Source organism: Mesocricetus auratus, unplaced genomic scaffold (assembly GCF_017639785.1).
Source record: "Mesocricetus auratus isolate SY011 unplaced genomic scaffold, BCM_Maur_2.0 Super-Scaffold_100004, whole genome shotgun sequence".
NCBI classification, from domain to species: domain Eukaryota; kingdom Metazoa; phylum Chordata; class Mammalia; order Rodentia; family Cricetidae; genus Mesocricetus; species Mesocricetus auratus.
In genome coordinates, this window is record NW_024429189.1 from 3,717,237 (window position 1) to 3,788,521 (window position 71,285).

The following is a 71,285-nucleotide window of genomic DNA, read 5'->3' on the forward strand; positions in this document are numbered from 1 at the left end:
AGCCCAGTTGGCTCGTCCAGCTGAGAAGACCAGATGAGCTCTGCCGCTGGCAGTATCTGCTGCCCAGTTGAACCTGGACCTGTCTGGCTCAGGCTGATGCCACCAAGAAGAAGGTGATTAATGGTCATCCTCCTCTATCCTCTCAGAGGTCCAGGGCAGAATGGGCTGAGATCCTGGTGGCGTGGCTTGTGTGGCTCTGGAAGTGACCTTTGTGCTCTTCCTTTACGGAAAACCCTGCCTGCTCATTATGATCAAGGCATGGAAGACAGTTAGCGGGTTGGGGTGGTCCCCATTCTGGACACGGTGTGTGGGCTCCTATCTGGCTTGAGGGCACACCCGCAAACACAGTGATGGATACTAGGGGCTCAGGGTCAGGGGGTTGGTGACAGTGGGCTCTGCTCTTGGATTAAGGGTGAGGTTGGTCCCCTAGCATTGGGCATGGGAAGGGGTAGGGTGGTTGAAATTCAAACTTCATCATTTTGCCTTTAATCGTGGCAAAATGGGTCATCAAATAGCCAACAACTGCCTTTTGGAAGCATACTTTAAGGTTGACTAAGGGGCCATGCATATAATAGAGAATTGTCCCAGTTATGTCTGCTCTTTGGTGAGGGAGGGGGACCAGAATTTAGCACTATGGAAAATTAAAATACCAAGAAAGCAGCTATGGAGAAGATAAGTTTGCCTCCTCAGCAGCCCTTCCTCCCATGATTAATCAGACGATGGGCTAATCCGAGCGGCAGGTTTTGCTGAGGCTGCGTTTTGGGGCCTCCCTGAGAGAGCAGCCGTGAAGTGTAACCGTGTAACCTCCCTGCAGGCACTGGGGCTGTCAGCTGCATCCTCCACTCTGAGCTTCTGGGGCAACTCCTGGCTGCCACCGCTTTCACTGTTCTTTTCCTCAGGCTGGGGAGCCTTCAGGGGAAATTGCAGGGGGGAGTGGGCAGTGTGACAGTGTGGAGGGCTCACTGCCTCTGAAAGCCTGCTGTGTTTTCTCCAGGCAGGATCCACACAGGGGTGGAGACCATCCCTGCAAGGCCACTCTGGGAAGTGGGCTCTGTTTTTCAGACCTTAATGAGGAGTGTGAGTTCAGCAGAGAACTAAAGCTGGGTTGTGTGGAGGGAGTGCCCCAGGGCTCCTGTGAGCATTCTGCTGTTGTTTTTACCTCTCCCTACCCTTGGGTACCTCCAGGACTGGCAGGTTGCCTCTGGAACCCTGAGCATCAGTGTCTGGGACTCCAGAAGGCTGGACCACTGGGCCTTTGTGGCTGCAGGCTGTTGGTGGTTGTTCTCAACCTGGGCTCATACACCTGACCAGCTTCTTGCTGGGAAGCATGTAGAGCATTTGAAAAACACCTTTAAAGACCCTTATGAAGTCCATCTATGGAGGGAACCATCCAGGATCTACAGCACTCATGGAAGCTATTCCTGGGCTCTCCACACAGGGAAGAAAAAAGATCCTCATATATATGAAAGAGGGCCTAGGACCATGGGGAGGGACTAGATTGGATTTCTGGTGTAAATGCTCATATATCTCTGTACAGCCACCATCCTACTTATGGTTGTGACTGGTGAATGCAGAGTGAGCCTTGCTGGTCTCTGTTTTACTGAGTGTTTTTATTGCTGTGAAGAGACAACATGATCACAGCAACTCTTAGAAAGGAAAACATGTAATTGGGTGGCTTACAATTAGAGGTTCAGTCTATTATCATTTGGCAGCATGTGGGCAGATACGGACCTGGAGAAGGAGCTGAGTGTTACATCTTGATATGCAGGCAACAGGAAGTGGTCTGAGACACTGGGAGTGGCTTGAGCATATATGAGACCTCAAAGCCAGCCTCCACAGTGACACAACAAGGCCACACCTTGTCTGCATAGTGGCCTCACCTGAATATTTTAACTATTGATATTTTAACTACTGTCTTCACCCTGTGGCCCACTGTTAGCACTATGCTGCCCAGACCATGGCCTGGCAAGATTTCTGTCCTGCTGGTACTGGCTCAGCCGCACTTGTGGTTGCCAATTTTTTTTCAAATCTAAGTTGTTCTATTTACCAATAAAGACTCAGAAATCAGATGTTGGGGTGAAAACTAGATCAGAGAAGCTAAGAAGCAACCGACTGACCTTCCTTTTTGCCTGGAAACCCAGCAGGAGAGAGAGAGAGAGACTCTCCACACAGTCCCAAACCAAAAAGACCACGAATCTCTAAGTCTCTCCCTACTCTTTCCTTTGTCTCTCTATCCATATCATTGGGTCCTCCTACTCTCTATGGCTGATTCTTGTCAATTGGTTGCTGGCTCTGTCCTCTATCCAGGGTTAATTTTATTAACACAGTCTTGGTGTTTCTCAGTGCCATCAAATATCTTGCAGCAATGCCTACTCCAACAAAGTCACACCTCCTAATAGTGCCACTCCCTTTGGGGGCCATTTTCTTTCAAACCACCACAGCCTCCATACTTCTGGGTTCTCTCCTACTTCTGACCGGAGCTAGACACACGCAAACCCGTAGGTACCTCCCACCGGCTCTCTTCTAATGAGAGAAGCGGACCTTGGAGAAGCGGTTCCAAATGGCCTTTAGCCACTGGCCACTAGGCATCATCATCACACGCCTGTAGAAAAGCATCAATGGCCCAGGAAGTTCCCTCGGAAGGAGGAGGCCACCCGGGTCCATCTTCCAAGGTCATTTGTACTAGCCCTGCTTATCAAGCACCCACTTCCGTTCTACAGCTTTGGAAACGGGTTCTGTATCCAGTAAGGAAGAAGAAGCTGGAGCATGGGGGAGGAGTAGCCAGCGCCACCCAGCTGTGGCCTCTGGACTTGGCCATCTCATGCATTATCTCCCCACTCACAGTAGGAACTGCCTGATTGAGCCAGTCGCCCTTCATGTCACTCTTGCTTCTGAGAACTTTCTAGTCTAAAACAGAATACTTGGATCAGTAAGATGCCTCGGAGGGTAAAGTCACCTGATGGCAACTAATCTGCCCACCTGAGTTGGATCTCCTGCAAGTTGTGCTGTGAGCTCCACACTTGTGTTGTGTCATAAGCCCCGACCCCTAACACACACACACATACACACACACACACACACACACACACACACACACACACACACACTTTCTCCCTCCCTTCCTCTCCCTCTCTCTCTAAATATAAAAAAAATAATTAAAAACAGAATAGCCATAGAGCCAGCTCCTACCTGTAGTTGTGATGCTCTGGGTTTGAGTTGCTGAATACTGTCAATGACATGATGCTATGTCACGGCCACTCTTGATCAGCCCTCAGTCCTCTCCTCTGGACATTGACTCCTGGAGGGTGGCCTTCCTCTGATCAGTTCAGACACAGCGGGTGAGCAAGTGAGGCGGGCCTAGGGAAAGAAACATTCAGCCTCTGAGTTCATGGCCTGGAGACTGTGACCCAGTCAGTACCTTAGGTGACTTTTAGAGACAGAATGAGGTTGGTGGCTAGCATGACATTCCAGTATCCTTACAGAAAGGGGACAGCTGAAGCAGACAGGTGTAGGAAGGCCCTGTAAGGACACAGGGAAGGGACAGCATCTGTCTACCTAGGAAACACACTGAGACAGTAAACACTGATGACTCAAGGCACCAGCCAGTCTGGCTGCTTCACTGTGGTGGCTGGACAGCCATGCAGAGGGTTCAGCGGATGGGACCTGTGGTTATATCCCTGTGGAGCTCGGAACCTCAGAGTCCCAGGAGGTTCCTGCTCAGTCCAGTATCCTCTGGCTGCAGCTACCTCCCCCCAGGTGACCCCAGCCTGCATATTCTGCTGTCTCTCCAGCACCCTCCAGGGATCCCTGTGTCCGTCCCGAATTCCCACTGTGCTGCCCTCATTAGCTGCTCTGGATCCCATTTTTAGGCGTTTTATTTCCACTTGCTGACACGGCAGTGTGCCTCCTCTCATTGCATCTGTCAAGACCCGGAAACCCATCATTCCCCTTGAGAAGGGCCCCCCCCCCCGCCCGTGGGAAGAGCAGCAGAAACTTACTCATTTTTATCCCAGGTAAAGGGGGGAGGTAACAATGCTCCCACGACAAACCATAGGAAAACAAGGTGCCAGCAAGCAGTGGGTGTCTGCACGTGTGAGTGGGGCATGAATAATGTCACTGCCAGTGCCATCTGACTCTTATTGTTGAACACAACAGTATTGTTATACTTGGGAGTTTCAGAGACTGGGATGAGTCTAGTCACAGCCACTTTCTGAATGATCAAGGGAAGCGACTTAACCCCTTTGGGCCTTAGTTTCTCCATCTGAGACTATATGCACCTCCGATAGCTGACTGACATCGTCACGTGCTTGTGGTAGTCCCTCTGCAAGAGCCTATGAGGCAGAGGGAGTGCGGGTGGGGGGGTGGGAAGGGCTGTGCGGAGCCCCTGTCCCAGGAGAGCCTCACACCAGTCCTCAGCACCAGCCAGAGTCCTTAGTCTCAACCCCACAGCCTAGACGCAGGGGACTGTGACGGCTTCCCCGAGGTGGGGGCACACCAGGCATGGGTATGCATGTGTTCAGGAGACTCCTGCTTCCTGGCATGAGCCATCAGCTTATGCTGACAGTCACCTGTGTGTTTTGAGCATGCCTGAATGGTTTCATTACGAGAAAGCATTTGCTTTTTGTGACCTTTAGAAAGCCCAATTAAAGTTTATATGGTGCTGGGAGGAAGAATTTACTTCCCGGCTACTATGAACTCTGCAGGCTGCATTACTGTGGTGAAGGGGGCTTCTCTTTCACACTGTCACGTCAGGGGGTAGCCTGATGGATTTCAGGAAGGGAGCCTTTCTGGGGAATGAAAGCATGGATAAGCGACAGTGGTCGCCCTGTGTGGTTCTCTGTGTTGCCTGTGGTATGGTGCCCTGCATCCAACCGGGTATGTAAACTGTCCAAATTGGTGCTGACCACTGACCCACCATAGACAGAACTTCAGAGTCACCTGCCCTGCTGGATTCATGAGTGGGGCATGTTCATAACACAGGGGTCCCTTGGACACCTTGATGTGACGGTGGTGTTGAATTCAAACTGGTCTGTCCCTCCCTGAGAGGTGTGTGCAAACACTTGGAAGCATCATAGCTGTCCATGTCCTGTGAGGTACTGGCCAGAGCTATGAGACATTGTGAGGTAGATGAGGGCTAATGAGGTCATTGGTGCTGAGTCCCCAGAGAGGCAGATGTCAGACCCAAGTGGTGTCCTGGGGCATGCACTTTTCTGGGATGGGGTAAGAGCATTGGAGTCTGTGTGCGCCATTACACCCTCGGTGAAAGTGTGGCCCCTCTGATGCTGGGTGGAGAATGGGAACTAACAGAGGCCTAGGCAGCTCTAGGAGTGTTCAAAGACCTGGCTTAGGGCAGAGAAGTTGGGAGCTGTAGCCCTGGGTCCTGGTCACAGCTTGGCTATCAGACCCCATGTGACTCATGGCCTCTCCTGCCTTCTTGGGACCAGGTTAGGAGGCAGGCCTGTCAGAAAGCATGGTGACTTTTTAGTACCTGGGGACAGAGAAAGGGCAGAAGGGCCATGTGACTCTAGGTGACAAGCTGAGGGCCTGATGGCCCCTTAGGACCTGCTCACCTCCCTGATGGATACAGTCCCATCCTGGATCACATCTGCAGGAGCTCAGGGTCGTTCCTGAGGGAGATGTGGTGACCTTAGGCTCGTCCTGGATGAGCCACTAGACCTGTCATTTCCAGGGCTCCGTGGATTGGGGATGCTAGCTGTGAGCTCTGGGAAGTCAGGTAGGAGGTAGGAATCTGCAGAGGTTCCCCCAAAGGTGGTCCCAGCAGGAAGAACCGGGCTGCCTCCACCCCTCACTATGCCTTTCACCCAAGCCTCTCTGGAAGAAGCCCTAGGTGTATCAGAGTGCCAGCCAGGCTGTCACGGTGCCTCCAGGAGAAAGGGCACCAAACCTCTGCTTGTTTGCAGGCTCTGCAGAAAGGGCCTAATTACTAATTAAAGCCTAGGCCTTCCAGGTTGGAATACTAATCCTTGCCAGCTGTGTGGCCTTAATTACACTTCCCTTCTGACATCCCAAGGAGCAGGTCTGTGTCTGGGAGGGATGTGCCAGCTTCCCACAGACTGTGGCCCCAGCCTGGGTGCCAGCCTCCCTCCTGTCCCGAGACTCTTGAAGGCAGAGCTTCTCTTGTCTCTTCTCTCCTGCTCTCCCTAGAACACACACAGACACGGCGCTCCCTGGAGGCCAGGGCCTCTTCTTTTCAACTTGTTTTAGTTGTCACCTAAAGAAGCCACCTGGGCCTAGAGCTGGCTCAGGCAGGACCTGAAGTTATTTCCCAGCTGTCCCTCCCAGTGATTATGGTTCAGACTGCCTAAGGTTTGTGTGTCTCTGTGACTGGGGCCTAGACTCCATCTTTCCTGGAAGTAGGGTTGAGCATCTCTGGAGGTCTAGAAAAGTGAGTGCTCACATAATAAACAGAGGTGGTATGAACGGTGAAGTTTGAGAGCCTCACTCAGGGGTTTGACTACGGGAGAGGAAAATCAGCCTGTCAGCCAGCTCTGGGTCCAGACAGCCCTTCCTCATCTGGATTGCTCTGTCCAGCGCTGCACCCAGGTGGAGTAGATCCCTCCACTGCCGGCCCCAGCGCGTTCTCTGCTAAGCACCCTAGTGCTCGCTCTGCTGTGCTCACCCTCACACGTCAGGAGCCATTCCTGGCCCCACTGCACTACCCAGCAGACCCTTCTGGGACCCCACTCTGGAACATCACCACAGTTTCGTCCAGAACCTTTGCTACCAGCTGACATGGACTCAGCTTTTGTGCTTTCGGGCAGCCATCCTTGTCCCCACAGAGCATGGCTTCCCTCAGCAGGGCCTCCTCGCTGCTCCAGGGCCAGCACACTTGCAATCAGCACTGGATCTACATTTACCCAGCGAAAGGATGAATGGACAAGGTGATGAATGGATGCTGCTATCGTAGATGCCAAGGAGATGATTAATGAGCTGGGGCTCAGGGTGTGGTGGGGTCCTCCGGCTGTACTGAAGCAGTGGAGAACCCTCAGAGACAATGGGGTAGGGAAGGAGGTGGCTACAGCTCAGACACCTGCTTATCCAGTCCCAAGTGTCTGGGGTAGCCCGTGGCTGGAGCTGTGTTCCACTGTCCATCAACTGGGCACCAGGTCACCTGCCTTCTCCTGCAGACTCTCACTGAGGTGGAAAACTCTATTTCCTGAGTTGCAATGCTCACCAGCTCCAGTGCTTCAGGGGCAAGGAACTAGGTCACCAGGAAGGAGCCACAGTGTTGTATGACGCCCCGGAGTTTGTTTCTACTCACCTTGGTTGCAGAGAGAAGAGAGAGTGAAGACTACCCAAGTCTTGAGTGGTGAACCAGTCACTTCACTGGGATAACTTACATGAACACAAGTCGGGGATTTCTCACAGGACCATACAGGATACACACAAACAGGCACAGCACCAAGAGTCCCACCCCAGCATGAAGCCCATACCCCTGGAGTCCCAGTCCATCTTCCAACTCCCACACACTCCAGCACCTGCTAAGACCATGTGCAGTTGGGTAGAGTTAGAGGCAGCAGATGGGAGGATGGATGAGCGGCTAGAATCCGGTGAGGATCTAATGACACACCTCTCATTCTAGGATCTCACCACAGCCTCTCTGATTTCAAGACGGCAGTCATCACACCATGCACAGGGGACAGGGCTCAACACACACGGTCAGCTTCTGGATTGCCAACCTCATGGGGGACATGAGACAGAACACCGGCCACAGCCTGAGACATGTGACAGACGGGAGTGGGCTTTACCCCTCACTCAGACCCATGAACTTTCCAGTCAACACACACACACACACACACACACACACACACACACACCCTCACACACCCACACGCACCACACTTCCTACCTCTCTCCTACTGTTTAAGTGGAGTCACACTGACAGAAAGCCCACCTTCTCTCTTGCTCACTTCTTGGAACACCCAAGCACATGCACACACATGCAGATATGTACACTTAGTGTGTTTTCTATTGCTGTGATAAATGCCACAGCCAACAGCAGTGTGGGGAGGAAGGGTTTATTTGGCTACAAGTTGCAGTCCATCACCAGGGAAAACTGAGGCAGCATCCTGAGGCAGGAATTGAAGCAGAGACTAGAAAGGAGAGCTGTGTGTGCGCGCCTCCATGAAGTGTGTGTGCGCCTCCATGAAGTGTGTGTGCGTCTCTGTGTTGCGTCTCCAGCGGATGTGTCTGCATGCTGATGTTCCGTGAAGCCCCTGTGGTGTGAATCTAGGGGTCTGTTTGCAGACCAGCCTGGCAGAGAAGCTAAGTGTAGTGTACGCATCATCCTCTTTTCCACACAGCCCCTGTCAGTTGACTGAGGTCATGGTTATCACAGTACTGGCATCTCTTGGGCGTGGCACAATAAAGATCTTGTGTCAGCTCCAGACTAGGGCTGCACTGAGGATGGAGAGGGAACATGTACTCTCCTTTCTTCTGCCCTGCCAGCTGCTTTCTCTCTTCTCTGAATAGGACTCCTGGGCCTGGACTCCAGGACTCCCAAGCCATGGTACGGGGTCCTAAAGAAAGATCTCTGCCCACCAACTCAGTCAGGGACAATCCTGGTCCCAACAACTAGTTCAGGAAGCTGCTTCCCCAACGGAGCCACCAGACACAGCTCTGTGCTCCAAGAGAAGAGAGCAGGGCTTCTGTCTGTGTCCTCATTCCCTCCTCGCCTCCTAGTCCCAGGCATATAACAGGAGTTCAATAACTATTCATCGAGGAAACCAAATTTGCAAGACATTTAATAGAAACATGGGTAGAGTCTGTGCTGCTCCCAGACTTCATTTCTCCCCCTGACACTTGATGGTTGTTAAACCAGAAAGCATAGTATCATTATCCCTCCATCACCGGTCTGACAGAGTGTTCCTAAGGGTCCTGACAGCTACAAGTCCTCAACAGCCTGCATCTGCCTGCCCTTCCTGGCATTTGCATACTGCAGTCCTGCAGCCTCTGCTCTTGCTCACTTCTGGCTGGGGGAATTGCCAGGGAAACCGGGCCACTGGATTTGGTGTGTTAGCTGACGGTGGACTTTGTCTGACATCCTGAAAAGGTCAGAGGAGCAGAGGACCAGACCAGTTCTTGTGACCCTTAGCACTAACTACCAACTAGACCATATCTAAAGTTACCTGGGAGACAAGCCTCAGCATCCACCTGTGAGGACAAATCAGCTTAGGTCCCCTGAGGGGGGAAGAACACCCTGAAAGTAGGTGACACCATTTCCTGGGCTTGGGTCCTGGACTGAATAGAAAAGGAAAAGTCAGCTGAGCAGACATTTGTCTCTCTGCTTCCTGACCAAGGATACTGTGACCAGCTGCCTCGTGCTCCTGCTGCTGTGATGTCCCCACCATGGAGGACTGTCATGTGCAACTGTGAGCTGACACAAACCCTTTCTCTCCTAAGAGGGCTTTGTCAGAGCGTTTTATCATAGAAAAGTAATCACCACCGGATGCAGAGATGAGTAAAGGGTCAAGGGGCTCTTTCTTGGTGATTCTGGGGTTTGCAGAGAGCAGAGGAGAGCTCTGGAGCCGTGTGAAAATGGGTACATTTTCTAGTGCCTGCAACTATCCCCACCAACTGCAGAAAAACAGGCTGTTTTCCCGGTGAGGCCAAGAGCTGCACAAGGAAGCCTGTTTGTTTCTCTCTGAGCCCATACAGAGCAAACAGGCACGAGAAAGATGCTAAGGAATCCAGACAGCAGAAAATAAAACCATCTCAGGCTACAGATGACATAGTCTCCCTAAAATATTACTTAATAAATAACCTTTAGAACAAACAGGAGCATTCATCAGTACAGCCAGGTATAAGGTCAGTATATAAACATCTTTCATGTTTCATTAAACTGGCATGGTGGCACTCACCTTTGATTCCAGCCCAAGGGAAGCAGAGGCAGGAGGACCTCTGTGAGTTCCAGGCCAGTTCAGTCTTCAATCTACACAGCAAGTTTCAGACCAGCCAGGTCTATGCAGTGAGACCCTGTCTCAAAAAGACCAAAGCCAAAAACCAAACAGAAAAGTTCTTAGATCATTTTTTTCTTTCTGTACCAGTAACAATTCAAATGCAAAAATTGGGGAAAATTCCACTATGTTAACATCACAAAGAACAAAATAATTAAGGTGCCAGACTTGCAAACCAAAAATTCTAAAACACTGTTCACGGAGACGAAGGAAGCCTTAGTCACAGAAAGACGTCCCTGCATCTCTAGAAGGATAACTTAGGGCTTTTAAAATGACAGTGTACTCTCAGCGTATCCACAGATACTGTGTGATGCCTTTCAGAACCCTACATGGAGGCCCTTTATATTTTTTGTTGAAATAAATAAACTGCAGCTGGTGAGATGGCTGGGCAGGTAGAGGCACTTGCTGCCGAGCCTAATGGCTTGAGTCTGATCTGGGGACCCACGTGATGAAAGCAGAGAACCGGAAAGTTGCCCTCTGACTCCACACGCGAGTCCTGGCATGCATGGGCACATGGGTATGTGTGTGTGCATCACACCCACTAAACAAAATGTAGTGATTTCTTTAAAAAGAACTAGATAAACAGATTCTAGAGCTCATATCACTCTGAAGAACAATCACCAAGATGGACACTCACTCTTGATTTCAAAGTCAGTGGCCAGGCTGCCACAAAGACAGTGTGCACAGAATGGAGACCGAGGGTACGCGGATGTTATGGTAGGATATGAAATTCCCTCCTCAGGATGCTGGACATTCTGTCCCTAGCTATTTGATGAGGTTCTAGAAACTTTAGGAGGTGAGGCCCAGCTGGAGGAAGCAAGTCACTGTCTGCCCCTTCTTGCCTGTCTGCTTTCTGGTCATTGTGAGGTGAGCTCCTTTGTTCCTCTGTTCTCTCTGCCATGACTCACTAAACTCCGAAACACCAAGCCCAAATCGATCCTCCCCTTTCTACTGTTCCCGTGGGTATTGTGATCACAACAGCATAGCAGATCCTGATATACGGACATCCACATTTATGGCCAAATGGTCTTCATTTAGGAGGACAACACCAGAGCGAAAAGATTGCAGGGACAACTGAATATTTAAAAACTATTCATATGTAAAAATCAGGGCCAATGAGGCAGCTCAGTGGGTAAAGGCGTTGTGGAATATTAGTCAAGGTGTGTTACATTTGTTTATCCTGTGTGGTATTTGTTTAATGATACAAAAACGTGTTTCATTCCTTTATTTTGCATTTGTTTAACTCTGGGAAGCTGTGTCACTTTGTGTGTCTAAAACACCTGATTGGTCTAATAAAGAGGAGAACAGTCAATAGCTAGACAGGCGATGGATAGGCAGGCAGGGCTGGTGGGCAGAGAGAATAAAGAGAAGAAGAAGAGGATGCCAGGGACCAGCCACACAGCCAGACCAGAATAAGAAAGAAAGAAAAGATATAAAAAGATATACAGAAATAGAGAAATGTAAAAGCCCAGAGGCAAAAGGTAGATGGAATAATTTAAGTTAAGAAAAGCTGGCAAGAAATAAGGCAAGCTAAGGCTGGGTGGGCATTCATAAGAAGGAATAAGTCTCCATGTATTTATTTGGGAGCTGAGTGGAGGGCACCCAAAGACTAAAGGGTAAAGAAGAAACCAACTACACAAATGTGTTTGCTGACAACCTGAGGTTGATTCCCAGGACACACAGAGTGGAAAGAGTAAACTGACTCCTGAAATCTGCCCTCTCACCTCCATGTGCAAGTCATGGCACACACACACACACACACACACACACACACACACACTCATACGAGATTAAAATGTAATAAGATTTTTAAAATTCAAAATGACTCACAACCCTGAGGATGGGCCTGGCATGAGCTGTCAGTAGCACTTGTTATGTCAGTGTGAGGATTTGAATTTGGAGACTATATTTACATATAAATCCAGGCATGGAGCCAACCCTTTTGGCTGAGGTGTGGTGAGCCAGCCCTGAAGTTGTGAGCGTGGGAGAGCTGTCCCCACTACTCATCTGTCTTCTGGTGACATGAGCATGGGAGAGATGCCCTCTTGACCCCCATCCATGCCTGAGGCAGGTGGGAAAGCTGGCCCTGAGGTCATAAGAGCAGGAGAGCAGTCCCTGCCTCCTATCAGTGGCAGCACTCAGGAGAGTGGCCCGGGTACCTTGCTTGGGCTACACAGTAGAGCCCTGAAGGTGTTGGTGTAAGAAAGCAGACCCTGAGGATGTGAAAGCCAGAGAACTGGCCCTGCTCCTTCCTCATTATTGCAAGGGGGAACTAGCCAGGGCCATGCTGGAGAGCCCACCCTAGTGCTGACGACAAGGGAGAGCTGGCAGGCTGATGAACCCTGCAACTACCCAGTCCCAGAACCAGGACTATGTGTTGGCCCACCCCAACATCCACCCAATCTGACATCTGCTGGAGCAAGTTGGGGGGGTCAGTCCTATGGACCTAGGACTGTAGGATCTCCACAACATAGGGAAGCAACGGGATGATGTCCAGGGAGGAGTTCCAGTGAGGGCCCAGTGTCGACTGTGTAGCAGACCAATGATGCGTTTTGATAAATGCCTGTACGTATGAATGTATGGATAAAGGGGTTCACTGCACGTATGAATGCATGGATAAAGGGGTTCACTGAACATATGAATGCATGGATAAAGGGGTTCACTGCACATATGAATGTGTGGATAAAGGGGTTCACTGCATGTATGAATGTGTGGATAAAGGGGTTCACTGCATGTATGAATGTGTGGATAAAGGGGTTCACTGCACATATGAATGTGTGGATAAAGGGGTTCACTGCATGTATGAATGTGTGGATAAAGGGGTTCACTGAGTGACTCACTGTGTCACAATCCAGCTTCCGTGACCAGATTTCCTCTTCTTCCTTTTTTTCTTTTTCCCCTCTTTTCTCTTAAATTTTATTTTGTTTTATTTTGGAGGTGGGGTGGGAGATGGGTGGGATTGGGAGGCGTGATGTGAAAGGCAGAAAGATACAAAGAATAAATAAATAAATAAATAAATAAATACCAGGCATGGTCATGTGTGTCTGCAACTCCAGGCTAGGGTAGAGACAGAAGAGTCATGGGAACATGGAAACTTGCTAACTCCCAGCCTGCCTTAAAAACACCAAGCTCCAGGCTTAAGGAAAAACCCTGTCTCAAAGGAATAAGGTAGACAGTGTGATAGAGCAGGATATCCAATGCAATGTCTGGTCTCTGGGTATGCATAGCCACATGCACCTAGACACACAGACACATAGACACACACACACACACACACACACACGGAGACAGAGAGAGAGAGAGAGAGAGAGAGAGAGAGAGAGAGAGAGAGAGAGAGAGAGAGAGAGAGAGAGAGAGAGAGAGAATAAGGGCTAAAACTACAAAAGTTCTAGGGAAAATGTAGGCACACACGTCTCCACAGCCTTGGGTTAGTTTCTTTGACATCACATCAAAGGTGCAAGAAACAAAACAAACCAAAAATAAAAACCCCAGATAGATTAGACTTCATAAAATTAAAACCTTTTGTGTTTCAGGCAAGAAGAAAGTGAGAAGAGAGTGGATGGAATGAAGAGAGCAGCTGCAAAGCCACGAGCTGACAAGGGATTTGTACCCGGAAGAGATGGAAAACTCTTTTCTGCTTCATAGTTAACAGACAGACCAATGTTTTAAAGAGAACTGAATAGACGCTTCTCCCAAGAAGGCGTGTGAACGACCAACAAGCGCATGAAAACATTTGCGATTGCATTAAACCAGGGAGATGCAGATCTGAACTATCCCAAGAAACTGCTTCATGTCCATCAGGGTGGCTATAAGCACAAAGACAGCCAACACACAATGCTGGAGAGGAGACGAGGAGGGTGGGACCTCTGAAGAGGCACAGTGATGGTGTGAAATGGTACAGAGACAGGTTGACTGCTGATGGGATGGGAGACAGAATCACCATTCACAGCAGGCGTGTTCCTTCGCGTATATCCAGGAGGGTTGATCACAACCCAGCCTGAGTGTCCATAGCTGTGTTATTCATGGCCAGAAAAGTACCGCCCCCCCAGTCCATCAGTCGAGTCATCAGGAATGCTGTCTATGCAGATAGTGGAGTATCACTGACAACAACAAAAAAAAATGAAATATTGTCACAAGTTGCAACATGGCTGAGTCTAGAAGAGTTTAGCTAAGTGGAGTTGCCAGTCTGTGCAAATGCTAGGAAGAGGCAGTCGGGACTCTAGGGAGGGGTGGCACTGGGAGTACAGTTTCTCAGGTGGAGGAGGATGAAGATGCTCTCAAATTAGACTGTGCTGATAGCTGCCCAGATCCAGAATATACTAAAATACATTGAATTGCATATTTAAGTCAGTAAAATTTATGAGATGCAAATTTTGGCTCAATAAAGGTATCAAAACAGTATCAAAGCCAAGAAAGACTACACCCACCCATGGTCCACATCCCAAAGGCCCAGGCGCGGGGGTGTGAGCCTGACTGTGCTGGGCGAAGCGGCTCCAGCTGCGTGACCCTGGATGCAAGCAGAGCCGTGCAGTAGCCCAGGCACGCAGCAGGCCTGTGTAAGGCTTACACTGTCCCTTCCTCTTTTTATCTTAATATAATGTCAGATCTGCATGAACACGGCCCTCAGAGGCACTTGTATGACCCACTGAGTGTAAAGTATCTCTGTCACTCTCAGAAGATCCCTGAAATCCTTCCCAAGTCCCCTCCCCAAGCAGTATGTTCATTCCTTGGTGTCCATCACCATGACTGAATACCTAATCTTAGAAATCATGGCAATGGCTTCTGAGAGTTTTGGGGGTCAGCCCCATTGTAAAATAATATTCCTTTTTTTGTGGCTGCATATCCTTGCATGGCCTGGCCATATTATGATGTGTTGATTTGCTTTTCTGTGGAGGGGCATGTGTATTTGGTGATAACGGACAAAAGCATGATGCTGTGTAGTTTCATGGATGGACACAGTTTGGCATTTGCCTTGGGTAGAGACTTAGGCAGGAAGTGCCTAGGTATTCAGAGTACTTCCCCAGTCATGGATGGCTATGGGCAGGGACTGTCTCTAACCGTCTCCGCATTTCCAGTGCCACAGTCCACAGCCAGCACAGAGAAGGATCCGTTTCTTTATTCAATCATTCCATGAGTTTCTCAGTGCCCAAGAACCCTGAGAGCTGATGGACAAGACAGATGCTGGTGGTGTTCCCAATGCTCTCCTGGGAAGAAGATGGTAGCAGATGAGTGTGCAGCCAGTACACAACCAAGCCAAGGCACACAGGCCATGGTTAGACAGTGGTTACAGGGGGTGTCAAAGGCCAGACTCCACCATTACTCTCTGGGGAGCGAGTATCTCTCTGAGACTTTGTGGTCTCTCTCAGAGCCCTGGCGTGTGAACCCAGGATCTGCAAAAATTCCATCCCTGCCTTAGAGATCTGCTCCTTCAGCCGGTTCAGGCCTGAAGAAGCACATTGGGGGATGGTGTGTACAACTTGTGGCTTCTGGAGATGGGGGATAGGATGCCATGTGAGAGGCAGGAAGGCCACCTCCTCTCCCAGTCCACAGCATGATTGTGCAGAGGGGGCCATAGATCCTTCAGAATATGTTTCCTTCCCAGACAGCTGAGGGCAGAGGCACAGTAGCGCCCCCTTCAACGAAGTCCCGCAAGCAAAGCCCACCCACAGCAGCATGGAGAAGACAGGAAGGGTTCTCACTCTTGGGGGGGAGAACCTGTCAACTGTTCTTTCAGCCCTGATCATTGCAAGAAAGGGAGAGGAGGGCACCAGGAGCTTGAGGGGGACAGAAAGGTGTGTACTGGCCTAGGTAATTATGTGGACATGTCATCTGTGACCAGGGACTAGAGATGGGTTGGAGACATCTAGACTCATGGGTGTGATGGCTGTTCTTGGTTATCAACTTCACTATATCTGGAATTAACCCCCAAGTGATTGGGCACACCCATGAGGGATTTTTCCCCTTAATTAAATCATTGGAAGTAGAAAAATCCACTAGATCTTTTAAGGAGGGAAGATTCACCTTCAATCCAGATCTTTTGAGGCAGAAAAACCCAATCTTAGTCTGGGCCCCACCTTCAGCTGTCAGCCTGTATAAAGAACATGGACAACAGCCCAGCCTGTAAGCTATTCTAACAAATTCATATACAATCAGTTAGTGGGCTAGCCTCTGCCTCTCCATAGATAGGGTCCCCTAATGAGTTGATGCTCCTGGCATGCAGCACCCCAGGCATTCCAGACACCCAAGGCTGAAGCCATCTGGGGAGAAGCACTATGGACAGGCAAGTTTCTGGGGACGCCATCATTGCAATCACTGTGGCAGCAATAGGACAGGAAGGCATGGCCTCCTGCCATTTTCCCCTGCTGCTTGTGGTGGAGGATGTTTCATATACTCTGTTCTCAATCAGAAGCAAGACCCACAATAGCTTTGAGTGACTCAGTCACGGGAGCTGGATGGGATGCCCCTGGGGAGCCACAGGGCCCCAAGAATCCTCACTAGAGCTGAAGATTACTCTTCCATCTCTGAGCAGTGGGTTTGGGCTTATCCAAGACTTCCTTGTGTTACTCAAAGGTCTGCCCCTTGGATTCCGGTGAAGGGAACTGCCTGGGGCTGGAGTCCAGCCCTCGGACACAGGTGAGTTTGGCCCCAGATCTTCAGATGGGACATGACCCAACAGAGTTCTCCATGGTAGCTCAATGTAATTTGCAGGATAACTGGCCTGGGATGAGGAGAACCTGCATCCTTGTGAGGAAGAGGTTCAGCAGGTGCAGCTGAACAGAGTTTAGGCAAAGCCTGCTAGCTGTGGTGGGGAACGTGGGTGTGATCTGCCAAGCATCCATGAAAGAAGAGACTCGAGTCACAGGAAAGCATCTCCTCTCAGTGTGAGGTCCCAGCCAGAGGCTGACTTGGTGGCTTCCAGATGTTCTCAGACAGATGGAGGGAGCCTCTGAAATGTCTATGGTTGCTGTGTCTTGGTAGCTCTGATTTCCTTTTTCTCTGTTTTGTGTTTCTCCAGCCTTGTCATGACAAGGTGCATGGTATTTGTAATCAGAACCCTGAGCTCATCTTGGTGCTCAACCGCCACTCAAAGCTCACTCTCCCGGAAGTTCCTGTCCCTAGCTCTTTGCACATGTTCTGAGATTTATCTCCTCACCCCTATTTATAGGTGAGGGATGGGATATGGGTCAAGAAGGAAGCTGCAGATCAAGTGTCTTGTAACTGAAAATGCATTTCCTGGGTGCACATTGCCTCAGTGTGATGGTGACTAAGCATTCAGGGGTTCTGACAAAGGGTCGAGGTCACACAATGGTTTTGCTGCAAGCCCTAGTGCACTCTGAGGGTAAAGGGCTCGTGGTGGGAGCTGCGCCAGAGAGAGGCTCCAAGAAACTTGTCTGTGGACTGCAATGGGCCCCTCTGAACCCCAGGAGTTAAGCTGCCTAGAACACACTGTGCCATAGTGTTGCCTGCTGAGGTGAGGTCTGAGGACACCAGGAGGAGGTGGTGAGATGGGGGTCCCTCTGAACACCACAAGGTGAGAGGAACTGCCTGCTGTTTTCCTAGGAAGACACTCAGGGGTCCACATAGGTGGGCAGTCAATGGACTGACACTGGACAGAGCCTCTATGGAAACGAAGCTAGCCCATTAATCCTGGCAACCAGCCTCATAAAAGAAAGGCTTTGCTTCAAGAAAGGCAAACAGAACCAGCGGGATGGAGCTGGAAAGGCAGGGCTTCAGTGTGCTGAGGTAGGGAGTCACAGGGCGGGATGGTCAAACAGCTCAGTACTGAGTCTTCAAGCCAACGGCCACTTGACCCTGATGCACACAGCACCACTTGAGGAACAAGATTTTCTGCAGAAGATGATATAGAAGCCCTGGCAGGCCGGGTTGGAATAGCTGGAAGGGCTCTTCATAATACTAAGAACTTTCTAGGGCTTTCCAAGGGAGCCTCCACCGTATTGGTACTGCCTGAAAAGACGCAGGTTAGTGAGTTTGGGGTGAGTGTGCTTGCAGTTCTACTCTGTACATGGAGCTATAGCCTGCTGGCCCTCAGGTCCATTGGCATAACGAAGCGTATTGAAGCACAGACGGTTGGCATTGAGATCTGTACTGGAGGGGCAGCCTAGAGCAGCTTAGCCTGTCCCTGTCTGTCCTCAGAGTCCTCTAAGGCAAGAGTGTCCCCAGAGCTGGGTAGGGACCCCTATGTGCTGGTCTAGAGGTGAGCTGGAGCAGAGCATGGTCCCTGAGCTCTGACTGCCTTCTGTGCCTGCTGCTACTATTGCTGCTGCTGGGCATGTGTGGCATTGCTTCAGGGAGTGCACACAGCTTGCACTGGCCTAGGGGGAGCTTCTGCTGGAACCAGTTTGGGGGATGGATGATGAAGTATGCCTGTGCAAAACCATGAATGTGCATGCGTGAGAGTCAATGAGTGTGTTTTCATATGAGCCTGTATGTGTTCATGCATGTGAGCTTGTGAGGGTGCATGATACAAACCCATGGGCACTTGTGTGTGTAAGCCTGTGAGCTTATGCCCACAGGAGTCTGTAAACTTGTGTATATGTGAGCCTGTGAACATGTGTGCATGTAAATCTGAGTGTGCATGCATGTGGGCCTGTGAGTAGTGTATGAGTTGTGCATCTGTGGATGTGTGTTCTATGAGTCTCATGTGTCCGTATATGTGTCTTTTTGTGAAAGTACCAGTAGTCTCCATCAGAAGACTACAGAGGCTTGACCATGCCTACCCCTTCTCCTCTAGTCTGGGGTCTGAATGACGCTCAGCCACATACAGGATGAACCCTCTTGCATCTACAACACAGGTCCTATCTGATGGATGCAGCCTCATGATAGAGTCACCCCAGGGGCTTATGGAGTAAGAAATACATCTATGGGCTTTGTGTCTGCTGGACTCCTCCCCAGGGCCTAAGGAATTCTATTTCTTATTTCAAGGCAAGGAAACTGAGGCTGGAGACTACACACAAAGCTATGCCTTAAGGACCTGTCTGCCACTGCCAGTTTGCTCTGCCTGTCCACAGTGCCTGGCAGCCTGTTTCTTCCAGCTGGGCTCAAAGACTAGCTGTTCCCATCTCCGCCATCCAGCACACCCAGAGGAAAAGCACTGCATGCCAGGGGTCACTCTGTAGTCATAGTAAATATGTTTACAGCAGACATCTCTCAGCCTCAGTTTTCCCTGCATGAAAGAGATCTTTGGGGGCAACCCTTTCTTGCTATCAGAAGGTCATTCAGACGAAAACATCAAGTTCAGAAAAGCACCTTACATCCCTGCTTCCCCCCACCCCATGCTCAGAGCAGCTCCCCACCCTCTGCTCACCCACAGGTCACCTTTACGCTTGATGTCAGGTGTGAAGCAATCAGCCTGGTATTTCGTATCGCAGGGTAGGAGTGTAAAAAAAAATGTTTAATTTATCACTTGCTCCAGGAACTGGGAGGAAAAAAATAATAATAAAAATTCTGTCTTGAGCACCTAGAACATATTATTTACAGCCCCAAACTTTCACAACAATTTGAATGCAAAGCAGGATGGGCTGTATTTATAGCACGGTGTCCCAATTGCAAAGGAAGGCGTCTGTGAGAAAAACAGCACTTTCCTTTAAACTGCTCACTGAGAAAACTGGAAGATGTCTTGCTTTCCCAGGGAGGCTGCGCACTGCAAATGTGCAGGTACCCAGGCAGAGAGAACAAAAGCAGATGAAAACGGGCAGGCGTTGGCAGCCCCTGCCAGCAGAGCCTGGCAGCTTTCTTTTCATTTAAAATAACATTTCTATTGATTTTCATCCAGGTCCCCGTGAAGCTGGGAAGCAGGCTGATGCCACCAGGACAAGGCACCTGGGGAGCAAGCCCTTGGTGGCCCTGACCTGAGTTGCTTCCACTCTGAGCCCTGGCGGTGGGGTCAGGGACACCCAGCTGACTCAGTTTCCCCACTCCCGGGAACACAAACAGCCTGTCTTTCCCTGGGACTGAGATGATTAATGAGCAGCTGAGGAGTGCTTTGAAGATGAAAAATCTCCCCGCTGTCCCAGGGATTAATCATCGTATAATATAATGCATGTTCCATAGCACTGTGGCGACTTAATTACCTACAGTCACCGAAATGATTTTCCTCCCGCGCCTCCCTGGAGAAATGGTGCCCCCCCACCCCTGTTTTTGAGCCCCAAAGCCATAGCCCAGAGATTCTCGGCAGCGAATCAAAGCTTCCTGCAGCCACAGAGAAGCTGAAGGCTTTCGGGGGAGTGAGAAACAAAAGAGCTCAAGTAGGGATGTTCCAAACTCAGAAGGCGGAGTTGGGGGTAGGGAGGCAGAAGGGGCCGGTGGAGGAGGGCAAGGGGTGGGCCCAGAAGCTGCTCTTCTTTCCTGGCTTAAAGAACTTGCCGGTTTCCTGAAGGTGTCCTTGGTTGCTCGCACAGGTGCTGGGGGTGGGGTGTACAGGGTGTGCAGGGAAGACACAGGATTCCGGGGCTGCTCACAGCCGATTTGTTCAGACTCAAGGACTATCGCCAGCCTCTGTCCTCAACCCTGGTCAGTAGGACAGGGACTGTCCATCCCTATTGATCCTTCTTGAGGTGCGTGTCCACTCTGGCTGATCTGAGGACTTGTCATTGATATGTACGGGTCAACGCCTATATAGTTTATATTGTCAACTTGACACTGAGTCAACCAGAAAGAGGGAACACGCCCGGAAGGAAGCAGTGTCTCTCTGGGTCTCCACTTCAAGCCCTTGCCTTGAGTTCCTGCCGTGACTGATCAATCCTCAGTGTCGGGTTGTGACCTGTGAGCCGAAATAAAGCCTTTTCTGCTTGTATTGTGTGCAGTCATGGTGTTTGTCACAGCAACCGAAACGGAAGTAGAACAAAGCCTTTTATCATCTGTGAGGCTTGGATTAGGGAGCTCAGTGGCCTGCGACAGGCTGGGACTTCACTCTGTAGCCACCTGCATTGTTTACTTTGACCTCACTGTGACCCTAATTCCTGACAGAAACAACTGGAAGGGCGATGGATTGGTTTTCAATCAATGCTTCCATGGGTCTCTGTCTGTCGTGGCAGTAGCGACTCAGTTTGAGGCAGTGGGAGCTTGAGGCAGAGCTGTTCTCAGCACAGATGACAGATAACCAGGACTCAAGCAAGAACAGCACACACCCAAGTACCCGCACCTGATGACCCACTCCCGCCATCCAGACCTCACCCCCTAAAGGTCCTCCGGGAACAGGGCCACCAACTGGGGACTAAGAGTTCAAACCACAAACCTCTGGGGACATTCCATATTCAGTTCATGGCACTACCTTTTAATTCAAATTGGCACTTGGAGGGACCTGACACTTCACAGCGTCCTGGCCACCAGATTAGGAGCATTTGGACGCCTTTCAAAAACCAAATGAAGTATTTTGTTTTTATTTGATATATTTGTGCTTTGAAAGAATAGACCTTGAGAGTTTAGAAAGCAAAGAACCTGTAATACAGACAAGAGGGAGAGTCACCCTGGCTTGTGGACATCAGGCAACATCTCTTTCTAATTTTTTTTTAGGCCCTTGTTTACCCCACATGGCTAAGGTTTACCTGGCTTGACCTTCTTTTAGTGTGGAAGCAGAAAGCCTCTGAGAGAGGAGAAATGGGTTCAGGGACTGCCCATTTGCTGTGCGCCTTCTGGCTAGCTACACACCCTGTCTGAGCTTTGTTCTTCTGTCTGCAAAACAGGGCTGAGGCTGCTGTAAGGACAGATGTGCTCCTGGGATAAAAACATATGCTAGTGCTTGGGTGGCGGCTCAGCTGTCACCTTGTCAATGTTTGTCTTGGCTCCTCTCAGTGTCACACGCTGTCCCCTTCTGCCTTCTTATCTTTCTGCAAGCGATGAGCTCCACCCAACACGGTGCACACCATGTGTTTGGCTCTGCTGTCACCTGCAACCCAGGGGGAGTTCAGGAAGTCTCTTACAGGGACCTGCTGACTGTGCTCACTGTCTTGAACCCAGGTCCAGGCCCAGTGCTCAGTGAATGTGTAGAACAGTTCAGCAAAGAGGACAGGAGCATGGGTGGCACCTCGGGAGGGGTGCCTGGACCATAGTGGAGGAACTCACGCACAGGAAGTGCCAGAGGGCCCTGGAGGTATGGCTAGTGGAGGCTGCCTGCTCCGACACTGCTTAGATGGCCATCTCCATAGGTGCATGCCTGGTGGCAGCAGGAAGTCCTTTCTCTCTGCCGTAGGAAGACCAAGGTCATTAGGTGTACAGTCTCTCTGCCTAGACAGCTTTGCTTGGGTCTGTGGTGGTGGCAGCAGAAAACACTGTTGGAGAGAAGCCACCAGCCTAAGATGAAGGGATTGTAGCTGTTTGGAGCCCAGCTGTGACTGGAGAATCATATCCCAGCCTGCTTGCCAGTCTCTGTCTGGGACCAAGAGGCTACTGGAGAGTGGAATTAGTCTTAGCATCTTCTGAACTATTTGAAAGATCTCCCGGCTAACCATGGTGCGATCAGCGTTCTCGTGAGAGTGGCTCTGCCAGCATGCTGCACCCAGCTGCAGCCACTGAGCCAAGCAGGAACTCCAGGTAGTCCCTACCTGGGACCACGGCCTTTTTGGTATAGCAATGGGAAGTCCTTAGTTCTGGGGATCTTCCCAGAGTCTGAGACTGTTGTGGCTCCCAGATCCAGCCAGGTCCAATGTCACAGCCTCCTCTGCCCAGCCAGGTCACATCCTCAGTGCCATGGGGTTCCTCTAGGATTCATTGCAGCAGTTCTAACCGACATTTAAGCTTCTCCCCAACAAGTCAGGGGTAGGGAAGATATGGTGAAAGCAGTGGCCCAAACAGAGCCAGTCCTCATCTGGAAGCAGGTGACCAGGTGCAGGTAAGGCTTAGTCACAACCAAAGCAGGACCTATCCAAACTTCAGTTCCCTGAGTCATTTTCAGGGTTGAAAGGATCTCCTCTTTAGACCAGTCTTCACCCTTTCACCCACTAGTCTACCCGTCCACCCATCCTTCTGTCCATCCTTCCACTCACCCATCTGTCCACCTGTCTGTCCACTCAACTACCCATGCACTTATCCACTCATACACTGACTCATTCATCCTCCCAACCACCTACCGATGTGCTGGTCCACACACCCATCTGCCAATCCATTTACCCACCCACCTACCTATCTACCCATTCATTGTCCATCTAGCTACTGCCTCACTCACCTGCCTATCTGTCCCAGTTAGGGTTTCTGTGCCTATGATAAAACACCATTACCAAAAGCAATTTGGGGAAGAAAGGGTTTATTTCATTTGAAAACTCCCAGGCCACACTCCACCACTGAGAGTGCGCCCCTGCCACAATCAGGTCCGAGGTATCAGGAAGAGACAAGACATCCACTTGTTTGTACTAAAAGAATGTATGTGCTGCCTTTATTGCCAGAAGAATGTGTGTGTGTGTGTGTGTGTGTGTGTGTGTGTGTGTCTTCATTACAAATGCTAAGAGGTCTCTCTCTTGTAGGAGGGAGGAGCTTTATATACAGGTTTACAGCACAGTGGAAAAACCCCAGGTAGAAGAGAGCATGTTTTCCTCTTGCTGAATGTTGATGTCAGAGGGTCAAGGCCAGGGCAGTAAGCCAGGACTAGAAAACAGGAAGCACTTGGACTGGAAAACAAGTTGCACTTGTAGGCTGACCAGCAACTCACAGAGACCCCATGGGGCCCAACATCTCCCCCCTTCTTTATATATAAATCAGTACCTATCTCAGGTGACTAAGATGTCAATGTCAATCTTAGTATCAATAACCAACTCTATATAAATGTAAACAAACATTTATAAACAATATTTGGGAATGTGGGTGTTGTTCTTTCTAAACTACTTCCTGCTGTTAAGGGGCGCTGAAATACCATGGGGATCATGACAAAAAAAAAAAAAGAAACAGAAACCTGTTGAAGTTCTTGTTTTTGTGGTCTGTAAGGCTGCATCATCTCAGCTGTTTTAGATGTTGGATCACCTGGGTCACTGCTTTAGGTGGTCTTGCTTCATCAAACCATACTAGTCTGGAAGGAACCCACAGCTTTTTATGTTCTGTGGAAACAAAAGCAGAAATTATTTTCCTAAGTAACCTGTCCTTATATTTAAATTTAAAAGTCAAAGCATTTTCAAAATATGTAAGTTGGATTAATTTAGCAGCATTAATAATTAAATGTCTTTTAGCAGTTTTTGTTCCCTTTTTAGCAATTAAAAAATTTAAAGACAACACAACTGTACATAGTATCCAGACTCTTTGTGTATTTTTCATTCCATATACTTTTATCATTTCCTTTTCTTTTACTTAATACCAGCACCTCATTTATTAACTGTTACCAATTTTCAGTTTACCCACTTTTAATCCATCCTCCAACTGAGGGTGATTTCTCAGGTTCCCCTTTCTTTCCCAACCTTGGTATCAGGCAAAGGCCTGGAGATTTAATCCACCCCACCCTCCAACCTAGGGTGATCTCTCAGGTTCCCCTTTCTTTCCTGACCTTGGTGTCAGGCGAAGGCCTGGAGATTTAATCCAATCCACCCTCTAACCTAGGGTGATCTCTCAGGTTCCCCTTTCTTTCCTGACCTTGGTGTTGGGCGAAGGCCTGGAGATTTAATGCAATCCACCCTCCAACTGAGGGTGATTTCTCAGTTTCCCCTTACTTTCCCAAACTCAGTGGATCGGGTGAAGGCTGGAGATTAATTCAATACACCTTCTCCTTAGAAAAAGCCTGGAGATTTGTCCATTCAATTTTACTGTTAGAAGTTGAGGTACCTGCTTTTAAATCTTTTCTTTTTCAAGTCTCTCCTCTTCTGAGTCTTCTTTCTGGCCAATCTTTCCCAGTCTTTCCAAGTCTCTCTGAATCTCGGTGGGACCTCCAATTGCAGCGCCCGCACCACGAACAACTCCAAGGTATCGGGAAAGAGAGACCACACGTCCATTTGTTTGTACTAAGAGAATGCATGTGCTGCCTTTATTCCCAGGAGAATGTGTATGTGTGTGTGTGTGTGTGTGTGTGTGTGTGTGTGTGTGTGTCTTCATTACAAGTGCTAAGAGGTCTCTCTCTTGTAGGAGGGAGGAGCTTTATATACAGGTTTACAGCACAGTGGAAAAACCCCAGGTAGAAGAGAGCGTGTTTTCCTATTGCTGAATGTTGATGTCAGAGGATCAAGGCCAGGGCAGTAAGCCAGGACTAGAAAACAGGAAGCACCTGGAGTGGAAAACAAGATGCACTTGTAGGCTGACCAGCAACTCACAGCGACCCCGTGGGTGGGGCTGGGGCCCAACAGAGAGAAATCCAGGACAGGAATTCCAGGTAGAAACCTGGAGACAGGAATGGATGCAGAAACCATGGAGGAATGCTGCTTACTGACTTGCTCCTCAGGGCTCGCTCGGTCTACTTTCTTATACTACCCAGCATCACTAGCCCAGGAGTGGCACAGCCCACATCAAACATCAGTCAAGAAGAGTACCATAGCCTTGCCTAACGGTCAATGCACTAGAGGCATTATCTTAATTGGTACTTCCTTTTCCCAAAATGACTCTAACCTGTGTCAAGCTGACATTAAAAACTAGCCAGCACACTGTCCATCCACCTGCCCACCCATCTATCCATCCACTCATGTGATCGTCTATCTATCCCTTCATCTACCAGCTTACCACCCTCCCATCAACACAGCCACCCACCCTTCCACTTACCCGTCTGTCTTCCAGTCTACCCAGCCACCATTCCAACACCCACATATCCAGCCATCTATCCGCCCACATTTCTACTCACCTATCAGTCTGCCTATCCCAGGCATCCGCTTAATCCCTGGCGGCCATGACCCCCAACCCTGCGCTCAAGCTGCAGGTTTGCTAATCAGGGATATAGGATCATGGGAGATCCCAGATGGTGGCAAGCAGGAGACTAACAAAGTCATCTCAGAGGCTTGTGCGGGATTCAGAGGGCCGGGTCCATCATGCCCTCCCTCAAGAACGATGGCAGGAGAGGCGTGACTCTGGGAGTGGAGAAGACAGAGGGTCATGTAGCAGTTAACAGATGATGACAGAAGCTCATAAGACAGCCCATGGAGGTCTGCAGGAGACAGCTGAGCTTGCAGGAGGCAGGTACTTGTGATGGGAGTGAGGTAAGACGCCAGGATAGGCTGGAGAAACACGATCTGCAGACCTGGAGGCTGGGGCCGTGGGGAAGGTCTGAGTCTGCTGAGCAGGGGTGTGTAAGAGACCCAACATCGCACTTTCCTCTCTGGGCCTGGTTCTGTGTAGGGCCTGGGGCCATACAGGGACCTTCTGGGCTGCAGTCCCATGGTGTGGTGGAGCTCCAGCTCCAGCTGGGAGGCAGCCTGTGAAGGGAGGGTTGGAAGTGGGACCCTGAGGGCAGGGGAGGAAAAGTAAACATTTGCAGCTGAATAAGTGGACTCAGACTGGATGTGGGCTGAGGGGAGGGGCTGTGTGGGGTCTTTCTGTCCCTCATGGCCCGCCCGAGGCTGCTGAAGTTCAGGACAGGCAGGGGAGGCTCCACTGCCCAACCCATCACTGGCTCCAGGATGTTCTAGGTCTTGGGAACTTCTAGTAGCTGGGAATGTCAGCTTTCCAGGCCTGCAGCAAATGGTGCCCATAGACCCAGCAGCATCTCACCACTAAGACTGGGAATTGGAGGCCCAGAGGAGCAGGCTGGTACCCAAGGGCTCCTTGCATCAATTTTGGAGGTGACAGCCTTTGCTTTGATGCCCAGGAAAAAGAGTGACAGCTGGGTAACAATGCTGCCCCTAGGCCAGTATCCACAAGGCTAGCTTTAGGATTGCCCCCTTACTCCCTGCTTGAGGCAAAGTTGACCTCTGGCCCCAGGGAGCATGTGGTGTGGTGAGCACAGGATCCTTCCCTTGTTAAGAAGGATTGCCAGCAAGGGCTTGGCAGGAGCACACCGAGCTGCCCTGCCTGACTCCCCGTGGGGCCACGCCCATTGCTGTCATGTCCAGGTCAGAAACTCAGTGTTACCCTTGATCCCAGGACAGCAGTCTGACCTCAAGAAAGTCAGGAAAGGAATCTCAGAGGGAGGGTGGGGTGATTTCTACCACTGGTCCAGATTTTGGGACACTCCTTTTGCTGGAACTGGACTTGACCCCTGCTTTAGGAACAAGTCATTCCACATTGGAAGATGAGCTTAGAGGTCTTCCAGAATCCCCAGAGCACCCAAGAGAAGGGTCTCCTCCATCTTTTAGTGTTTGGGTGCAGGAGAAAGGGGAGAGGTACTTGATAGAGAGCCAGGGACAGTGATACGCTCTGGTTTAAGAGGCCATCTCCTTAGTTTGGCTTTCCAGTTGGACTTGTGTTCAAAGAAAGGCTGAGGTACCAGTCCCTATATGAGCTCTGACAGAGGCTAATTTGAGAGGTGAGCCTTATACAGGGGGTCTTACCTGGGGATAGAGGGCTGGACTAGACTACATGACCTCTTTGGGTAGCCTCTCCATCCTTGAAACAGAAGAGTGATGGACACTCTTCCCTGTGGGTTAAAGAAGGAGATTTGGTTATGGGTACCACCCTGATCCCTCACTGGACACCACACACTCTTAGGTCACTAAGGATATTCTTTAAGTCAAAGATGGTTAACGAGTGTATACAGATGGTCCCTGCTAGGGGTCACTGCTCTGCAGCAACTAACCATTTTGACTTTCCCTGTCCCTACGCAAGTTCAGGAGCAGAGTCTTAGTTAGGGTTACTATTGCTGTGATAAAGCACCACGACTAAAAGCATCTTGGGGAGGAAAGGGTTTGTTTCACTCACAATTCCTTGTAACAGTTGATCATCAGAAGCAGTGAGGGCAGAAACCCGGAGGCCGGAGCTGATGCAGAGGCCGTGACTTGCTCAGCCTGCTTCCTTAGAGGCCCAGGACTGCTAGGCTAGGGGTAGCACCTCCCACAATGCACTGCACCCTCACACACCAATCACTAATTATGAAAATGCCTCATAGGCCTGCCTATAACCCGATCTTGTGGAGTAATTTTCTTAATTGAGGTTCCCTCCTCTCCAATGACTTTAGCTTGTGTCAAGATGATATAAAACTAACCAATACAAGCAGAGAGCCATCCCCAGGCTCTCCACCATGCCGCTCAGGAGTTATGGGGCACTCCTCCTCATTCATTACTGCAAGGTACTGGGGTGACTCCGGAGCTGTTGAGGCCCCAGGCCCCCTCCTCAGTGGGGAAAGGGACACAAGCTCTCCAGATGTCAACTGTTGGTGCACAAGGGTTACACAACCTCCCTGGATTTTCTTAGGATTTTGTATAGAGAGATGGTTACAATGACATCACAGTGTGTAGCTCCCCACTAGTCACAGGGCATGCCCTCAGTCCAGTGCTTGGAAAGAGGAACCTGTCACCAGTTTTCACGTGACTGTCATACACCAGCAATTTCCCAAGGGCATTTCAGCTAAGCCACCAGTTGGAGCAGAGATCTGGGTTCTGCTGAGGAAACCACAGGGCGGACCATGGCACGGTTTCAGTTCTCCTTTGCTGGTCCTTTTGAAATGTTTGTTATTGAAAGATTTTGTGGAGAAATTGCAAAAATAAAGTGCTTGAGAAAGAAGCAGTAATTTGCTTGTTCAACTCACTAATCAAGCTTGGAAATTCCTAGATGGACTCTTGAGTACAGAGAGATCAATCATGGTTTGCGTGGCACTGAGGGAGTTCCTAGATTAAGGAGCTCACAACAAGTGGTTCAATCTTATTTAGTGTAAGCATTGCCTTCCCCACAAAGCTCCAATAGGCATGCTGACCAGCCAATCAGAGCCTTCTCTGTCTTTGTTTGTTTGTTTGTAACCCTACCTGTGTTCCGCTCCACAGGTCAGAGAGCCAGCACCTCAAAGATGACTATGGGGAGGAAGAAGTCTGAGGAGAAGGCATTTACATACCATAAATGTTTAATTTCACCAGCGTTTCTCCCATGCCGTGCATACTGGGATGAGCTTTATACATTCTTCCCATGTCTCAGTACCCTTCAGCAAGGTTAATCCTGTCCTAATGCAAGTTTAAAAATTAAATCCACTTCAGTGAACAAATGTCCTGCGCAGCCTCATCCCATTCTTTTACCCAGAGTAAACACATTTGTGCTGTGACTCCAAACACCGAGCTCCAGGGTGGATGGCACACACGGTCCTCAGAGTTGCAAGCTCTGGTCCCTGCATCCACTGTGCTTGGCTCATGCATTATATATGAAAGCCCCGTTCCACGCCTGCCACGGTGCAGGCGTGCGGGCAGAGACCTGTCAGCGTGTTTAAACCAAGAGCAAGGTGGCTTGTGTTCTGGGCCCCGGGAACAAAAGGCTGGAGATGGATTTGGAGTTTTAAAGAATGTCTAGGTTAACTCAGGTGGGGTCATACTCTTGGATTTTTCTAGTTTGTTCACAAGCTTTAAAAACACAGGGAACTACGCAAGAACAATCGCAGAGACAGAACGAAACCCCAGGACCGCGGCAGCCTTGCCTGTCTGATTTACCTCGCCTGTGCTTTAGGAGGTGAACGTGACCTTCATCCCAGGCAGAGCTGGAAGAGGATATCAGGAGATCTGTTTGCTCTATACTGTCCTAGGGCTTGTAGACTCAATTAAGATATTAAAAACAGGACTCGGGGAGCAGAGTTCCTCCACGGTGCTCTGTCTTTGTGTCTCCAGCAGGCAGTCCAGGGCAGACTCCCTGTGTCTTGGGGATGCAGGAATGGTGTGAAGAGACCCTCTGCCTCAGGAGATATAAATTCCAATTTTCTGTGACACAGACTATTATGCTGCAAGCACTGGTCATCTGTCTTCGAAGGCCTGGCAGGTGCTTTGTGCCCTGTTATTATCTCTGGGAAATTAAAACAGGCTGTGCGTGAGGAATGCTTCCTGTGGAGCCCCAGGTGACTCTGTCTCAAGCCCGGGCTGACCTCAGCAACTACCTCTGGGAGTTTTTTTCTGGGAGGCTGGCACTGCTGGATACCCTCCCTCATATCCTCTGTGTGTTCCTGTCCCCAGGGCTGCTGAGCACTTCCCAATACTACATAGCTGGAAAGTGACTTTCTAAAGACAGGGTCACAACAGCCTGACCTGACAGAGGAAGGGAGGGAGGGGAAGGAGGGAAACAAGAGGGAGGAAGGGGGAAGAGAGAGAAGGGAGAGGGATGAGAAGAGAAAGAAGGCAGAAGGAAAGGAATCCTTCCACCCTGTAACCATGGACAAAAGTTGACATTCCCTTCAAGTCTTCAGTGTTGGAATTGTGAAGATGGCTTAGTCAGTAAAGGGCTTGCTTGCAAGTATGAGGACCTGAGTTTAATCCCCAGAATACACATAAACCACACACACACACACACACACACACACACACCATTAAAGTAAAACAAGCAAACAGAGGCTGGACATTGTGTGATTGTCTTTAGTCCCAGCAATGAGGATGCAGAGACAGGTAGATCTCTGAGTTTGAGGTCTGCCCATTCTACAAATCAAGCTCCAGGATGGCCAGAGCACATAGCGAGTCAGACCCTTTCTCAAAACAAACAAAAACCAAACCAAACAAACAAGAAACAAAACCCAAGGTAGCTGTGAATGAGGAATGACAGCTAGACTTGACCTCCAGCCTCTACATGCCTGCGAATACTTGTGCACGCATACCTGGACATACATGAACACACACACACACACACACACACACACACACACACACACACACACACACCCCTGTAGTGTTTAAGGACCCCTGGCTTTTGTTCCTGGGCCCGAGGGAGGCCTTTTTATCTGCTTTCTTCCCAGCCCCTTTATCCTTTGACAGCTTTATTAAGAGACTCCACATACCATGGAAATCACCCGTTTGAAGTGCTCAGTTCAGTGGGCTTGTAGTTTCTAGCGTCAAGTGTCATCAGCACATTCTATAATTCTACAGTAACTTAGAAAATGTTCGTCACCTGAAAGGCAGCCCCAGCCCCATTGTCCTGTCTTCCTCTCTCCTTCCCCAGGCTCTGACAACCACTGTGTACCCTCTCTGTGAGCCTGCCAGGTCTGGGGAAACATGAAGGGATTCATACGGTGTGGTTTGGCTCCCTCATTCTGGAAGCTCGTCCACAGTGTGGTACAGAATTTCACTCCTCGGTGTAGCCGATGGCATCCTAATGGGGTGGCTTGTGTTCTGTTCGCTCACCAGCTGAGGGACACGTGCCAACTTCCACGTGTGGGCCCTCGTGGTCCTGCAGCTGTGAAAGGACAAACGTACAGACCTGCGCATCCCGACTGCTTTCAAGACTTCACCTGGGAGCCAAAGTTCTGGGGCGTGTGACAACTCTGAGTGTTTCCCACAACCGCTGCTTGCCATGCGCCTACTTCCTGGACTTCTAACTGTTGCGTTTGTGTGCAGAGGCAAGGAGGAGGGGGTGGGGTGTGGAGCACTCAGGGATCCCTAGGACTCCACCGGGAGGAACCTCAGTGGCGTGGGGACAGCCAGGCTTGAGGACCTCTGAGATGAAGGACCCTCAGCCAGGGGCAATGGAACAGAAAGATCCCACGATTTTTAATGGTGTATCCTCAGAGCTAGGTCCCAGCAGACAGGAGAGGGAAGGAAGAATGGGGAAGTTGGCTACTGGAGAACCCAGGGGTGGAGGAGGGTCAACAATGCACAGGCAGGAAGGGTGGAGTGAGTGACCTCAGGCTGGGGAGAAGGCCCCCATAGGCACAGACACACTTGGAATGGTTCAAGATACCTGACTTCTTTTCCTCCCAAATGGGAATTGTCCCAGTCGGGGTGCCGAGAGGACCTTCAGTCCCCTTTCTTGAGCTCTGAATCTGGCAGATTTCCTCTGTGCCCCAGAAGGGTTGAAGACAGATGTCCTCACAGAGGACACAGCTGTCCCAGAAGGGCAGAGATGGAGCAATGCAGCGGTCCCTTGCACAGCCTTCATGAGAATGTGTATTCCCAGTAGAGGGACAGGGCAAGTCCAGGTACAATGGATAAGAGGGCCAATCATGGTGAAGTGGCCAGCTGGCTGCCTCAGTTGTGATCCTGGGAGGGACCGCTGACTGGGTCACCTCCCTTAGAACCTGCAGAGCTCTCCCAGCCCTGTCACCTAAGGGCCCTTCCCTCCTGTCTTCTTAGTCCACAGCTCACTGAATGAGGAACCACTAATTGCATCTTTCAAGGCTTTTGTCCCATCAGCAAGGGGGTCGGTAGCCCGTGCTACATGGACATGGTCCCTATAGAAGGAACACACTTTCTGTCCAGGGTCCCTCTCTTCTGGCTTCAACACCAGTACTGGGGGCCAGAGTGGGTGTTAGCGCTTGGTTGGTCTCCTAGAAGTGAGGGCACAGAGAAGGTCTCTGGGCCCTCTACATGCCGGGCTTCCTGCCAGGAGGCAATAAAGGCTCACCTTGACACCTGTCTTCAGTCGTCCTTGCTCTGACCTTCCTTTAGTGAACCAAAACATCCACTCACCAAAGCCCATGAAACTTAACATAGCCCTGCCCAGCTTCCCAGGGCTCCAGGTCCTCTGGGAGGCAGGAGTCTTGCTTTGTTCTCTACTTCACCACTAACCACACTCCAATCCCACTGCTCAGGGGATAAATGTTCTTTCTGCGTGTGTGTGTGTGTGTGTGTGTGTGTGTGTGTGTGTGTGTGTGAGAGAGAGAGAGAGAGAGAGAGAGAGAGAGAGAGTGTGTGTGTGTGTAGTGTCCGTACATGTTTACATGTGCTTATGTGTGTACATGTTACATGTGTATAGAATTCCTCCTCAATGGCTCTCCACATTACTTTCTGAGAGAGGGTTACAGATGCACTCACCAAACCTGGCCTTTATGTGAATGCTGAGGATCTGAAATCAGCTCCTCACACTTGCACAGCAGCCTGTGCCGGGCATTCTTTCAATACCAGTTTAGAGCTTGGTAGTTTGTGAGCTTCAGCAAGCATCTGCAGAAGCTGTGATGGCTTTGTCACTGCTATACAGGCTTCCTGCAGGGTAGTGGCCATTCTGCAGCAGGTGGACCTTTTGTCCTAGGGTGTCCTAGCATTCTTCCTGCTGAGCTCAAGTGAGCTACCCGTGGCTGGATGCTGAGTTCCCTGGGCACAGGGAATTGTGTGCATGATGCCATGAGGCTTTCGGACGTGTTTATACCACGTGCACTCTCCGTAATAATGGGTGAGGGTTCCCACTTCTCAGAGTATTCTCACCAAAACCCTGTATAGTTTGCTTCTTTGAGAAAATTTTCATCCTAGATTGAACGGATGGTGATGTTTCGGTGATCACCAGAGAAGTGCTTTGCTGTTTCTATTGGAATGAAGTATTCATGCTTATAAGCATCTCTTGGGGTCACCGTTATCTTTTCCAGAGGAGGGTGGCTCCCAGGAAACCCTCTTACAACAATGCAAGCCATCTGCCATGCGTGCATTGACGTGTCTCAAGCTTGTCTCCCCCACACCTTGCTGTATTTTGAAAAACAAATGCTGTTCACAATGGTTCACACCAGTTTTTAAACTTTCTTTTTGTGCCTGGCAGTTTTCTATCCCATATAAGGCATTAATGGGCTATTTGATAACTTACAATATGATCTAAGGTTGCTAGGCTTTACCATTCGTGTTGGGATTTACAGTTCTCCCAACATTGATTTTATTTGTACAATTGAAGTCAGCACTCACTTTTTGTTTTTCCATACACATAGTTGGTTGTTTGTCAAAGTTTTCACCCCCTGTTTCTCTATAGAGCCACCGCTGGCACAGATCAAAGGGCAGGATATACCCTGCTTGCTTCTGGACCATTGCTGGCCCTACTCTCTGACTGTGTAGCCCTGAGCCAGCAGCACGATGTCTGAGTAGCTTTGGGGGCATGCTTTGGTGCCTAGCAGAGCAGATCAATGTCTCTTGGTTTTGCTCAAGAGTATCATGGTTTTTCTGTACATTTAAAAAGCATCTGTGTCATACACTGGTGGGGGTGGTAACCATGGCTCACTCAGGGGACAAGTGGCATGGGCACCCTGATCCATGAATACAGAACAGACTTCCATGAACACAGACCTCCAAGGTCCTGGTCTTGTGTGCAGACTCTGGATTCCTATTTCAGAGGATGCTCTCAGGCACCCACTGTCAGGGTGTAGCTTTGACACCTGTGACCTCTGTGTTCCGTGTGCTGGGTTCTCATTACTGGCTGAGCTTCTGGTCAGTTCTCCTGTCTCTACCTCCCATCTTTCCAAAGAAGTGCTGAGATCTGGTGTGCAGGCCACTCACTGCACCCAGTGCCTCATGGAGGTCAAATTCACAAGCCTGGAGGTCAGGCTTGTGCAGCAAGTACTTTTGTCTGTTGAGTCATCTGCCCAGCCCTCTACAAAAGGTGTGTGTGTGTGTGTGTGTGTGTGTGTGTGTGTGTGTGTGTGTGTGTGTGTTGGGGGTGACAACTTTCAGGAGTTGGCTCCCTCTTCCCACCTGGTTTCTGAGGCAGGCCCTTTCTTGACATCCATGAACAGTGTACTTCAAGTGAACTTGGCTGTCCCTTGAAACCCCATCCTGCCACCTTCTGATGACATCAGATGTCCACACCATTCAGCTGAAGAGCTACTGTCAGCTTAGACCGAGCATGCAAGGTTTGGACCTCAAACGATAGAATTTAACCTGCAGGCAAGGAGATAGGCATGAAGGGGCAAGAGGTATCTTCACCGCTGGTGTGATGAGCAGCCCCTGGCCCGCTGGATCTCCCACAGAATAGAGTCCAGCGTCTGATCCTTGCAGGCTGTGGGATTCACCTGTAGTTCTCTACATGTAAATGCCAGGCGAGTTCCTCTACCTTGGTGGCTGGTGATGACAAGGTACAAGCAGTGTTCTGGGTGTCACAGGTGCTCAGGACTTCTTTTCCCTTCCCCCATCAAATCCCTAGTGACCAGCTTACTCCTGACTGCCCTGGGGACTGGCCTCCAGAATCCTACCTAACCACAAGAGATGACTTAGAGCCTGATGGGAAATGAGAAGGGCGTGTGGGGCTGTGCTTGACTTAAGACAACAGGGCAGGTCCTTTGCAGATAGAGGTGATCCTGGACTGGGTTCAGATGCCTCCGCAGGGGGAAGTGAGCCTTGGGAGGCCTCACTGGAAGAACAGACACATGGTTGGGACAATTTCAGGCCTCTTGTGTAACCATGGGCCTCCAGGAAGTGATTGTCTCCTGGGGATTGGGACATTGGAGCTCAAGGTGGGGAGCCGGGGTTCTTGCCTTATAAGAGCAGGGCGTCTCTGCAAAGCGATAGAGAAGGCTGGGAGCTGAGCAGTTACCATGGGACCGGGACCTGCTGCCCTATTCATCTTCATGCTGCTCATCAGAGGCCTGATCACTCAAGCTGCTGACTCCTGCCCAGGTAAGACGGACTCTAAGTCCCTGGAAGCAGGTAACCACCCACCATTGCCCACTTAGTGTCCCCGCACACACCTCTTCTGATAAGCTCCTGCCAGCTCAGTGTCACCCTCTGAAGGTAGACTCTAAGTGAGCAGCACCAGGTCGGGTGGAGATTTCATGGGCCCGTGACTGCTGACCCTGAGGCCTGGAGTCTGACCTTGGGAGATTCACAGATGACACCGTGTTTCCCACCTTCTTGGGGAGTTCAGAGGGAAATGCAAGGAGCCTCTAATCTGGTGGCTGGCACTCCCCCTTGGTAACCTTGGTAAAAATGTACCCCATAGTCCTATATGGGCAAGGATTTGGGGTTGGGAATATCCCTGATTGGCTCTGTGCACCTGGGGGTATTGCTCCTAAGCACAGGACAGCTGTCCTAGGTGGTAACATGATTAGAGAAGGGACTCAGACAGAAAGGCACAGCTCACCCCAGGGAAAAGAGCCAGCAGGAAACTGGATGCAAAAAGCCTACGAGGCTTCAACCCTACACACAGAGCTACAGGCAACTGAGGGAAGATGGGAGAGGTGGTCCTCCCCACTGAGGAGCACCAACTAGTTGTCCAGTACCAAATAGTCAGCCATGTAAACATACACACAAGCAGCATTATATGGACTCAAGTAGTTATGTTCAGGAATATATATATATGTATATAAGTATACATATATGCATACAATAACAATTAGCGACCAAAGAGACCATGAATTTGAAGGAGAGCAGGGAGGGGAGAGGTATGTAGGAGGCTTTGCAGGGAGGAAAGGGAAGGGAGAATTGTAATTATACTCTCAAAATGAAAAAAGTTTGGCAAGAAACATGGTAAAGATAGTCCTCTGGTCACCCAGACGGAACCCACCTTACTATGATACCTCAAGAATCCTGCAAGGGTGTGTGATTTGCAAGCCCACAATTTAACAATAACTTCAAAAACTGTAGCAACTTCTGTTGGGTCTCAGCTGTGCTGTGAGGCATGCACATCCGCTCCCCAGAAGACCTCTTCTAGTCCAGTCATTCCGTGGCCAATCTTACCTTCAAGACCGAGAGAAAATGTCACATTGACGGAATTTCTTAGCGAGGTTGATTATTGTTTTTCAGAAACAGCAGCCATTCACAAAGCTCTTTCTAAATGCCAGAACCACAGCAAGACTTTAGTTTTCTAAATTCATTCTCAAACTGAGTCCCAGCCACACCTCTATTCCTTAAGACACCATGCTTTTAACTGTGTATGGGTGTTTTGCCTGTATGTATGTATGTCTGTGTGCCAATTTCACGCCTGGCGTCTGCAGAGGACAGAAGATCCCCTGGAACTGGGCTTATGGACAGTTGTGAGGTGCCACGTGGGTGTTGGGAATCAAACCTGGGTCCTCTGCAAGAGCAGTGCTCTTAACCACTGAGCCATCTCTCCAGGTCCTGCAACCACTTGGGGCTGAGGGGACAAAGACACGGGGACATTAGGTGATCTGCCAAAGGACTGCCACATTGGTAACTGGAGGGTTCATTCCCCACCCACCAGTTAGGGCTCCATCGTGATTCCCCCCTCACCTGCCCAGCTTCCTAGGGCAAGGACAGACCTATTCTGTCTAATCCCTCTGGAGGAGACTGGTGATTCTGGCTGCAGCCATTCCTGACATGGCTGAGTTGGCAATTGCCCTCAGGGCAGGTGACCAAGATGGTAATGCTACTTGATGCTTGTGTTCTGTAGAAATGAAAGTCCTGGATCTGGAGGGCTCCAACAAGCTCACCGTCCTTCAAGGCTGCCCTGGGCTGCCTGGAGCCCTGGGGCCCAAGGGAGAAGCAGGTGCCAAAGGAGATAGAGGTGTGTTCTGGGGAAGGGGGGATGTGCGGGAGGTACAGCAATGAGGGCCCTGAGTCTGGTCTTCTGAACTTGGATGACCACCTCAGGCCCTCCCTTACTTGAGGTCTTGCACTGGATACCTTGGCACAATGGCCAGTGACAGAAGCTAGGTCCAAGCAGTCTGAAAAGATCCAGGAGGGCTTCTCTGGACCATCTTAGATGCTCTGGGCATGCTCTGAAGCCCTGCTTCCTGGTCCCCTACCAATGATTGCTCCACCTGGCCACTAGAAGACATCTAGGCAATAGACAGCATCACCCGAAAGTTGGGCTGTCACTTTCTTCTCCACCTGCCCCAGGTCACAGAACAAAGGCTCAAAAGGACCGGCTTCCTCCCTGAGCGGGCTCTCCCGAGAGAGTGAGACAGCCTCCATCTGGGATCTGCTTCAGAACCCCGAACCACAACCTTAGCCCTTGTGGGGACCTCATGAACACTTATTCTTCCCAATGGAGAAATAGAGGTGGTGTCTGTGTCTCCTGAGTTAGACTTGGATGTGCACTGAGGTTCAGCAGCAAAGCTGCCTGGGTGAGCCCCATGTCTGAAGGTACCCCAGGAAGAGTCTGGTGATGATCTGTTGGGGACAGAACAAACCTGGACACCTCTATGACACCACTAGAAGATGCCAGGCTTAAAGCTAATATGGGTGGCCCCCAGCACAGCACTGCTGGTGTCTGAAGCAGCTTGAGGCTTCCATTGTCAGGTGTGCCCAAGGACAGAGTGGACTTGTCCATTCTCTACAACTGGGCATCAAGGGGCGTGAGAAGCAACTTCACTGCAGGGACTCTGACCCTACAGAGCATCTTTGGTTCCTGTGATTAGAATCTTCAAGGAGGACCTTATGACGTCCTCACAGCCTCCACTGAGCCAGGGAGCACCTTCGTTGGGTTTCTATTGCTCTACTAGAACACCACGACTAAGAGCAACTTGGGAAGGAAAGGGTTTGTTTCATCTCATAGCTTGGAGTCTGTCCTCCAGGGAAGTGGAGGCAGGGACTTAAGACAGGAACCTGGAGGCAGCCGGTGAAGCAGGGACCATGAGGAAATGCTGCTTACTAGCTTGCTCCTCAAAGCTTTCTTAGCCTATCTTCTTGGCTCCTGGGGCCACCAACCCAGGCGCGGCACCACCCACAGTGACCTGGGCCCACCACATCAATTGCTAATCAAGAAAATGCCACATAGGCTTGTCTGCAGGCCAAACTGTAGGGGCATTTTCTCAGTGGATTCTCACAGGATTCTAGCCTGTGTCAAAGCGGCATAAGAACTAGACAGCACAGGGTCTTTGGGCATGACGAAACAGCAGCTTTCTACATGGACCCTCTGTGAGAGAGGCCTGCCATCTCCTTGTGGAAACCTATAACAGCATCACTGAAGACATGTTCCTTTTCTCTGCCTCCCCTGTGAAGTTGCTGTGGTCCAGAGGTCTTGTTCACTCAGGTTGAATAAAGGAGCAAATGACAGCTTACTGAGAGCCCACCCAAGGCCCCAGTACCCAGCCCGCCCCTGTGTCCTCCCCAGCTTGGGGTAGGCTATACCAATCTCGGTGTCCCCCACAGTGAGCCTGGCTATGGTTCCAAAGGTCACTAAGGCCAACATGACAGGGTCAGGAGTTTGATGCCTGGGCAAAGACTGTTCAAGGGGATGATGGTGGATGCTTTGCTCAGAAAGTGTATTTGGATTTGCAGGAGAGAACGGCCTCCCTGGACACCCTGGGAAGGCAGGACCAATGGGCCCCAAAGGTAACAACCCAGCAGACAGCCAAGGGGTGCTAAATAGGCCGCTCAATCTGCCCATGAAGATATGGGGAAGGACTCTGCCCTACCCCAGGCCTCAGTGTCCCTTCTCTGCCAGCAGCAGGGGCTGCCTGCCCCCACTCCTACTGGCTTCCAGCTCCCCAGCTGACCCCAAGCAGAGGCTGCCCTGGGTGACTAGCCCCATTTGGTGGGCCTCCCGATTGATCGTATGCTCTGGGCACCAGCATCTTGTTCTCTGCTTCCCCAGGAGACCGAGGAGAAAAGGGAGTACGTGGAGAGAAAGGTGAGCCCATGTGTTGTGTCTTGGGGGTGTCCACAGCTCTGTGTAGAGGGAGGTCTGCCGTGCCCAGTCATACTTAGGGAGAGGGGCCTCAGCCTCAAGTCCCATTGTCAGTGGGTAGAGTAGGTGGCAGGGACCAGGATATTTAAATCCTGAGGGCTCACATCCTAGTACCTACTTGTAGTCTAGCTGGGCGATTAGCAAAACTGATTTGAATTCTTTTCTAATTGATGTTTATTTAATTTTTCAAAAATTATTAACCTCTAAGACACAATCTCATGTTTTCTTTACAATTGAGGGGGACATAACTGAGTTCTGAATGCCATGGACACCCCTCACCCACAAGGCCTCCTGGGTAGGCACTCTGGCAGAGCGTAGTCCAAGCATGCTGGGTGTACAGAGGGGGTTATCCGCACTCATTGGTGCACAAGGCCTCAGCAAGAGTGCTGTCCCTGACAGCAGTCACCACAGCTGTGGAGGAAAAGCCAGGCAGCTGAACCATATACCCCAAGAGGAGGGCCTAGGCAAGAGCTGAAATTACCCAGTTCATGTATTTGTGGGATTATAGGAGTCAATGGGGATGAAGCTGATGACCACATACTCAGGACCCGGTCTCTTCTCTCCCCCTACAGGAGACACCGGGGCCTTTCCATCGTGTGCTACAGGTGACCACATCACTTACCCTGTCCCCATGCAGATATTCTCTGTCCCTGACTCCCCTTCTGGGCCCCTGATGTGTGACTTTGGGCTTGTTGCCTCCCTTCTCTGAGCGTACCTGGGTTCCAGCTCCACCTTCATCCCCTGCTTCCATCCCCAGGACCTCGGGCCTGCAAGGAATTGCTCACCCGGGGCCACTTCCTTACTGGCTGGTATACCATCTACCTGCCAGATTGCAGGCCCCTGACTGTGCTATGTGACATGGATACCGATGGTGGAGGCTGGACCGTGAGTATTGGGCTAACCCTCTGACAGAACTGTCAGAACCCAAGCTCCATGGCCAACAGAAAATGAGACATGTGGGATTTTCTGTCCCTTTGTACCTCGGAGGGAGCCCTTCCTTCTCTGAGGACAGAGAACAGAAATGCTGGCAGGTGATCTGTGTAGGAGAGCCTGAAGGGGAGGACCAGATGCAGCCAGCACACTCCAGTTCCTGCTGTGTGGCTTGGGACACGTTGCCTTCTCTCTTAGACACCACTTACTTCATTGTATGGGGTCTGCAATGGCATGCTCGTGGCACCAGGTCCCCAGTGTTATGGAAATCATGGATTTGTGCTCTGGTTTGAGGCTTGGTCCCTCATGCTATAGGAAGCTTGCCTGCCATCTTGACTTCTGTGTATACCTCACTGTCCCAGGTCTTCCAGAGGAGGCTCGACGGCTCCGTGAACTTCTTTCGGGACTGGGCCTCCTACAAGCAGGGCTTTGGCAGTCAGCTGGGGGAGTTCTGGCTGGGGAATGACAACATCCACGCCCTGACCACCATGGGTAGGCAATGTCGTCCAGATGGAGTAACCTTGGGACCCCGAGTCTTGGACCATGGAGCAGAATATTCCCAGGTGGTCAGAGTATGCACAGGGCATAGCAATGGCACCCCATGGCATGAGATCCCTGATGTGACCTTCCAGAGGGTAGGGGTCGGGATAAGCGATCCCTCTAGCAGTGACATCTCAGAACCCAATGGAAAAGGTGTGCAGGTAGTCTTAGGACATCCTTTCTCTTCTCTGGCTGTTAATTCACCCTGAACACTTGCCCTTGGGTCCTACAGAAGTCCCCCTTTCCTCTGTTAGCCATAGAGAGCAGGTTCCCCAAAGCCCTTCTCACTTAACTGTGGTCCAGAGCACAACTCATGGTCTGTCCTGTGATCCAGTGAAAACCATACAGCCTTTGTCTCTTACTTGCTACCAGGACACCTTATTGTGTGTGCTCATGGGCATCCAATTTTTGGGAGAGAGAGAGAGAGAGAGAGAGAGAGAGAGAGAGAGAGAGAGAGAGAGAGAGAGAGAGAGAGAGAGAGAGAGAGAGAGAGCCTGCACATTCAGATTCAGGCTGCTGCATTTGAGGGCACAGCCCTCTGGGAGAACTCACAGAATAAAGCATGCCAAGGAAACGCTGCTAGTGGGTTTTCAGGTACTGCCTCTAGAACAGATAGGAGGGTACCTAGAAATAGAGACCACGCCCTGTGGCCAAAAGATGTTGGTACCTGCCCAGGTGAATTCTCCAGGGCTGCCTAGTGTTAAGGCTCAAAAGCTGAGATCTAACACCCACGCCTCCATCCCACACTCCTCAAACCCCACTCCCTGCAGGAACCAGTGAGTTGAGAGTGGATCTTGTGGACTTTGAAGGCAAGCATGAGTTTGCCAAGTACAGCTCCTTCCAGATCCAGGGAGAGGCTGAGAAATACAAGCTCGTCCTGGGAAACTTTGTTGAAGGTGGTGCTGGTAAGCGGTGTGGGGAGGGGTTGTGAGGTGGGGGCTTGTGAACCAGGCTGGGAGTAAAGGGGCCTGCTTTTGTCTCCCCCTGGTGGCCCTGAGCTGGGTCTATGCCTCTGAGCCTAGGGTTACTTACCATCAGCAAAAGGCTAAGGCCTGCATCTTTATGCCAGGTGAGGAGCACAATGCAGTCTGTTAGCACTCCCAAGACTGCCCAATAGCCCAGAACTAAGGGCCCACATCCAGCTCCACTGCACAGTGAGTGGGGACCACCGGGTAGAGTCAGAAGGAGATGATCATCTCTCCCTGGGCGCTAAAGCTGTTTCCCCACAGAAAGAGCACCCTTGGGATGCTCAGTTAGCCAGACCCTTTACAGTGAACCAAAGGTGAGGTGGGACACCGTGGTGGAAGTTTGTGACAGAAGGAAGCCTCTCATTTTAGGAACAACAGGAAGCAAAGAAAGAGACCGATAGGGAACACCCCTCAAAGGCATGTCTCTAGTGACACACTCCCTCTCACCAGGCCCTGCCTTCTCAGTGTCACTACCTCCCTACGGTCTACTAAGAATCTATCAGGGACTAACCCACTGATGGTATCTCAGCTCTCTTAATCCGATCACCTGAACCCGCAAACACCGCTTGCACTGGGGTTGGAGCGTTCAACACTCGAAGCTTTTAGAAGGAGGACAGCTCATCTCTAAACCACAGCAGCCATCTTTTCAGGACTCTGGCCCTGTGGCTAAGGATGGGCATCCTACAGAGCATGTTCCCCCGGTACAGTGGCGTGGGGAGATTCCCAGTGTGCCTCAGGGAGCCTCGGGGCATGGCCACCCTTAAACTGCTGAGCCCACAGCTAAGTGGGGAAGGCCACTCCCTCAGGAGCTTTGAAGGTGACAGCTCTGAAACGTGTGCACCCACTTTGCACCACCTGGCCTGGGACTTTTAGGAAGGAAAACAGGCAGGGAGCACTAGTGCCGTCCTGCAGGTGGAGAAGCTGAGGGCATCGGAAGTTCCCTGAGAGCAGCAAGCCCAGCGTGGAGGTGGAACAGGGTGAACCCTGGAGGCCATTTGGTGCCTGCTGAGAGACAGGCAGTGCAAGAGGGAAGTTAAGAGAAGTCCTAGAGAGAGATGTAGGCTGCAGTGGTCCCAGAGGTGCTGATCAGAGGATCCCTGAGGGAACAGGTGGCCTGGCTGGGGAGAGATGACAATGGCCACAGGGACTTGCTGGATCAGGAGGATGGGGTCATATCTGGCATTATACTCTTTCCCAAGGCTTGCTCAGATGGAATCCCTCACCTGAGGAATTCTCCATCTGAGGATAGGCAAGTCACAGGCAGGAGATGGGGCTGCCTAGTGGGCATCTAGCATCTACATGACGTATGCTCTTTCTGGACAGGTGATTCCCTGACTTCCCAAAACAACCAGTTCTTCTCTACCAAAGACCAAGACAATGACCAGAGTTCTTCCAACTGTGCAATGAACTACCATGGAGCCTGGTGGTACTCCGATTGTCATAGTTCCAACCTGAATGGCCTCTACCTCGGGGGCCCCCATAAGAGCTATGCCGATGGTGTCAATTGGAAGGCATGGAGAGGGTACAACTACAGCTACAAGGTTTCTGAGATGAAGGTTCGCCTCACCTAGCTCCTCACACAGGAAGGACCTCCCGTTGTCGTTGCCAACTAAGACAGGAGTGTGCCCACCTGCCCTGCTCTGTCTTTACACGGCTGTCCGCACAGCCATGGCCTCCAGGACAGCTTTCTTCACAAGCCTACATTTTTAGAGGAAAAATGCATTTCCAAAAGCTGCCTTTTCTCTGACAAACATGTGTCTGTGGGCTTTCTGGGTTACTTTTGAGTATTTTGTCAAATCGGTATCATCCGGAAGAGCTGTCTATTACCTTGACAGTCAGGAAGGGTTGGAAAACCCATTTATAAAAGCGGAGAAAATGACCAATGCCTGCTTCTCTAGAGCCATCTGCCTCTGACCCCCCCCCCAGCTCTGCCACCACCACAAGTGGCCTGTCCCCATCCCAGGCCCATGTTCCCTTGTAACTCACTCACAGCAATTTACATGGCCATCAAGAGGTCACCTGGGGGCTAGGAAATGTTCCGTATGAGGTTGGGGGCATGCAGGACCACTTATGCTTGCTATGTAAATGTTTCTGTGAGCCAGCAGCTTCCCATGGATAACAGATGTGGGGAGCACTGACTACAGGGCCAGCAGTAGCTAAGGGGAAGGTGAAGAGGACCGCTCCCTCACCCAGAGCACATCTCATCCCCAGAACCTCAATTCTAACTGACAGAAGTGAGTTGGGGTTCCTGGGGGCAAGGAGAAATACTTCTCACAGACTAGGACTAGTTTTTCTCTAGGACTCAGTGGGTCGAGGCAGGAGGAAGAGAAAGGTAAGTGTACCCCATTCAAACTAGACCATCAGCTTATCCAACACAAGGGAAGGCAATAAGGGCCCAGGAGGATAGAATTCCTTTGTACACTCATGTTTAGTCCCACACATTTAGTGACTTAAAATAACAGGACCCACTACTCAGTTACCAAGATAATGCATGTAGAGATCCAGCTGGCCAAAGTCAAGACAATGGTGTGCTTTCCTGCTGATGCCTGGCATGGAGTCTGACTCCCAGCCCATCCCCAGCTTCCTGGGCACCTGACTTCCTTGGCAGTGGTTCCTTTGCCCAGCTTCCAAGCCAGAAGCAGTGTATGAATCTGGTCTACTGCTGTCCATCACCTGGAGTTAGATATAGTCTGCTTAGAAATCCCTCACAGGTCTCGGGGAGTCACATAGCCAGGTTGATCCTTGCAAACTGTTTACAGGTTCTGGGCATCAGGCAAGAAATCTACAGCAGAGGGCATATTACCCTGCTTACAGCATCCTATTAAAAACAAAAACCAGAACTGTGGACATAGCTCAACTTTTAGAGTGCTTGCCTAGCATGCAAGTACTGGATTTGATTTCCAGTATTGCATAAACTGTGTATGGTGGTGTATACCTCTTATCCTAGTGTTCAGGGGATGGAGGCGGGATGATCAGATGTTCAAGGCCATCTCAGGTTTAAAGCCAGTCTTCCATACTTGAGCCTCTACCTCAAGCAAATAAGCTAATAAAAGCAACAAAACCCGAACACCACTGTCTAATAATAACTGTAAAAATATCCCAGCAGTCGGTGCAAACGAGTGTTTGGGTTGGAGATGTAGCTTGGTGGCAGATCCTTGACCAGTATGCACAGGCACTGAGTTAGAAATGCAGCATTGAACAAAGTGAAAACGGCATGAGATTTGAGCAAACATCTCACAAAACTGATCCAGATGGATTTGTTAAAAGACTCCAAATAATTTAGACTTCTAAAAACATCCTCATGTCTGTAAAAAAAATAGGTTCAATTTGTCTATAAAAGTTATATCTATCAGAGAAATGAAAATCATAACAAAATGAGGTGCTAATACAGCCTACAGCTCATTAAAACCTATAAATGAGCAAGGCCAAGTTTAGGGGATGAGGGGTCTGTTCACCAGTAGTGACAACCAGAAGGCTGTGGTCAATCTAGAAGCAATGGACATGTGCTGATGTCATGAGGGACCTCAGCCATGATCACACCATATACCTCATACCCAAAGGGTGCCCTTCTTGGCATGGAGGCACCAGTGTGGCTGCAGGAGGCATGGACAGGAAACTGAAGACTCTCAGACCAGAGTGAATCCCAGTGCTCATCACAAGGAGAATGTGCCAAGAAAGCCAAAGACAGCAGCCCCACAGAATTCTCCTCAGCAGCAGAGGAAGCATAGCGAGGGGTGGGAGTCACCAACACCAGAGATGCACATTTTAATTAATTATTAAATTGTGTGTGTGTGTGTGTGTGCACGCGAGCACACGCACACGTGTGTGCATGAGTGTATGCACCGGCAGAAGAAGATATTGGATCCCTGGAATTACATGCATTAGTGATTTATATAACTTGTTATGCGGGTGCTAGAACTCAAACCCTGGGTTTGTCCTCATGATTGCACAGCCCAAATTCTTCATTTTGAAGCTACCTCTCTAGCCCCTCCAGTTTAGCGACTGCAAATATCCTCCAATAGGCCCCAGCTACCCTTGAGTTCCTGCCCCATTTAGTCCTTGTTCCCCTAGGTCCCTAGCCCTGCTCCTTGTGGTTCCTGATTCCCCTGGGTCCCTGCTCCCCCTAGGTTTCTACCCCCCTGGGTTCCCACTCTCCCTGGGTCCCTGCTCCCCTAGGTCCCTGTCCCTCTGGATTCTTGCTCCCCTAGGTCCCTGACCTTTTGGGTCCCTACTCCCCCTAGGTACCTGCTCTCTTGGGTCCAGTCTTCAGTTGGGTCCCTTTTCCCTCTGGGTCCCTTTTCCTGCTGGGTCCCTGCTCCTTCTGAGCAGCCTCTAGGGAGCCTCCTTCCCACTCCCCTTCCCCTCAGCACTGAGGTAATAGATGTATATCACCACACCTGGCTTTCTGAGTAGGTTCTGGGGGTCTGAACTCAAGTCCTCATTTACAGCATTTCACCGGTTGAGCTATTGTCCCGGGAGCCATGTGGCTTTCACCATGGCTCAGAATCCGCAGGGAGCTTTGAGATTCTGGGTGTTGTCCACCAGGATTCTGGATCCCTAGGTCTGAGCAGAGCCATGATTCTCTTTTGTGAGTCTTCCTGGATGCTTGTGACGGGCAGTCAAGACGGGGGACCTGCAGGACCTGTAGGTGACTACAGGGTAAAGGAGAGCTGATTCCCTGGCTGTCAGGGTAAAGCTCACTGTAGAGCAGTGATTCTCAACCTTCTTCACGGTGTGGTGACCCCCCAACCATAAAATTATTGTTGTGGCTACTTCATAACTATAGTTTTGCTACTATTATGAATCGTAATACAAATACCTGTTTTCTGATAGTCTTAGGTGACCCCCGTGAAAGGGTCTTTTGATCCCACAGGTTGAGAACCTCTGCTCTAGAGGAATGTGATGCCAGAAGAAAACTGTGTGGAGCAATCCTCCCAAACAGGAGTCTTTCAAACCCAGTGTACGCAGCCCAGATTAAGGACAACTGAAATTTCTGGGCAGCCCTTGTTCACATGACTCTGAACTTCTATGCTCTGCCACTCTGCTGAGCAATGAAGGTAGCCACATCTGTAATCACAGCCAAGCATGTCCTGTGATGGGAGCTCGGGCCAGACTTGGTTAGAGTGTGTTTCAACTCCCTTATCTTGGCCACCAGCCTGAGCAAGTCCCTTTCTGTAGCTCAGTGTGTAGCTAGCCTAAACCCACACTAAGACTGGCTCTTCTTAAAATGCAATGTCTCCTTCGGTGGGAAGACCCTATGTGTCCAGAGGGACTGCTCTGCCCTTTCCAGGACGATTTCAAACAGCCTGTGCCGGCAGGTTCCAAAGACTTGGTGGATATGGGTCATGGGGAGCTGAGAGGCCCATGGTCTGGGTGGACAGGGGGACCCAGTTGGCTGCATCTCAGTTTTCACTCTGAAAAGTGACTCTCCCTCCAACCCCACTTAGAGTTAGAAGCCCACTTACCACAGCAGGATAAAGCTCCTGGTTGCCATCTTGGGACAGATGGGTTTTCAGATGGCTGCTTTACTGGCTGGGACTCCTGACACATGGTGGTGGTGGGTGGTGGGTAGGAGGGACAGAGTCTCTGCGCATCTCCAGGAATCACATCACTGGCCGCCCCCCACCCATATGTTGCAGGCTGACGAGTCACTATGACAATGATAGCAGTGTTAAGTAGTTCAGAGCCACGAAAGAACAGTTGAAGAACACAGGAGGAGGCAGCACTGGTACAAAGCCCAGGGGGTCTCAGGGATGCTGAGAGAGATGTAAGTTTCCTCCCCTCCAGCCTCCTCATTGTTGTCCAATCACAAAGTCTCCTTGCAGTGCATTTGGACAAAGCACCCTGGCTCTCTGGATAGACACAGACTCACTCTTGCTGTTGCCCAGGTTATGGTCAGAGCAGGGCATGGCAAGCAGAGCAGAACCTTGGGATCTTAGGACAGCATCCATTTGGACATATAATCCTTTCCCTCGCCCTACCCGGGCTCCCTCTGAGACAGTCAATGGGATGCCTTCCCTGCCTCTCTGCCATCTACTGTCGTGAGACCATCTCCCTGAGATGGTCCAGGTTTAGGCAGAAGGACTCTCTCTCTCTCTCTCTCTCTCTCTCTCTCTCTCTCTCTCTCTCTCTCTCTCTCTCTCTGTGTGTGTGTGTGGGGTATTGTTCACATGAGTAGGTCAGAGAACAAACTCAGGCGCCGTTTCTCTGGAGTCACCCACTTTTTCATTTTTTCAGACAGGGCCTCTCCTTGCCCAGCAGGCTACACTGCCTGATCTGTGAACTCACATCCCAGGCCTGGAATCACACGTGTGTGCCACCATGCCTGACTCTTTACATGTTTCTGGGGATCAAACTCAAGTCCCTATGTAAAAAAGAATCTGCAGGTCTTGGTTGCCAACAGGGATTCAAAACTTCCTCTCTTACTGTTTAGGAATCTGGGAGCACGCTGGCATTTTCCATTCCTGCAAGCCTTCGGCCTCCTGGAGCCTTCTACACGCTTTGTTCCTGCTTGCCAACTGCTAAGCTCTTCTTTTCCTTGCAACACCTAGCCAGGCAGCCAAGAAAAATAAACACACACTGTTAGAATCCTGTTTTTCCAGCTCTCCCCTGGGGACCATAAAGGATGTTCCACGCATCCACCCTCAAAGTCGTAGGCAACACGTTGATCAGACATGAGTCTTTTGCCCCCCAGGCCCCTATCAGCACTGAGGCCTGGATGTAGATTTAAATAAAAAATAAACGTGCTATGGATTTCTCTGTGAGTTAGCAAGAGAGCATATAAGTATTGTGACAGGAAACCCAGGGTCACCATCACGTTGCCACCCTGGTACTGTTGTATAGCCTGGCAGAGTGCCTTGGAGTTTTCTACATGGCACAAAAGACTCAGGAGCTGCGAGTGTTGGTAGAACCCCTGTGACCATCTGAGAACCAAACATCTATAGTAAGGTCCCATCTACTGCCTGATGGGCTTAGAAATGTATCCTTCCCAAATAAGAGGACCAGGGTCAAAGTGAGCACATAACATTGTTCTGTACGAAGACATCTACAAACATTTGTTGTACCAGGGGGAACTGGCATTTTATAGGGATGCACGTCTTCTACAAACATGGCTGACCAGAGAGTCCCCTGGTGGGATGGGAACGGGGGTTTTATAAAGACACAGCCTCTTCCGGGCAGATTTGTGCTGCAGGTGTAGACTGGAGCATGAACTGCCCGCATTTGTACTCAAACTCTGAAGGGCAGGGGCTGGAGAGACGGCTCCACGGGCAAAGGGCTTGCTGTGTAACACAGCACCTGAGTCCAGTCCCCAGCCCCCATGTAAAATTCAGCATGGCGGTGCTTGCCTGTGATCCTGAGGGGGCACAGACAGGAGACTCTCCCAGGGCTCTGCCCAGTCAGTCTAGCCGAAACTGCAAGCGGCAAGCGTCAGGTCCAGTGAGAGACCCTGTCTCAGAAAGCAAGGTGGAGAGCAGTAAAAGAGGACATTAACATTGACTTCTGGTCTCTTCATGTGCACAATCAACAAATGCTCACACACACACACACACACACACACACACACACACACAGAAATGAATGCAGGGGGAGACATTCTGACCCTGGAGGACTGAAGGGAGACTGGGGCCAAGCTGGCAAAAAAATGCAGGACACGTGTCTTCCCTGCTCAGTTTCCAGTTTGTGGGGTGCAGCTGTGAAATGCCTCCTTGTCTCAGGGAAAGCACGTTCAGAAGACCCATGGGTCAGGACACCTCCCCAGGTAACCTCAGGAGAGCTTGGTCTTTGTGATGTTCCTAGGACTTGTGGCATATGAGTGAGTTTTAGTCTCCCAACTAAGTCATTTGTACCATTTGTGGGGAAGAAAAGAGAAGGCAGGGACCTGTAGCGGTTTCCTGAAGCAGGTGCCTTTGCTGCCCTAGAGGGTGGGGATGGAGGCTCCGGTTGGGGCTTTTTCCTTTCTGTTGCCTACAGTTGGGTTGCTGTGACCCTTCCTGAGACGACCTGGTAATGATCAATTTCAGGCGCATTTGATTAGCGAAAAGAGAAGCCGAGGGCTGGGAAAATAGTACATATGTCAGCACATTGCCACAGCGGAAATGATGAGGCGGGAGGCAGCGGATGGAGTGAGGCGATGCCATCTAGTGAGCTAAAGGGATGACAAGGACACAGGTATGCCCCTCTCCTGGGGCCTTGCTAATGCAGCCTGGATCAGTTTATTACTTACTTTTCTTCCTCACTATGACCAAATACCTGACGAGAGGCAGCTTAAGGAAGGGCTTACTGTGATTCATGATATGAAGATAAGGTTCAGCGTGGTGGGAAGTCTGGGCAGCCAGAGAGGCTGGAGGCTGTGGCAGCAGAAACACGAGGCTGCTTATCGACATCTGGGTGGATCTGGAAACCAAGAAAATAAAACAGGCGAAGCTACAAAGCCTCAAGGCTCTTGAGGCTGGGTAACAGCTCAGCAGTGAAAAGCACTTACTGCCCTTATACAGAGGGCCCAGGTTTGAGTCCCGGCACCCACATGGAGGTTCCTAACCATCCATAACACTAGTTCCAGGGGGGATATGATGCCCTCTTTTGGCCTCCATGGAAATTTCAAGCACATGATACACACACACACACACACACACACACACACACACACACAGTCCTCTCCCAAATATATTGGCCTTTTAATAAATATTTTTAAAATCTTATTATGATAAAGCAAAAATGCTCATAAACAAATTACATTGGGGCTTAAAAATTTGAAATTTATTTATAAAAATTATTTTTAGCTCATCACTCAGTTAAGCAAAATTTAAAAACAACACTTTAGGGGGAAAACTTGTAGCACCACAGATTAAAAAAATGATTCTGTCTTTAATCCTTTATTTTTGTCTCCTGCAATAATGTCACATACTTGTGACGGTAAATGTCTTTTGAACAAGCATTTCTCGAGGCTTAACCTCAATCACAGCTTCAGAGTGCTCTTACTTCTTGGAGGAACCAGCATCCCAGGAGAACCTGTGTAGATTCAGAGACCCAGACCTGGGCCAGAAACTGGAGCTGAGGCTCAGAAGGCAGAGAGATTGCTTAACAAACAAGACGTCCTGCCTTTGGTCCTCAGCTCCACATTATCCAAGCTGGGAGTACACACTGCCTGACTCAGCACTTCAAGGGTGGAAACAGGGAGATGGAGACTTAAGATCTTCCTTGGCTACACAGTCATTCCTTGGCCAGTCAAACTTAGACAAGACCCTGAAAACAAACTCACTCATTCACTGTTTGCAGTTGTTGTGGCCCTGGGCCCTGCTGGATTTTCTGAGTGCAAGAGGGAAGCATCCTCCCAAACTGTGCACACCTGGGATGTTTCTGGAGGTGCAGGGATACAATGGAGATGCAGAAGTCTCTGAGAGGAGAGAGAAGCTGGTCTGTGGTTGGATTGCTTTTTGGGTCAGTTAGCTAGGAGGAGAGTAGCAGCTCACAGTGCGAGGGAGGGTGCTGGGTAGCTGTCCCACGTGATATGACCTGTGTGTTGTTGGGGAAGGAGGTCACTTTAATTTTGATTTCCCAGTATAAAAACTTTTCACAAACTTAAAAAGTTCCACACTATTACAAATTCAAATACCTTAAAAGTTTAGTCTCTTTTTAAAAAAAAATCCAAAGTCTCTTTATTAAACTCCAAATTCCTCAACTATAGGCTCCTACAAAATAAAAAAAAAGTTAAATACTTGCTTACTTCAAGAGGGAAGAGCCAGATACAGTCACAATCTGAACAAAGCAAAACCAAACTCCAACAATGTAAGTAATTCAATGTCCAGGGTCTGAGATTCACTCACCATGTTCTGGGCTCCTCCAAAGGGCTTGGGTCACTTCTACAGCTCCTCCCTCTGCAGCAGACACAGTCTTCTAGGCTCTAGCGAGCTCCACCCCACCGCTGCTGCTGTTCTTGGTGGCTATCCCATGGTACTGGTATCTCCAACATGCTATGTCTTCTGCTGTGGCTGGGCTGCACGCTCACCTGGGCTCTCTTTAGGGACTCCTGTCCTGGCACACAACGTCTGCCTCAGCTCTCTAAGACCCCTTCATGCCTTCAAAACCAGCACCCCTGAGTGACTCTTACACCTTGCCAGCACAAGGTACCATCTTGGCTGCCTCTGGAACAGGGCTTCTGTGTGCTGACCCTGAGGAAACACTTCCCAGAAGACTTCACCTTAATGACGCCGGCCTCTTCTTAATCACAGCTGATCTCTAGTCCCAGACAACCAGCACCCGTTGTCCCAGCAAAGCAAAGGGACAAGTATAAGGCCTCAGCCTGTGGGGAGACAATGAATTCACACTGGCAGCCTAGAGTACCTGCGAGACCACCACTCAGGGACTTAGTCCCACTTCTGAGATTGAGCCAATTGGAAACAGAAGCAGGGTGGTCTATGTTCTACAGCCCGACCTACACAGAGCCCTGAGATGGAGAAGGGAGGTTGGGTTTCCAGACCGCCATGGCAGTCTCTCCTTCCTATGCATCAACAGAGGGTTTCCACTGAGATCCCAAACCTAGTGGAGGCTAGAGGAACCTAAGAAGTGTGGTGCCACATGGACCCTTCCAGAACAAAGGGGCTCAGGAGATGGCTAAGTCTCCAGATACTTACCGTTCTCCCAGAGAGTCTGAGTTCAGTTCCCAGGACCCACATCAGTGAGCTCACAGCCACCTACAACATGTCCTCTGGCCTTGGTGGCACCACCATGCACATAAACTCATTCAAGCATACAACCATACAAATTAAATAAAGAAAAAAAACACAAGGGGAGAATTCAGTCACTGAAAGTACTGTATTAGATATACAGAATTTGAATTCATTTTGAACAAAAAAGATCTGAAGTCTTTGGTGGGCACAAAACTGCCCACAAAAATAATACATGAGAAAAATGGAAACAAAGAAACTCCTGAGTGCCCATCCTGGGAGCCTGGGCACATTCCTGGCACCCTCTTGTGTCTGAGGAAGCCAGGGTTCCAAGCAGGGCCCGAGGTGACACAATGTTCACAACCAAGCCTGCCCGGGCCACCCACACTCCTTCTGCTTCCTCTTTCAGAAGTTTCCCTCCACACCTCTGCCCAACTGCCCAGCGTGGTTCCAGCATGTGCCATTTGTGGCCGTAGTGGGAGGAGGAAGATGAAGAAATGAGAATAGGGCTTTGCAGACAGTGTTTGTGACATAATGAAGAGGCCCACAACAAAATTTTAACTACTTAAGGCACAAATCCAAGCTATGCAGACAAAATTCTGAACCTCTATGGACTTCAGAAATCAAGAAAACAAAGGTCTCTAGGAAACCTGTTAGAAAATTCCCTGAACTGTCTGGCTGCTCAATAACTTTAGCTTTCTTCTAAAAACCACAGACAGTAGAAGAGATCAAAAGAGAAATGTCAACTGATTTTAAACCAAGTGATGACAACAACAAAAACCCCACAAGTTCTCAGAGCTGGTGTGCTGTCCTGAAGCAGCACAGGGAGGTGAAATCAGGAAAGGCCTGGGAGGAGGAGGGGGAGGGGGAGGAGGAGGAGGGGGAGGGGGAGGGAGAGGAGGGGGAGGGGGAGGGGGAGGGGGACGGGGAGCCCCTTTCCACCCCAGACACTGGAAAGAAGACCAAATTAAATCCAGAACAGGAGACCATGAATAGCAATGGGAAAGGGCCAGGAATGGTAGAGAAATCATTATAACCAAAGCTGTTGGTTCTCTGATGAAGTCAATAAAATGTATAAACCTGTAACCAGGCTGGGGGGGCGGGGAGGGAAGGAGGGAGGAAGAGAGAGAACAGAATATTAGTCAGTCTTAGAAATAGATAGATGCCATTATTATATATTCTGCAAATATTAAATGCATTTATGGAGGTATTATTTTTAAAATCTGTGCCAATAAGTTCAACACCAATTTCTTTGAGTACCAAAGTCACTCAGGAAACACACAGCCTAGAGCTTTATTCTGGGTAGATTAAAGCTGTTACTACCATGCCTGACACCCGAGTTTAATCCCTGGAACCCATACAGTGGAAGGAAAGAACCAGTTGCCAAAAGGTGACCTCTGACCTTCATGAGCACAGCATTGCATATGTGTGAATGAACACACAGGCACAACCCCACCCACCCCATCACACACACACACACACACACACACACACTAAAATAAGTAAAATGTTAAGTAAAGAGTTTTTAAAGAAATATAGAGCCTGCAAAGCACCATATGGATAAAAGGATTTAAATGATAGTCAAGACATACACACGGCTGATCAAGACCCCCTTAATGTGGCTGTCAGTGAGGATGCCTGGGTAATCTATTGAGCCTTGGGCAGTAGATCATTATTTACCCCGAGTATGTACATGGACTTTGGACTCTCATCCAACAATGTGAGATGTACTCTCACCCTGAACTCTTGGGGGAGGGTCTAGGCCCTGCCCTGGATGAAATGACAGACTATGGACACCCCCATGGAGGGCCTCACCCTCCCTGGGGAAATGAGGGAATATTGGGGGGGGTTGGGGGGAGGGCACGGGAGGAGGGGAGGGAAACGGAGAGGGACCTGGAACTGACTTGTGATGCAACCTTGTTTCTAATCTCAATTTAAATTTAGAAAGAAAAAAATAAAATAAATACAAAAAAGACACACACACACACACACACACACACACACACACACACACACACACACACACACGTTTTATCCTGTAATGTGACATTGCTCTGAGGGTAATTTCCTGATCAATGAACAGAACAGAGTCCACAGAGGAAACCCGGACCCAGGAGGCTTTAAGGATGAAGTCATCCAGACATAATAACAGCAATTCTTCCCCCACTATTTTCTGAAAATCAGAAAGTTACATCTATTTCCTAACTCATTCTTCCGAGGTCAGCCTTCCCCGATGCTAACACCAGACAGAAATTACCACAAGAAAAGAGTAATGATAGATCAATAAGCTTTGTGAACACGGACGCCACAATTCTAAGCAAGACTTCAGCAAATTGAGCCCAACAATATAATGTATAAAAAGAATCCATCATGAGCAGTTGAGGGTTAGCCAGGGGATGGGAGGTGTGTTTACCATTTGGAAATCAATGCTATTCTTCATCTTACTGGGCTGAACTGGAAAACCACTTGGTCATCTCAAGGGAAATGGAAACATGTTTGCGACTGTGATCCATTCCCCGTCTCAAAAGCTCTTAGGAAACAGAAAGTACCAGCAAGCTACACCCTGAAGGAACACATGTTCATCCTCCTGTGGCTCCCACGTGGGTCTGAAGCCTATATGCACAGCTTCACTGGGTCTCTGCTGAGGAGCAAAGGTGACAACCGAAGTTCTGTCACCTCTGAGATCAGCTGGGGAACCGACTGTGTCTAAGGCCCTTCAGTTGCTTCTCAGAGTCCAGCCCCCGTGGCTGTAAAAGTGGCGGTGCAGCTCCCGAAGGGTGTCAGCTGGAAAATGCCATTGCATCTAAAGGCTGCCTGCCCATGGCTTCACTAACATGGGCTACTTCCTGTCTCAGAGTCAGCAGGTGGTGAGAGCAGCAAGACTTGCCTAGAAGGAGTTGTCATTTCATATGATCACAGTCTCTCTCTCTCTCTGTCTCTCTGTCTCTCTCTCTGTCTCTGTCTCTCTGTCTCTCTCTCTCTCTCTCTCACACACACACACACACACACACACACACACACACACACACACACACACACACCTGATCACCCCTGTTGCACTCTGCCAGATAGAAGCGAGCCACAGGTTCTGTCTATATTCAGGGAGAGGGAACCTGGCAAGGTGGGCTAGCAACATGCAAAGAGCCTAGGGACACTTGGGGGTCTGTCACTACAAAGGGAAACTTCTCAGCAAACTATCAAAGAATGTTCCCAGTTCACATGACATTGGTGGTTACAAAACTGAATGTACTAAAAAATGATCAAAAGCAGAGGTTAGGGAGATGGCTCATTTGGCAAACTGCCTTGAAAGCATGAGGACCAGAGTTCAATCCCCAGCACCCACTTAAAAACTGGGTAAGGTGGTGATGCGGGTAGTAGTTCCAGTGCTGGGAAGGCAGAGGCTGGTGCTTTTTGCTAGTTAGTTTAACTGAAATGGTGAGATGAACTCCAGACCAATGAGAAACATCCTGTCTCAAGAATTAAAACAAACGGCGGCAAGGGACGGGCAAATGACACTGATACTTGAGGTTGACCCATGGCCTCCATATGCATGTGTACACGCTGTCCTGACATGAACATGCAAGCACACGCACATACTTTCTGGTAAAATTAAAGGCACAGTGCGGTGCCCACGCCACAAGCAACTCCAAGGTATCAGGAAAAGAAAGACCAGATATCCAGATGTTTGTACTAAGAAAATGCATGTGCTGCCTTTATTGCCAGGAGAATGTGTGTGCGTGTGTCTTCATTGCAAGTGCTAAGAGGTCTCTCTCTTGTAGGAGGGTGCAGTCTTATATATAGTCTTACAACACAGTAGAAAAGCCCCAGGTAGAAGAGAGCATGTTTTCCTCCTGCTAGATGTTGATGTCAGTGGGGCAATGTGGGGGCAGTAAGTCAGGACTAGAAAACAGGATGCACCTGTGGCTATCAGCTGACAACTCAGAGACCCTGTGGGCTAGGCCCCAATTTCTCCCCCTTTTCTATTTTTTTGAAATTTTGTTTGAACTCTTTGCTACTCTATAGAATCTTCCATACAGATTTATTTGGCTCTCAGGCCATGTTATAGGCTTTTACTATTTTTCTCAGGGGCTATAGCCATACCCACTCCTTGTAAAAAGTTTTTAGAGATGACTCACAAAATTGACCTTAAATTTGTAGTAATAACCAATCCTGTATAAATGCAAACAAACATTTATAAACAATATTTGGGAATGTGAGTGTCGTTTTTTCCAAGCTACTTCCTGCTGTTAAGGGGCGCTGAAATACCATGGGGATCATGACAAAACTCAGAAACCTGTATAAGTCCTTATTTTCAGGGTCTGTAAGGATGCATCATTTTAGCTGTTTTAGATGTTGAATCACTTGGGCCACTGTTTCTGGAGGTCTTGCTTCATCAAACCATACTAGTCTGGAAGGAACCCACAGCTTTTTATTTTCTGTGGAAACAAAAGCAGAAATTTTTTTCCCAAGTAACCTGTCCTTATATTTAAATTTAGAAGTCAAAGCATTTTCAAAATATGTAAGTTGGATTATTTCAGCAGCATTGATAACCAAATTTCTTTTAGTAGTTTTTTTCTTTCTTAGCAATTAAACAGTTTAAAGACAACACAACAGCACACAGTATCCAGACTCTCCGTGTATTTTCTGTCGTGTCTGCTGAGCGGCCTGTGTCCGAGAACGTGCGGAGGGTGTCGGGGATTGACAACACAGAGACTCGTTCAACGATGTAAAGAAAACTTTAAGCAGGCCCCAAAAAGGTTCAAGAAAACTTCCTAAGAAAGACTCCCACCAGAGAAGCTTCTGCTCTCCCCTCTCCCCTGGCTGGTTCTGCTCTGACACCAAAAACTGATCTGGGCGTGGCAGAAGGGGCGGTTAGTCTTTGGACAAGGTCGAGGTCAGGGTGGTTTCTGTGGGCAGGCCTTTTCCAGGAACTTATTGCCCCCAGGCATTGTATTGTTTTTAGTAAACATGTTTTTAGTAAACATTGTCTTACAGCTGCCTACTCCCAGGCAGAAGGGGAAGTGGGTCTCTGCTCAAGGTCTGGTGTTCCCACAATTTTCCATTCCATATACTTTTACCTTTTTCTTTTCTTTCACTTAATACCAGTACCTCGGTTACTAACTGTTACCAATTTTCAATTCACCTATTTTCAATCCATCCTTCAACCGAGGATAGTCCCTCAGGCAAAAGCCTTAAGATTTACTCAATCCACCCTCCAACTGAGGGCGATCTCTCAGGTTCCCCTTCCTTTCCAGACCTTGTGGGCGAAGGCCTGGAGATTTAATCTGGTACCCCTTTCCAATACATCCTCGTAGTCTTACTTGCTGGCCAGCCTTTGAGGACGATCTCTCAGTTCCCCTTTACTTTCCTGACCTCAATGGATCAGGTGAAAGGCTGGAGACTAATTTAATACACCTTCTCCTTAGAAGGTGATCTCTCAAGCAAAAGTCTGGGGATTTGACCATTCAATTTTACTGTTAGAAGTTGAGGTACCTGTTTTTAATTATTTTCTTTCTCAAGTCTCTCCTCTCCTGAGTCTTCTTTCTGGCCAATCTTTCCTAGTCTTTCCAAGTCTCTCTGGATCTCGGTGGGACCTCCAATTGAGGCATCTGTGACACAAGCAACTCCGAGGTATCAGGAAAAGAAAGACCAGATGTGCAGCTGTTTGTTCTAAGAAGTGTCTTTATTTACCAAGTGCTAAGAGGTCTCTCTCGTAGGAGGGAGCAGTCTTATATATAGTCTTACAACACAGTAGAAAAACCCCAGGTAGAAGAGAGTGTGTTTTCCTCCTGCTAAATGTTGATGTCAGTGGGGCAATACAGGGGCAGTAAGCCAGGACTAGAAAACAGGATGCACCTGTGGCTATCAGCTGACAAACAACTCAGAGACCCTGTGGGGGCTAGGCCCCAACAGCACAGCTGGTGCATAGAGCAGAAGGTCCAAGGCTAAGGTAAGACTGGTTCTGTCTGAAATTGATCTAATGATGCAACTTGGTTCAAATCAGAATTTCAGCAGCCTTTATTTTCTGAGCCATTAAGATTGATCCTAGAATTCACATGGAAAGGCACAAGTTATAGAACTGCCTAAAAAAATCTCTGAGGAAAAAAGAAAAATAATAAAGTTGAAGTGAAGGACCTTAGGAAATCAGGTCCAACGTATCGCGACGTCCCGAGCTCAATAACCAGACAGTTGGATGCAAACTGCAAGAGGTCTATTGTTCACACAGACGCCTGCGGGCACTTCAGCTTTTTATGAATAATCTTGGCAAGCAATAGGGGTATTGTAAAAAGCACAGGCATAATTTAACCTTCCTGGAGAAACCACAAGGTCAAAATTAAGCTTATCTCAACAGGGTGGTTTCAAGTGTTAGCACTCTGGACCAGATGTTCTTTTGATCTGACCTTGTTCCCTGCCTGGGGGACTTTGGGGAATTTTCCACTGGGGCAACCTTCTGAGTCTCAAGGGGGGTGTATTGAGGTCTTTCAAAAGAATATGACATGATTTCATTTGTTATTGTGCTAATATTACTACACAACTTGATGGGCTCTGAATGACTGGTATAAGAATTATCAATACAATTATATGATATTATCTCAAGATTATTAACTCAGCCATGGAGTATTCACTGAAAGGTAGACAATGGAACAATGGGACAGAATGGAGACTCAGTAAATACTCTGATAAAGAGATGGATGGGAGACCAAGGCATGGATGAAGTGCAGAGAACAAGCTACTCAGGAGGGCATGCCTGGAAAAGCAGCGTGTAACAGCAACAAAAGATGTCGCCCTACCTCACACCATATGTAACATCAACCTGAAATGGACCACAGACCTAGATGCTAAATGAAAAGTTGGAAGCATCTAGAACAAAAAAAAATGTCTGAGTCAGTTTCCTGAAGTACCATCTCCAGTGCAAAAATACTGACAGGCAGAAACCACCAAAGTCACACCCTTCCGCCCTTTAAAGGGCTCTTTTGGGGGCATTGTGCTGGTTGATTTCTTCATTGTTGGGACCAAATGCCAGAAGCAGCTCAAAGGAGGGAGGATTATTCTGAATTGCAGCGTCATCTCTTCGTAGGGAGAAGACGCGGGGGAGGGCCCAGTGTGGGAAGAGCATGAAGGAGGTGCATCAGCCCTTGGGCTGAGAGCATGGACTGTCAGCAAGAGTGGACATCATCTTCAAGTGCCTGCCTTCTGCTAGCTGGGTCACATGTATTAAAGGTTTCACAACCTTCCTAAATGGTACCAATGCTGGAGACTAAGTGTTGAAGCATGAGAGTCTATGAGGGACATGTCACATTGGTGTGTGTGGTGTGTGTGTGTGTGTGTGTGTGTGTGTGTGTGAGTGTGTGTTGATATATTATCTATGGTTTATTAAAATTTGCCTGAGGATTCAGAAAGCGAAGTCAGACACAAGCCATAGAAGCCAGGCACACACCTTTAATCCCAGGACTCAGGATTAAGAGGTAGATGGATCTCTGTTAGTTCAAGGCCATACTGAGCTACACGAACTTGATCCAGTTCTAAAGAGAAACAGCTCACACAAAGATGATCTCAGCACTTGGAATCACATGCCTTTAATCCCAGGACTCATGAGAGGTATTTAAGACAGGAACAGGGTCTCAGAGCATTGAAGTCTCAGGATTCTCCATACTGAGGAGAGGTAGCAGTCTGAGGTTTGGTGGATCCAGGATGGCCTTGCAGTCTGAGGCAAAGTAAGAGCTAGTGACTGGCCACTTTGCATTTCTGATCTTCAGCTTGAATTTTGAACCCCAATATCTGCTTCTGAGTCATTTACTCTTCATGTTATGTGTGTGGTGCGTGGTGTGTGTGTGGTGTGTGTGTGTGTGTGTGTGTGTGTGTGTGTGCGTGCGTGTGTGTGTGTGCGTGTGTGTGTGTGTGTGTGTGTGTGAGAGAGAGAGAGAGAGAGAGAGAAAGAGAAAGAGAGAGAGAGTATGTGTGTGAGAGACAGAGAGAGTGTGTGTGTGAGAAAGAGACAGAGACAGAGAGCTGTATATATTTGAGTCAGGGACTCACTGTGTAGCCCCAGTTACTTTGAACTATCTATTTAGATCAAGCCTGCCTGGAAGTCACAGAGATTCTCCTGCCTCAGCTTCCTAAGCAAAGGCATACACTGCCACACCTTGCTGAAATGTTTCTCATTGAAACAACAGGAATTAAAAAGAAAATAAAAAGACTCAGAGAAAACATTTCTGAATCTTATGTAGTAGCCTGAATAACAGCCCCAGAAACAATGAACCACGTATAACAAAATGCAGCTATCAAAACCCTTTGTGCCCAAGTACCTTATTTAATATAGTCTGGAGTTTGCACAGAAAGTGTGCACATCCTTATGGGTGCTTTAAACCATCTCTGGGTAACCTACAACACCCAGAACAACGTAACTGCTATGTAAACAGTTGTTGTATCATATAGTTCAGGGAATAATTTGGAAAGAAAACAAAAGTATACAGATGTTCATAATATGCAATTTTCCCTCCAAATAATCTCAACCTGTGCCTGGTGGAATATGTGGGTATAGAAAACAGACAGGATGCTCCTGGTGCTACTGAGCATAAAGAGAAATGAGCTGTATATTCTCTACCCCACCAAGACCCGCGATAAGTACACCGGAGGCAAAACAGCTTGCACTGTTATTGACGGAAACCATTAGGGAAGGCTGGAGGGACAGCGCAGTCCATAAAGTGGCGTTCAAGCAGGAGGCTCTGAGCTCAGTACCCGGGTCTATATGTAAAGATGCTGGACATGATGAGACCCATTTGTAATCCTACTACTGGGGAGGCAGACACAGCTGGATCCCTGGAACCCATTTGGTGAGTTCCAGGTTAGGGAGAGGCCAGTGAGAGACCCTGCCTTGAAAAATTAAGGTAGATGGTTCTTGAAGACCCATGCGGTTGTTCTCCAGACATGCATGCACTTACACAGGTGCATGTATACCCCCCTATATGGACAGGAGAGAGGGGGGGAGGGAGAGACAGAGACAGAGACAGAGAGACAGAGAGAGAGAGAGGGAGAGAGAGAGACAGAGACAGAGAGACAGAGGGAAAGAAGAGGCTAATCCACCGTGCAGAACAGATGTCACCTGGAGCACAGGGCACTGAGATGCTAGATGTCAAGCTTCCCTGAGGGAAGCTTGGAGAGGTGACAGACAGGCGTGTTCATCATCTTGACCAGGGTAATGATTTCACAAAGCTGATTGTATGTCGAGATTACTCATCTGTACACTTTAATTACATGCTGCTTATCACAAGCCAAGTCCATCTCGGATGAACTCTGACAGACAAACCATACATGGCCCAGAGCACAGGCTTCCGGTGTTCCTCGCTGCCATCGATGGGCAGAGGTTCCTTTCTTCAGCTCCAGCTCCCAAACAGGAGAAGGATGAGCTACTCCCCTAGCCCCGTGGCTCGGCAGCTCTTGCAGCTGTTGCTAACTGTTCTCCAGGCAGCTCTTCACAGCCAGAATGTGCGTGCCACGGCTCCCCAAGCTATCCTGGCAGCCAGAGCTAGCAACTCCTGGCAATCCTCACAGCTCTCCCAGCAGCCCTCAGTATGACCAGCTCAGCCTGCTCCATTCAAGATCAAAATCACAGAAAGATGAAGCAATGAGATGTGAAAGAGATTTCATAGGAATTTACCGAGGCAAGAGGGGTTGGGGATGGAGGGCAATGTAGGGCAGAGGATTCCCCGACTGGTCAACAACACTGGTATTTGTTTTGTTTTTGTCTTGAGACACCATCTAACTCTGTTAGCTCAGGTTGACCCCAAACTCACTATGTAGACCAGGATGATCCGCAAATTCTAGCAAACCTCCTGCCTCAGACTTCTGAGTGCTGGGGCTAAAGGTATGAAGTGTTATGGCCAGAGAGTGGTGATTTTATACTTAAAAAGCTGGGCGGTGCTTGTGCAGTCCCCTGCATGCCCTGGTGCTCCTGGTAGACTGGATCAGGGACAACAGCAAGAACACGGAGACAGGGACATCCAGAGTAGCTCTAGGTGTTGGAACTATTGGCTCCAAGCCCCCCACATCAGGGAAACCATCGCAAGTTGAGAGCATAGACCCTGTTTGATTTTTCTTTTGTTTGTTTCCTATGATAGTTCCTTTCTCCTTTTTAAATTCAAAAGAAACAATTCATTCAGGTGCATGTTGTGTGTTGAACCTCTGTCCCTCCTCCACCCCTCCTCCCCCATCCTGTTAGCCCTTATTTGTCCCTCTATACAAGTTTATTTCTGCTTATCTGCACATATGTGATTTCATGTGGCTGTGTAAAATCTAGGAACGTCAAATGAGAGAAAGTGTATTTGTCTTTTTGAGGTGGGTTTAATCCATCAACTTTTTCTTGCAAATGAGACAACTTCCTCCTTCCCTACAGCTGAAAAGCTTGCCTTGTGTATATGCCATGTTTCCCTTACTGGTTCCTCTGCTGCAGATGCCTGGGTTGTCGTCACTTAGTCACTGCCAGCTGCAGTAGGCACAGGTGTGTTGTTATCTCTGTGGTGTGTTGGTTTGGTGTCCTCCTGGTAGATTCCCACAAAGTGTGTAGCTGTTCCTAGAGGAAAGTGTTTCTTAGTTCTTGGAGGCCCCTCCATACTGATTCCCACAGACAGCCCTCAAAAGGGAAAACAAAAATTCAATTTCACTGGACACCAGAAATGATCCCCTGTCGTGTGTGTGTGTGTGTGTGTGTGTGTGTGTGTGTGTGTGTATTTGTGTGTGTGTGTGTTCCTGAGAGGGGGTGTGTATTCATGTGTGTGCGCATTTGGGTACACTTGCCTGTGCAGTAGGATGTGAAGGCCAGAGGTTGACATTGAGTGTCTTCCTCTATTGCTAGCCACCTCCCCCCCCGCAATTTTCTTTTTCATTATTTAAATTAGAAACAAGCTTGTTTTGCATGTCAATCCCAGTTCCCTCTCCCTCCCCTCCTCCCCTGTCCCCCACCAACCCTCTATCCCATCCCCCTTTCTGCTCCCCAGGGAGGGTAAGGCCTTCCATTGGGGATCTTCAAAGCCTGTCATATCATTTGGAGCAGGGTTTAGACCCTCCCACTGTGTGTCTAGGTTGAGAAAGTATCCCTCTGTATGGAATGGGCTTCCAAAGTCTATTTGTGTACTAGGGATAAATACTGATCCACTACCAGAGGCCCCATAGATTGCGCAGACCTTCAAACTCACAGCCACATTCAGGAGGTCTGGAACAGTCCTATGCTGGTTTCCCAGCTATCAGTCCCAGATCCATGAGCTCCCTCTTGTTGAGGTCAGCTGTTTCTGTGGGTTTCTCCAACCTAGCATTGACCCGTTTGCTCATCACTCCTTCCTCTCTGCAACTGGATTCCAGGAGTTCAGTTCAGTGTTTAGCTATGGGTGTCTGCTTCTGCTTCCATCAGCTACTGGATGAAGGTTCTAAGATGGAGTACTACTCAGGGGGAAAAAAATGGAATCTTGAAATTCGAAGGCAAATGAATGGAACTGGAAGAAACCCTCCTGAGTGAGGTGACCCAGTAACAAAAAGAAGCCATCCTGAGTGAGGTGACCCAGTCTCAAAAAGTGAGGTGAGTATGTACTCTCTCATATATGAATTTTAGACATGGAGCAAAGGATTACCAGCCTACAATCCACACTGCCAGAGAATCTAGGAAACAAGGAGGACCCTAAGAGAGACATACATGGTTCCCAGGAGAAGGGGAAAGAGACGAGATCTCTTGAGCTAATTGGAAGCATAGGGGGAGGAGAGAGAGAGAGTTAGGAGATAGATAAGGGGAGAAGAGGAGGGGGAGGAGGACATGAGGGAGCAGGAAGATTAAGTCAGGGGAAGAATAGAGGAGAGCAAGAAGAGAGATACCATAATGGAGGGAGCCATTATAGGTTTAAAGAAAAATCTGGCACTAGGGACATTTCCAGAGATCTTCAGTTGAGGGGCATCTAGGTTGTTTCCAGGTTCTGGCTATTACAAATAATGCTGCTGTGAACATAGCTGAACAGATGCCCTTCTTGTATGAATGTGCATCTTTTACTCTCCACCTTACTTTTTGACAAAGTGTCTTTTATTGAATCTGGATCTTGCTGGGTTTGGTTAGATTGGCCAGAGAAGCCCCAGAATCTCCCTGTTTCCACTTGGGGTTACAGACACATGCTGCCACGCCCAGATAGCTGGGGATCTGAGCTCAGGTCCTCACACTTACAAAGCAGGCACTGTACCCCCCACCCAGTTATCTCCCTGGCACAGTGACCTTTCTTTAAACCCCCAGACCTCTCTAGGACTGAGGAGGTGCTACATTCTGTTGGGCTCACTCAGCTGGGAGGGGCAAGCTTCTCTCGAGGGAGTTAGAAAAGAGAAGCCAGGACCAGGCACCTAATTTCTGCATGGCACCCTCCCTTAGAGATGCTGGCCAGAGGCTCACAGCGGCCTGACCCCAATCATCGGGCCTCCAGAGGGGGGAAAGACCCATGCTGGTGCATTTCTTCCTGAATCTGGACAAAATGACTTTCCAATCCTAACAGCGTTTCTTTAGCCCCGGAACCTGTGCCATCAGCATCTTGAAAACTGGCAAAGTCTGAGGAAATTTTGCCTTTCGGTGGTGATGCGACAGTCCATCTGGAGAGGTGACACTGAGTGAAGGAATGAGCCGGTGATTTCAACTTAGACATGTTTATGCATCACAGGAGAACAGCTAAGCCACCCCCAAGTTTATCACATTCATGTTTAAATGGCCAAATTCCTAAAAATGAGCTCATGCCCACAGACTTTGTTGGAGCTGGCCTCAAAGACATGAATTTGAATAGATTAATTTTGTAAAATGCAATTAAAATGTTTAAGTCTGTTAAATCAGATGAGCCAGTGAAGAGGCTGAGGACCATTTACAGGCTCTGTAAAGGGAGTTATTAAAGTTGTATATTGCATAGGAAGTAAGGTTTATAAGCCAAATTCAAAGCTTAAGAAAGCACTGAGTTTTAGAATGTCATTTTAAGGCATCGAACAAATTATACTTGAATGGCACTTTTTTAAAAATTGAAGATATGACTCAGAGTCACCTTTGTGTAAGAAATAAGATATAGCAGGTGATAAAACAACAGAGGAGAAGCCTCGCCATTTAGACCAGGCCCAGGTCAGCTGCCTCTCCATGGATGGGGAAACTGAGGCTCAGGAAAGAAAGAGGCTTCCCAGGAGCTATTTGGTTCTCTAGGGGTTCAGGAGTGCTTCTAAACACAGCAGCCTCCCAGGCACCTGCCCTGGAGCCCAGTTACATCCCAACCCCCAGGCGATGGATTTGGAACCTTCTCAAAAAAAATTCATCTTCATTGTCAATCAGCTTCATCAGATTTGGAATCACCATGGAAACACATTGCTGGTGTGTCTGTGAGGACGTCACCAGAATGGTTTAACTGAGATGGGAAGACCCACCCTGAATATGGGTGACACTAGTTGAGCTGAAGACCCCTACTTAAAAAAAATAAAAGGAGAAGTGAGCTGGCAGCAGCATTGGTCTCTGTCTACCTCCTCACTGTGGAGGCAGCGTGACAGCTGCCTCCAACTCTGCAGCCACGACTTCCCCACCATGAAGAACTGTATGCATCCTCAAACTGCGGGCCAGAGAAACCCTTCCTGGCTTAGGCTGCCCTTGACAGGTGTTTCATCACAGCAATGAGAAACTCAGTGTATGTACTTGTTGTGGCCTTGGATTTCATTTTTACGTATATTATGAGCCCTGACTACACTCTCATTTTCATCTTCGTAAGTCAAGGTTTATATCTAGGAGGCTCTTTGTCCATCTGTCTCTCTGTTTACTTGAAATAATGTCCCAGCATATAGCCTAGGCTGGCCTGCTGCCCTTGCCTCTGGAATGCTGGGATAATAGGTGGGGGACACCGGGCCAGGCTTAGCACCATTTTAATGGCGAGAAACGCATTTTAGAGAGCTGCTTACCACACCCACTTCTTCTCCCCTCCCCTAAGAATCATTGCTTTTCTATCCTTTATGTGTCGCCTCAGCTGGAAGACACTGCAGCATAGCTGTGGGTCTACCCACAGTCCATATCTTCTCTTCCCATGGTTTCATGAGATGTGAATTCAAGGTTGCAACTACCGTTCCCCATTTCCTTCCTCAATGCCAAGATGTCCTCATCTTCCTGTCACACCTCTCTGCTGTCATCCAGGGAATGCTTCCCTCCCCTTCTGCTCTTGGAAGATGCGTCTTCACTTTCTCAGTGTTCATGCTGTAATCTCATCTTCCCGAATCCCCAGATTACTAGTGTCAGCTGCTGCTCATCACAGTTGGAAATCCTCAGTCCTTATTCCTCCGGCTCCCCCAACCCCCACTCCTCAGCTGGAGTCCCACTCTGCCTGTTTGCTCCTTTCCTCCAGGGAATGGAGGCCGACTGCTCTTATTTTATAAACCATATCTTCTTTGGAGTGGTTGAGAGTGCTGGTTGCTCTCCCAGAGGAACCAGGTTGGGTTCCCAGGACCCATGTAGGGTGGCTCACAACCATCTGGGAACTCTGACTTCCTCTCTGGCCTCCAAGGGCACATGTACACGCACATTAAAAAAATAAAATAAATCTTCAAAAGCATGGCTTCTAAACCCCAACTGGAGCAATGCTAGCGAAGCTCTCTGTATCTGCTGCATCTCTGGATCGCCATCTTCAGCATTTACACTTAGTTTGGGTTTACCTTTCTCCGTGTCTTCTGAACCCTCCCCTGTGGTCTTTTCTGGCATATATATGGTTGAAGTGCTGCCTGCAAATTCTGACATCTGAGGCATCCACATGTTCCTATTTCCTCTTTTTTTTTTCAAGACAGGGTTTCTTTGTGTAACAGTCTTGGATGTCCTTTGAACTCATTTTGTAGACCAGGCTGGTCTCAAACTCACTGAGATCCACTTGCCTCTGCCTCCTGAGTGCTGGGATTAAAGGCACGCAGCACCACCTGGATATCTCTACTTTTTCTTGATTACAGGCTACATGTTTCTTCTTGAGCGTATCTAGTGGAGCTTGATTCTATGCCAGGTATCATGAGCACTCTACTCTGGGGTCTGAAAATTCCATGTCCACTGTGTTAGTATGAACTGCTCTCCCTCAGAAGAGGTCCTTCTAGGTCCTTGCTGTGTAATCACTCACAGCCCTTTCCTGCAGGGCTGGCTTCCAGGTTTTCATAGGGTGCCTCTGTTTGGACCCTGTAGTTGGAAATTGAGCCTCATGGATTCCAGTGATGAGCTGGGGTGGTACACTAAACACTAAGCATCATTTATTGCCCTGCTCTTGTCTACGGATGTGATGTGACTGGCTGCTTCAAGTTCCTGCCTTGACTTCTCTGCTACGATGGACTGGAACCTGGACTTGTGAACTAAAATCAACCCTTTCTCTCCTAAATTGCTTCCAGTCACGGTATTTTGTCACAGCAACAAAAGTAAAACCAGGACATGCCCAGCTGCGAAGGTGACCTGGAACCCTGGCACCAAGTCCTCTGTCTGACAAGACAGCTGCTATCTTGTCGGAAATAAGTCATTACGGACTGGAAGAAGTACATTATAGTGTGTTACTCAATCGTTGATAAGCAGGAGGCTCTGCTTCCCCAGCTAGCCACTGGTGCCTACTCAACTGGGGGGTGCCTGCTCATTTGTCTTATGGTTGAACAGTCATCCAGTCAAGAAAGAGCAGGGAGATCATGAGCCCCAGAAGGATGGCAGATTTGGGGTAGGGGCAAGTGGGAAAGACTGTGTCTCTCCCATGGAAAACCCAGCCAATGAAGAATTCAGGGAACAGAGATATGCCGTTAGGAAAAAACAAAAACAAAAACAAAACCCACTGCCATGCGACAAATTACCACATCAATGTTTTCTCTAGACTCATGCCATACTTGTAGTTCATAGTCGAGGACAGCAAGCAAGAGAGAGATAGGTCCACAGAGACCTTCTACAGCTTCTTTCCCTTCTACAGCTTCTTCCTCTTCTACAGCTCACCCTCTGTATTAGCTTCTTTTCTATTGCTGTGACAAAACACCATGGTCAAGGCAGCTTATAAAAATAAAGAGAACAGGTTTAATTGAGCTTATGGTCCCAGGGGGTTAGAATCCAAGATGGTGGAACAAAGGCATGGCAGCAGGAACAGCTGGGAGCACACACCTCAAACCAAAAGCAGGAGGCAGAGAGGGACACTGGAAATGGCACAGGACCTTTGAAACCCCCATCCCCACTCCCGGGGACATACATCCTCCAACAAGACTGCCTCCTAATCCTCCCCAAACAGTTCCACTAAATGGTGACCAAGCATTCAAATGTATGAGCCCACAGGACCATTCTCAGCTACATGACCTCATCCACATCAGACCCCAGCCGCCTTCCTGCCGTGCCTTAAAAGGGTGTGGCTCATAGCAGCCTGACAGCCCAGTTTCCTAAACTACACTGTGAGTCATGATGCCTACAGGTCTCATGACTGAATGTGGGGTGGTGATAAATTTGTCAGGAATGGAAGGTTTCTGCATAATCAATCAATTCAAGATCAACTTCATCCAGGGCCCCTGTGTTTCTGGCAGTACTGGCCTGTGCTGAACCATGTGAATGAGCATTGTATCAGTCACTGCCTCATCAAGATGCCTGATATGAGACTCTTGCCTACTGTGAACCTCAGTGTCTATTTCACTGCACAGACAGAGTTTTCAGATATTAGAGAAAGAAAGACTTTCAAATATTTGCCTCCCATTGGTCTTCAGCATGTCTCTGGATTGAGAATATCAGATCTTGGGGCTGGACAGATGGCTCAGGTGTTAGATGCTAGGCTCACAACCCAGAGTGTAAGAGAATATTTGATTCGTTTAAAAAACTGTTATTTGAATTGCTGACTTGAGTTTTTTTTTAATTCTCAGTGGATTTGGGGTTGGGATTAGGACAGAATCTCCAATAGTTTCTGAAAGTGTTTTAAATATTTTCCTGCCATCTTGTACTACAGTTTATATGCAAAGTGGCATTGATGGTTGTAAAACCAAGATATCAATCAGCTCTGAAAAAAGATTTAAGAGTCTCTAGGTCTCATGGTATCAAATACTCGAGTGCGATTGGATATTTATGTAAAAATAAGTACAGTCACACAGCACAGCCATACATTGACAGGCAAATTTTACTTTTGTCTTTAATGAATGATAAAATTAATATGTCTGCCAAAGCATTGTTCTAAAATAATTCTTTAAAATAACTTAGTTTACAATTTATTATCAATAAATGCTTGGCATGTATATCTGTTTTATTTGTCTATATGCCTGGCATTATATAATGGGAGAAAAAGGATCAACACTAGAAAAAGCTTAAGAAGTCATGTCCTGGGGCTGCAGAGATGGCTCAGAGGTTAAGAGAACTGACTGCTCTTCCAGAGGTCCCAACAACCACATGGTGGCTCACAACCATCTGTAATGAGATCTGGTGCCCTCTTCTGACCTGTGGACATACATGCAGACAGAATACTGTATATATAATAAATAAATAAATCTTAAAAAAAGAAGTCATGTTCTGAATTACTTGTGTTGATGATGTCAGAAAGTCATCTTTATGGTCCATCTTGCAGGAGGCACAGTGTCTCTGTCTTCCCTTTAGTTAGTAGCTGGCTCTTGCCTGCCTGGAGACAGTTTAGCTCATCTCAGGATTGAAAATGTACAGTGTCTTCTCTGTGACCAGACCCTCAGAACCCCTGTACCAGGAAATGGAGGGGGTGGTTAATCTGAACACTCCCAGGACAATGGGAGGTAGGGGTGGAGATCAACCTATGGGAAAAACAGGGCATAAATACCACTGTTCCAAATTGATGTGTTGTCCATTTTGCTTTTTCTCTGGACTGACATCTGATGTCACAAGGCAGAAGAGTAATCTGCTTTGTATTTGTCCCTCCAAGCCCTCAGTACATTTTCCTAAGAAGCAAAGTCGCTGGTCATCACATTGGAAAAACAGACACAAGCAGCCTTCCAAGTGAGTGTTCACAACAGAGACTCTGTAAAGTGACAGATGGGAGATGAGGCTCAGATCTGCAGTGTTAGAGGTGAAGTCTACATAAAGAGGCAAAAGCAGAGGGGGATTCCAGACCCAATAAGGTGGCCAGAGCACCAGAGGACAGTGAATGGAGACCATGAAGAGTGTATAGGAGAGTTTGACGGTACAGGTGTGTAATGCCCGATCCTGGACCACACAGACATTAACACGCAGGTAGGTGAGTTACACCCATCCTCAGGCCATCCAGACATTGACACAAAGGCATGTGATGTCTACGTCTCCATTTAAAACCTCTGTGTTCCACTGGCCTTTGGAATGATCTTCCTAAAGGCCTCTGGGTCCCCACCCAAGCCTATCCCCTATGCCAATCCCATACTCACAACCATGTTCCCCATCAAATGGCCCTTTTGTCCTCAAGACCCTTCCCTGGTGTCCCTTTGCTGTGCAATGGAACCTCCAAAGATGGGAGACAAATGAACCTTTCCTGTCATACACCGATCCTCCCGGGTATTTTGTCACAGCCACGGGAAGCTGACAAATAAACCAAATATACAGAAGTGGCCCAAGCCATTGGCATGTTTGTTCTAGCTGTGCCTGGTGTCCTGTGTGACCTTCTGTGACACACCCATTCTATCTCTGGGTGTAGGAGCTATTGCTATTGACATCCGGTGCATTTCTGCCCCTAAACCCCAGTTCCACGGCCTTCCCCAGCTGGGAATACACTCCTCCATTAGTCTGTAAACTTGTCCCATCAAACCCTTCTTCTTCCCAGGGACCAGGAGACCCTGTGATGTCCGTCAGAGTGGAACATGCCAGTGTCCAGCTCTGCTCCTCTTCTGCCATGGCAGCATCCATTAGAGTCTCAGGCGGGAGGGATACAAGGTCCCCCTGGCAAGGGAGAAAGATGAGACCCCAGCAC

General features: G+C 49.1%; 1 protein-coding gene and 1 long non-coding RNA gene across 3 annotated transcripts; both read left to right on the top strand.

Annotated features, from left to right (window-relative positions):
- Nucleotides 1–24,764: 24,764 nt before the first annotated feature.
- Nucleotides 24,765–29,019, top strand: LOC110343790. Of its 2 annotated transcripts, none has more exons than XR_005876967.1 (2): nucleotides 24,765–24,872; nucleotides 28,805–29,019. It is a non-coding gene; the product is annotated as an uncharacterized LOC110343790 (long non-coding RNA). The 2 variants fall into 2 exon arrangements; XR_002386120.2 differs by lacking the exon at nucleotides 24,765–24,872 and adding an exon at nucleotides 25,995–26,089.
- Nucleotides 29,020–35,123: 6,104 nt separating this feature from the next.
- LOC101838013 (ficolin-2) lies at nucleotides 35,124–43,595 on the top strand. The gene is made up of 9 exons (XM_005085439.4): nucleotides 35,124–35,305; nucleotides 37,038–37,151; nucleotides 38,870–38,923; nucleotides 39,186–39,221; nucleotides 39,851–39,883; nucleotides 40,036–40,163; nucleotides 40,571–40,700; nucleotides 41,519–41,653; nucleotides 43,040–43,595. The coding sequence occupies exons 1-9, from the start codon at nucleotides 35,224–35,226 to the stop codon at nucleotides 43,285–43,287; spliced, it is 960 nt and encodes a 319-aa protein (XP_005085496.3). The 5' UTR covers nucleotides 35,124–35,223; the 3' UTR covers nucleotides 43,288–43,595.
- The last annotated feature ends 27,690 nt before the right edge of the window (nucleotides 43,596–71,285 follow it).

What these genes read in the sequence shown, in the direction of transcription:
- LOC101838013 (XM_005085439.4), top strand. Translation starts at nt 35,224, where the DNA reads ATGGGACCGGGACCTGCTGCCCTATTCATCTTCATGCTGCTCATCAGA. An exon ending in AGGTGCCAAAGGAGATAGAG is followed by an intron (nt 37,152 to 38,869) that starts GTGTGTTCTGGG and finishes TTGGATTTGCAG; the next exon opens with GAGAGAACGGCCTCCCTGGA. An exon ending in CCACGCCCTGACCACCATGG is followed by an intron (nt 40,701 to 41,518) that starts GTAGGCAATGTC and finishes CACTCCCTGCAG; the next exon opens with GAACCAGTGAGTTGAGAGTG.